We start from the raw sequence: 64166 nt of genomic DNA, 5'->3' as shown, positions 1-64166 counted from the left end.
CGTTTTACCATAAAATAAAAGGAACGGGTCTTAGCGAAAATTTCTGGAATGCTGGGGCTTGAAGCCACGTCTTCAGTGCCAAAACCCGTATTTCTACTCCTAGGTTACTGATGCCGAAGATCAGGACTCTTTTAGGAGTTGCTGAAAACAATACAAGAATTGTTCGAAGCCAGCCAGTAGGTAGATGGCACTGTGTGCGTACAGGAAGTGGTAGACTTGTACCCACAGGGAAACAAAAACTCACTTTACAGAGCTCTGCACACTCCACATAAGCAGCACAGGTGCAGCATCTCAATCCCCGGACACAACCCTCTTCAAGCCGAGGAAGCGGCGATAGCACTTGCGCTTAGCCAATGCGACGGCAAAGTTATAATCTCAGACTCCCAGCAGGCGTGCCGCAACTTCACCAACGGTCGCTTGCACGTCACAACACTTCGACTAATCAATCAGAGACCACCAACGAGACCAGTCAGGATTGTATGGGCACCAGCTCACAGCGGAATCCCCGGCAACAAGAACGCCAACCTCATGGCTCAAGATTTGACCCGTCGAGCCAGCGCTGGTGAATCCGAAGCCGCGGTAGCGGAATCGCTACCGAGGGATCAGGAAAGATTATTGGAAACCCTGCAGGTCAACTCCTTCTTACATCCCACCAGACTTCACCTCTTTGACCGGACACACTTTTCTCCACTTTGCTGCTTCTGTGGAGAGCCTGGGACTCTCAGACACAAAGTGGGTTGCTGCGCTAAGTCTACCCTAGACCTCCCTAACATCCACCTTTCCACGGAGCTTTGGGAAAGAGCCAAGGCCAGCTCCGGCCAAGATCGGCTGCCCCTTATCGAAAGGGCTGTCGACGTGGCCCGAGCTCAAGGCATCCTGGAATGAGGACGCCTCTCTCACGCATTTTCTGGATTTAATTAAAGTTTATTCTCTCTCTCTCTCTCTCTCGACATACCAATACACCCAGCAGACTTTCTTGCAGACAAATATATGTTTGCGTGTAATCTCAAGTTTTAGAATACTTGTTTAATGTCGGATTTTTACAAACCATTTCGTATAGCGCATATTCATTCCTTCGAATCGCTCCAGTGAGAGTGCTCCAGTTCAGAGTACTCTGAACTCCCTCCACTTCAGAACTCCCACTGAACTCCCTCCCTCTGAACTCCCTTTGAACGCTCTCCTGTTCAGAGTGCTTTCATCACTGCGTGGGTGATGAAAGTACTCTGAACTGCATTCACATTAATCCTCTCTAGTTTTTAGCATGTTCGTCTTTTACTCCAATCCTTTGCGTTTAGTAAAACAGCCCCCTAAATTATTTTTTGACAATTGAACATTGAAGAAGTATGAACTTGTACTCAATACCCAGAAGAGTATAAGACCCCGGCATGTAGTACTGTTTCGTCAAGTTGCCCTTGCGCCAATAAACAATACGCACAACAGGTTTGTTGCTTTGTTCATGCAATGCATGGTTGCTGCTTTGGAGTCAACTCTGAATGTGAAATACGAGAAGTTGGAGGTGGAAAAATTAAATGGGGGGTTATTTGAGGTTGGAATTATTGTTTTGTACAATAATAATGTGCAGCAGCGTAAAGTGCATGATTTGACGAGAGAGAGACAGAGTGGATTGTCATAAACAAGGCTACAGGTTTTATCATAGAAAAGAGAAGAAGTTCTCTCTGTTTTCGTGCTCGTCTTTTGCTCAGGCTTATTTCTTTGTGGGTCGTGAACCACCTAGTCAGCAACAAAGTCCTATTTTGAGTTTACCCTGGGCAGAAACTTGGATAACGAACTTTTTAAACTAGAATTTCACGTGGTAACCTAACGGTCACAAGTCACATTGGAGTGAATAGTGGAACGGCTCATACAGGTACTCGAAAGAATGAGAAACCCTTGAATTTGAAAAGCTTGTTTTTAAGATTGATGAAATTTCTTGGAATTTTTACAGACCCTTGAAAATCCTTGAATTTCTTGAATTTTTATCTTTAATAGGCATACAAGCAACATGAGTCTGTGTAAGCACCCATTGATTGTGTTGTTTTGTTGATCTTACCCTAATAGAAGTTTGCATTTTGTAGCATACTGAAAGGTCTTACCCATGTAACGCTAACGAACAATTAGACAAATTAGCAAAGAAGAAAGTACAGTGGTATCTCGATGATATGAATTTCTGAGAAGTCCTGGCGAAATTGCATTGTTTTCTCTGGGAAAAATTTGGGCTGTCGTATTAAGAGGCCACCAGAATTTAAACACTGCAGTAAAACCTTGGCACAAGAGGCACTCTGTCACTAATGGCAACTTTTTTTGAGTCTCCATTAGAAGAAAGGGATTTTGTATGGAAGATCCCTGTGGCAAACTGTCTTGAAGAACAAGCTTAAGCCTGCACATTCAAAAGCAGAGGTTGCAGAATCTGTTGAGTTTGTGCCTGCAGATGTGTACCTTGTGCTATTTGAAGAAGAGCTCACAGGTCATGTGATCCTCACGCAAGTAAATGCTGTCCTAGAGGATTAACCAGAGGAGGAGAATGATGGCATTGCAGGGCACAAAGTGTTGGCAGCTAAGGCTTACCAACATCTGGGAGCACTTTAAGATTATTGTAGCTTGCAATGCGAAGTTCGTTAGCTCTAAAAAGAAAGCTAGTACAATCTGCAGTCACTGAAGCTACTGCAAATAACCTGAGATATTTCCTGTCGACGTGTTAAAACACACCTTCATGTTGACGTATAAAAAGGGAGTTACTTCAACTGTATAGCTCTCTTGGTATTTTTTTTAATCACAAGAGACGTGTTTCTTGGGTCCCTCGAGTGTCATTGTAATGAGGGTTTTCAGTATTTGTACGACTGTCGGCAGCAAGTGTGCACCCCTGGAGAGGAATTTCATGAATATCACCACTTCAAATAAACTGCAACTGACTGCGTCGTTCAGGAGTCCAAACATACAGTCATTACGGACTCGCACGTAGCATGCCGCAACTGCCATGCTCGGCCGCATATCACCCTTCTCCCTCAAAATCCTTAATACCATCCTGCAGCTTCCCCACATCCATATCGTTTGGACTTGTGGACACGAGTCTAGCTCTCGACGGCGCCGCTGCCCAAGTACACACCCTCCGGGCCATTTCCGAAGAGAGCCAAGACACAGAGAAAGACCCCCACACACTGAATGGCTACGCGGACATTCTCGCTCACTTCAGACACGAGCGTCAACACTTCCCTCCACCCAAGTCCCACCTTTCTAGAGCCGAAGCGACCACACTCCGCCGGCTACAGACCAACTCCTACGCGCAGCTGTACCCTTATCCACCATATCTACCCCAACCAATATTATAGCACCTGCCAAGTATGCCCCCCGCCAGGCACCCTGTACCATCTAGTATGGGAATGACGCCGTCCCACGTATGAGCAGTGGGTGGGCCGGCTGTTAAGTACGGACCTCTCGACCTAGCGCATGCTGATAAAGAGGGCACGAGGCCTCTAGCAAGGACCCGGGCATCCCACAGACGCCCTGCGCCGGTGCTCTCACTATCGTGCACAGTTAAGTCCGAAATTAACGATGTTTATTCTCTCTCTCTCACTCTCTCTCTCTCTCTATCTCTCTCTCTCTCTCTATACCTGGTGTAGGCTTTCTTGCACAGCCTTCACGTCGTGCGAAAAAGCCAGCCAGAAGGGGCATGTCGCGTGGCAGAGCCAACTTTTATGGCTCTGTCATGCGTAAACTTTGAACGCTAAAACAGCGCCATGAATGGAATCAAATAGCAAACACTATGCGTGAAGTATTACCAGTTTCAAATAATCGAACCCCTCTGCTGCAAATCTAAGCTCCAATCATTTTCAAGTGGGAAAGGAAAGATAAAAAGCTAGGATATAGCTCTCTCCAGTCGGACACTCTTGTCCATGTTTCATGTATTCGCCAATTTTAGGGCGAAATTTTCCGCCCTCGTGAATGCTAACACAAACGAAAATCATGGGTATATAAAAACGGACACGAGCGAGACTACACAATTTGTCATCACAGTACGCTTTCAATTTTCTAACAACATTTTTTAAAAACTAAGTTTTCATCATTATGTGCGATTGGAACTCATGCGCCACATTTAAAGGGACGCCGTAGGGAATCGGTGGAACGCTCGTTTGCGGTGGCACTCCGCAGATTAACACACATTGCCGTTCATGTCACTATTGAGCAAAATCCTTGCGCCCCAATTGGTTAATACACGAACTAGCCTCTCAGCTTTTTCCACGAAGGACATTTGTAGCCTTATTCAAACGTACATAAAGACATGCCAAAATATTGCCTAAAGAGCAACTACCCCCTCCTATTGCTTTGATGTGTAAAATGAGATAAGACAAAAATTCACGCGAGCGCATAATAAATGTGCGCGGTCGGCAAAAACTTAAGCTCCCGCAGTGTTGCAGTGTCAATGCCTTCTTTACAGGAAAGATTATCCTAGGTGGCTATATATAGGAGTACGAAGTCAGAAAAGTTTATCGTTGTTCCTATATGTCTTACTCCGAAAAAATAACATTATAGGCTTTTAAAAAGAAATGTCACGTTTGCGCATCACTTGATGTAACAAGCGGGTAGCGATAGGGTGGCCACCTTTCCCCAAAAAGAAAAACGGCCCTACCGAGGGGGGGGGGGGGGGGGTGGAGGTGGATTTGTGTTGGAAAACAGACGTCACGTGTTTCTTTTCGTTTTTTTTTTACCACGCAATGCCGGTTATTGTAGCGCTTTCCTAGCGAGAAATCAGCATAAAATTTGTGCAGAAAGTGACCAAGGGTATAATGTGGACGTGATTGTCTGGAAACACGTGACGTATTTTCTTTGCTCACGTGTCCTTGCGCAGCTTGTCGGCACATATTTATCGCCGTAGTTGCTGAATTGACGTTTATGGAATGCCAAAACGATCATAATCGTGGCCCGATGGCCAAAAAAACAGCAGATGGCGGCCGGTTTTAGGTATGGACCGGCAACCGTTTCGCTGTCTAAAAAACCGGTCGGGCCGGTCAAAAACCGACCAGGTGGCAACCCTGCGTAGCGATGTTTTCTTATCTAGGGAATGTTGAACCAGGTTATTGAGCACTAAGATGTTATCAGGATGCGGAACAGGAAGCAGGAGGGCAGAGCTGGTTCTAGGCCAAGGAGATGTGAGACAGTCCTCTTGAGCACTGTTCCCCCCAGTTAGTTTACCCGCACGTCACCGGTGCTTTGCGGGAAAGCCCGTCGCCCGTAGCGGTGAAAGACGACGAATATCTGCGACGGTCGATCGCAAGTGCTGGAACTGCGCTCGCCGTTCTTCGAAAGGAAGTTTTAAGTGCGAATGCGCTTTATAAGCGACCCTGAATTCCGTCGACCGCCGTCCGTCCGCATAGCAACAGCCGCGGGTGCGCGCGCTCCTCGTCTTCCTTGGCAACGGGGGGAGATGGGCGCGCGCTGCCTGGCCGCTGACATGGCACATACCCACGTGGGGGATTGGCCAGGAATCTCCTCGTCTTCCTTGGAAACGGGGGGAGATGGGCGCGCGCTGCCTGGCCGCTGACATGGCACATACCCACGTGGGGGATTGGCCAGGAATCGGGCGTGAGAAGGGCTAATGCACCCGCTTAAAGGAGTACTGACACGAAATTTCAAAGCTGAGATCCGCTCTAGCAATCAAGTACAACGACAACACAAATAGGTGTCTGTGAATACATGCATCTTTCTTTCTTTGTAGTTGTGTGTGTGTGTGTGTGATCTCTCTTTCGCCAACATTACTGAACCGCGCTAATTCAACTCGTGCATTCGCACTTTCACATTCTTCCCCTCGGGGAAATGCGGGGAATCTTTTAATAGTGCTAGTGTATTCGGTTAAGAGCCGATTCAAATATCGCGTTATTCTCTTAGGTATTTTTGAGGTTTCGAATATTCAGTATGTGTTCCTTCCGCTTTCGAATGTGGCCCTTGAAAATTTCGTACCGAATTTGGCAAATTGTCAATACATCTCGTAAAACATCGCAAACTTACCCAAACGTAGGAAAAAGAAGTGTTCACTATAAGTCAGTCCGTGTGAGCTGGCGTTATTTTACCAGATGTCCGCAAGCAATACAGTAACACTCACTACTAACGTTCAGCTATTTGGCATTTTCTTCAAAAGCTGCGTGCAGGCTTTAGCTTCCCTCAAAGGAATGCTGAGCGTTTGCGAAACCAGAGAAGTTCCGATACCGCGAAGCGCAATTAGGTTCCGTGGAAGGATGACTATATTGCAGTGGATGCAGTGACCAAGTACGTAATGACAGCAGCGTGAAATGGTGGAAGAAAATTTATTCATGAAAAAGCAGAAGACAAGGTGTGGAAGAAAAAAACGCAGAACAAAGCTTTGAATTAAAGGGACGGAAGTAAAAAAAAGTAGGAAAAAAGGCGGGGAAGAAACAAAGGCAGAAAAAAACTTTGAAAGGGAGGGAAGTGAAAAAAGAAAAGTTCAAAGTATAAAAAAGGGTCAAAAATAGAAAGGACCCCCAAGCAGGTCTAAAAAGAAATGGAATTCGGGCAGCTTCAGGCGTTGACATCCTCCTCTTGCACGTCCTCAAACTCCCCCTCTTCATCGGCAGTTGCCTCCTGGTACTGCTGGTACTCTGAGACCAGGTCGTTCATGTTAGACTCTGCCTCGGTGAACTCCATCTCGTCCATGCCCTCTCCGGTGTACCAGTGGAGGAAGGCCTTGCGCCGGAACATGGCTGCGCAGAGAACACGGAAAAGAGGTGAGACGGGTCTCAAGATAAACGAGCACTGGAGGAGTGCACTCATTTCTGAATAGAGCCATGAATGCAATCGATGCCTCTCTTGGTAAAAAATTGAAACGAGTGGTGTCGCTGGAGGGCATACCAAATAAGTAGAATAGCACAAGCAAGTCGGTTGGTGACAGCCGTCGTCCTGATATTAAGAGAGGACTTTTAATCGTCATCGTAGTTTACTGCAATGGGGACTAACATTGGAATGGCCCGGTAAAAATGAATCCGGCCCCTTCCACTACGGCGTGCCTGCTAGCACAAGCGTAGTTGTGGAGCACGCCTCGAGAATCACGTCCCGATAAGAAGCATTTACCAAACTAACAGGAGACATATCTTTTGCACTAGGGTTTGCTGTGAGAACATCCGCAGGTTTTGTACAGACCAGTTATGCCACAGAATAGTGTACAAGCCTGGTGAGAAACTACCATTATTATGTACCACGGAGGTGGTTTCAGTAACGAACGAGCAAAAATATTCCAGGAAGTACCGGTGAACTGCTCCGAGATGCGCTTGAACAGCTCTTGAATGGCGGTGCTGTTGCCGATGAAGGTGGCAGACATCTTCAGACCACGAGGCGGAATGTCGCAGACAGCTGTCTTGACGTTGTTGGGGATCCACTCCACGAAGTACGAGGAGTTTCTGTTCTGGACATTGAGCATTTGTTCGTCCACCTCCCGCATGGACATGCGGCCACGGAAGATGGCTGCCACAGTGAGGTAACGGCCATGTCGAGGGTCGCACGCCGCCATCATGTTCTTGGCGTCGAACATCTGTTGGGTGAGCTCGGGAACAGAGAGCGCCCGGTACTGCTGCGTGCCCCTGGCAGTCAGCGGAGCAAAACCTGGCATGAAGAAGTGCAGCCGCGGGAAGGGAACCATGTTCACGGCCAGCTTGCGCAGGTCGGCGTTGAGTTGTCCAGGGAACCTGCGTGCGTAAAAAAGGGAAGCAGTCAGCGTGAGATAAAAAGATTGATTTCAAAAGGAAGGAACTAAGAAGTATCTACAAGGGGACCCACCGAAGGCACGTAGTGACACCCGACATGGTGGCAGAGACAAGATGGTTCAGGTCCCCGTAAGTGGGTGTGGTCAGCTTCAGCGTGCGGAAGCAGATGTCGTAGAGGGCCTCGTTGTCGATGCAGAAGGTCTCATCGGTGTTCTCGACCAGCTGGTGCACCGACAGGGTGGCGTTGTAAGGCTCCACGACTGTGTCCGAGACCTTGGGAGAGGGGACAACGCTGAAGCTATTCATGATGCGGTCCGGGTACTCTTCCCGGATCTTCGAGATGAGCAGGGTGCCCATGCCCGAACCGGTACCTCCACCGAGGGAGTGGGTGAGCTGGAAGCCCTGCAGGCAGTCGCATGCCTCTGCCTCTCTCCGCACGCGGTCGAGGACACAGTCAACCAGCTCTGCGCCCTCGGTGTAGTGGCCCTTGGCCCAGTTGTTGCCGGCACCGCTCTGGCCTGCAAGGCAGAAACATACTACAATAAGTAGGCTTTTCAAATTGGAGGCAAAAATACTAAGTCTCTGCGGCTAGCATAGATCTAAGGAAAGGAAAGCTTTTGGGAACCATGGAAAAGCCGAACAAATAGCGACTGCGTGCGTGGAAAAGAAGTGTTCGTGAAATAAGCAACTGAGAAGGAGATCTGAAACGGGACAACTAGGACGGTCGAGGGAAGAGATGAACCACAGGCGTGTAATCATTGGCTTTATTTAGAAAATACTAGACCGGGACCATCTGTCAGTGAAGGCAAGGATAACAAGGATTGGGGGTACCCACCGAAGACAAAGTTGTCAGGTCTGTAGAGCTGGCCATAAGGTCCAGACCGCACAGAGTCCATGGTGCCGGGCTCCAAATCCACCAAGATAGCCCGCGGGACGTATTTGCCTCCTGCAAAAAGGCAATAGGGGCACGCTCAGCTCATACAGGCACTCGCCACAAGTTATGCCAAGACAAAAAGTGTCTGAATAAAATGATCTGGGCCAAACGTATGCAAATGATGGATGTGCAGCAGAGATAATAACGAAATAGGCTACGCCCTTTAGAGTAAAAATAATACCGCTGACGTGATTGCGCAAATCTTATTTGTCGATGTTAATAAAATTCCCCTAATTGAAGGAGGTGTCCCACTGGTCACAAGGAGAGTGCAGAAAGCACGAGCCTTACCGGAGGCCTCATTGTAGTAGACGTTAATGCGCTCCAGCTGAAGGTCAGAGTCCCCGTGGTAGCTGCCAGTGGGGTCGATGCCGTGCTCATCGGAAATCACCTCCCAGAACTGCGCACAGGCAGAAGGACGGGTGAAGAGACCCAAGTTTGTACAGATACGTGAAGCCGGCTTCATTTATTCAACAAATTCTAAGGGGAGGGCTCATGGAAAGCTCATTGAAATCTAGCAGACCGGGTTATACATGGGAGGGTCAGTGGCTTTATCAAGTGGCCAGTACAAAAATTTGCAAGCACGGAAAACTGTTCAGAACTTTGGAGCGAGGGAGAACCGAGCTACACTGCGTGAGAAGACAAGCCCACAAACTTAATGTATGTCAGTGAATAGGCATATTTCAGGAGTAAAAACAAACCTGTAGGCAAAGTACTATCCGACACATATTTGTACCACTTGCATATAATGGAGGCACTAGTTGCGCAAGCCGTCAGATGGTGAAAGAAGCAGCTAGATCCACCCACTTGCGATGCAAATTCCGTCAAACCATATGCTAAAGTTCAGCTATCCGCCATCGGATTAACGAGGCGAATTAACATAGATGAACCTGGAACATAATTGACTCATTTCGCAGTTCCCTGTAGGTGGCCTTCCCATCAGATACGATGGACTGAAGCGAGGAAATTTTCGCCGAAGGGCATGCGCGTTACAACAATGACTTCGTCAGCAGCGTCAGTTACGTGACAACCACATTGAAACTAGATTTTGACAGTTGGTAGATGTCAGGCGGCTCAGACACTAAAAAAGACCATTCTGAAAAAGAAGAGAAAGCCAACAAGCGCGGCGTACACTCAGGAAACGTGTGAGAAGAGGGTGGGAAAGTAATTTCAAAGAGGTACACCCGGCAGCAAAATAAGCCGGGGCAAGCCAGCGCGTAGCAAAATGCATCGCCACGACATCTGGCGTTGCACTTCTGGTGTCGAGACATCCACGCGCTCATGCGCGTCCAATCTCTTTCACTTCAATTTTCTTTCTTTTAAAACAGCCAAGCTGATCACATTCAGCGTTTGCCCTTTGGGGTAACTTTCTGCGCCAACATGCCTCGCTTGGACACGCTTCGACGGCGAACGGCGAGGGTGAAGTGTGCGTTGCTCGCTCTGCCCCGATCTAACAGGTCGCGTATGTCTTGTCCGCCTCGGTGGCGATCTTGTGCCACATATACCCCATCGCGTCTTTGTGTTTTTTGCCTAAAAGATTGAGTTGGTTGTTAACCAAGGATGAGAACACCAAAACGGAAAGGAATTCAGGCGAGAAATTGAATATTTGAATAAAGTGAGATGAGAGGTCGCATTGCACAAGCACTAAACGGGTATTGACGGGAAAAAACGCGAGCAGAAGTCGGCGTGGTAGTGCATTTGGCAAAAAAGTACAGAAATAGTAATAAGTTGCGATACGCGTTAAATTAATTGACACAGACAGACAAAAGTTTCGCGTTAAGACAGCGAAACAAAACGCTATTGCCCTTAAAACTAAGATATCGAAATCTTGCTGCAATGCGTCCTTCATCAGAGCCAGGCAGATAAAGCAAAGCAGGTTCATTCTCGCCGTCCGCCGCCGAAACTTCTGCCAGGGGGACGTGTGTAGCGTAAAAAATACCCCTAGCGCAAAGGCTCATTGCTATCAGCTTTGCCGTTTGAAGCGAAAGAAAAGACAGGGCAGTACACAGTGGGTTGGACGCGCACGCACACAACGGTTGTCTCGACTGTCGACACCAGAAGTGCAAGGTCAGACGGCGCGGCAATATTTTGCCACGAGCTCCGTGCCCCGGTTTATTTTGCCGCCGGGTCGCCAGGAGCACCTCAACACCTATTGGTCAACGACAAGTCCACTAGAGAAAATGGCCGCTGTTCACCGGCAAGCCTACGCAGCGGTGGTTCCTTTTGGCAGCAGACGAGGAAATTGAACTTGTGCCGTCGTCACGGGGCGTCACCAGAATTTACTAAACACACTGAAACGACATGATCCCCGGGGAGGGAGCAGCCGCATTCAAATAGCAGGTGATTCGCCTGCCGTTCAGCTCAGCTCAGCACATTTATCTGCCTCCTTTTTTTTTTTTGTACGGTCACTAAAAAGGCAGAAAGCAGCTCGGACACCGACACTCGATTAGCGCGAAACGATAAAGGACGCAGGAGCCGGCGAGTAGGCAAATAAGCCAAACGTTCATAAAGAAACAACGCGAATGAGTGAACTGCATCGCGGCGCCGCAAAGAAAAAGAAAACTCGGCTGAGGGTACTGTCGACTCAAAACGATTCAAGCGTCACAACTTTGCTGTGTTCGTGCAATCCAATAGTCCTTAAGGGGGAAAAGATGACGCAGAAAAAATAACCGCGGGGCAACATTTAGAAAATAAGTTCTGCTACACAAAACACGGCCAACAAAACCCAGCCATACGGCCGTCCAGGGCGTAGGGCAACTGTGACTTCACGGTTAGAGTCAAGTCACGGCGCCGGAAATGTAAACAGGCGCGTGGCTCTCTGCGGCCATGGGAAAAGAAAACGGGTAAATATTCGCGTTGCCAGGCGACCGCGAAAAGAAAAAGAACACTCAGCAGCTCAGCTAAGTCGCCAGCAATGACAGCTAATGTCCGCAGAGGAGAAGAGGTCACGAGCGCGAATTAGGCATTCGGTTAGGCCTAGCAGCCTCGCCTCACGCCGGCTACAAAAACCTCGAAATGCGGCACGAAATAGCGCGGTCTTACCTTGGCCCCAATCTGGTTGCCGCATTGTCCGGCTTGTATGTGGACGATTTCTCGCATATTGGATCCGGAAGCGCTGAAAACTGAAGGAAGACCACGAAGACTTGCAGCGACGATCCCGCGCCCAGCAGCTGCTTACGGCGCGAGAGCAGCGTCCAGAATGAGTGGTTCGACCGGGTTCCGGCTGCTCTTAATCCTTCAACTCGTGCGTCGGCCACCAATCGGAGAGGGCCACTACCAACGCTCGGATTGGCTAGTTCGGTCACGGGAATTGGATGATGATGATGATGATGCCCTCCATGTTTTTGGCACGTACTTACAAGTGAGATCGGCAAGAGATAATTCGCTTGTTGAAATTCGTGAGGACCTCAAAATACTGATTTATTTCCGCAAAGACAAAGGAAGTAATATGAAACCTTGATGTGATTAAAACCCGAATTACCCATCAATTAGTTTCCTTCAGCAATTCAAGCGTCCTGAAGCTGAGAGAAAAGCTTGAATACAATTATATATATACCTTTTTTGCGTACGCCAACTTTGTTGCGCCAATGTATAATATAAGTGGAACCGAAAAAGTAATAATGATAATAATAATAATAATAATAATAATAATAATAATAATAATCAATCAATCAATCAATCAATCAATTTATTTTCAGTGCCCAGGAACGACGGTGATGTCTTAGTGCTGGTACACTAACAAACATAAAAACAAACAAAATGACATGGTACATACAACACGTATCACTAAAAGAAGCACAAAGAACTATTAATAGAACTACAAAGAACTACACTAATGGAAGCGCAAAGAACAATAATAATAATAATAATAATAATAATAATAATAACGATTAGCTAACCTTAAATGCTCAATTGGGTCCTTCAAAAGCAGTTGTCTAGCTGCCCAGAAATGGCGAGAGGCGAGAAAAAAAAGTACGATTGTTCCAGGGACCTGGCACCGCACACATAGTTTCGTACGTGAGAGCCCTGGTCTAAACAGATAGAAATTTAGCTTTGAAATCATGCAGTGCAGCTTGGTGAAGGTCGTGCCGGATTGCCGAGAACCGCAAAAATGAACCCGCAATTTAAATGTTGATACTCTGCGAATGATAGGAGTGCATCTGAACGAGTAGCGTCGAAATGTCAATATCATCTTAATCTTGAAGCTGCAAAAAGAGCCCGATCATGTATGCGAACTGAACGGGAATTTGTTTCGAAAGCACCTGTACATTTATGTTGTTGTGCCTTGGGGTATGGCACCTACCTAATAAGGGGACTGGCCAATCATCACTGGTGTGAGAAAAAAAGAAACAGTTTCTTTATATAATTACTTGTGTTGCATATAATTATAGTGCTCCGAAAGGATTTTAGATCTATAAGCAAGAAGAAAATAATTGACAAATTCAAAGTGGAGCAAAATGCAGAGTATTATTTTGCATACACGACGCCTACGTCCTCCTCCTTCTCCTCCTCCTCCTGCTCCTCCTCCTCCTTCTTCTTCTCCTCCTCTTCCTCCTCCTTCTTCTCCTCCTCCTCCTCCTCCTTCTTCTCCTCCTCCTCCTCCTCCTCCTCCTCCTCCTCCTCCTCCTCCTTCTTCTTCTTCTTCTTCTTCTTCTTCTTCTTCTTCTTCTTCTTCTTCTTCTTCTTCTTCTTCTTCTTCTTCTATTTCTTCGTCTTCTTCTTCATCTTCTTCTTCAGCAGCAGCAGTGCTGGCGGCACCTCTCGCTTCTTCGGAGCACGGGCTATCGCACCTCACATGGATTTCAAAAACTTTCCGCCGAAGGTCCTCCACGGCTGGCATGCCCAACTCGTTTTTTCCTATATTACTTTCACATTTCACCCAAAGGGGACCGCGTTAGCACGCACTAGAACCCCCGGCAACCGCCTGCGCGAACTCGGCGTCTGTGCTTCCCACATCAGGTGCGAACGCACGTGAACTGGCGAGTGGAACAGCACGCGAGAGATCACGCCACGAACGCCGGGCAGGGCGTTCTGAGAAAGAAAGGGGAGGGGGAGGAATAAACTTTTGTTGAGGCCCAATCCGACTCCGTGTGTGGAGGCAGACCAGTGGGGAGACTCCTTAGTCCAGGAGTCCCTTGCTCTGGCTGGCAGTCCGGGCCCGTCTCACCAGATTAAGCTGGGAGCCGGGTTCAGAGCTGGACAGCTGCGCCGCCCACTGTGAAGGGGAAGGGTGGGGATTGGGAGAGAGGTAAGGTGAGAGACAACTTTATTGTTTTTGTACGAAAGCTATAAGGGGAAGGGGTGGGAGTGCCCCGTCCTTTGCAGTCGTCGGCCAGGAGTCCTTGACCTCTGGCGGCTTCTCCAGCTTTTTGGATCAGTAGTTGCTGTAGTAGTTTTCCGGAACTGAGCAGCGCCATCTGCCATTGCTCCTTATTAAACATGCTTATTATTTGTTTGTCTTTTTGCTTTTCTGTGCATGCCCATAGTTTGTGTATAGTAGTACCTCGGGGCACTCAGCGATCTGTGCAAAATATGCTGCCAAAGGGCAGATCTCAAACGCATAATACCAGTGCTCTCGAAGGTAAAGCACGCAGACGCCGGGCGCTCCGCACGGGGCACAGGCTCACGTGTGCTCGGGTATTTTTTCTAGTTTTTCTGCGATGCTGCTCACGTGGCGCAGGTCCACGAACAAACCAGGACGACTCCAGGTGCTCCTCACGAGGCGCATATTCACGTGCGTTCAGCTAGGCTGAGTTTTCTGGTAACGCTCGATGGCGGAAATAGAAGCACCAACAAAGTCTGCTTACGGGCTTTGAAGAAGACGACGACGACGACGATGGCGGTGCCGTCGAAGTTTTTGGCTTCTAACCTTAAGGGTTAGAAGCCAAAGGCAACTTAGAAGCAAGGCAATAAGAAGCAAGGCAACTTATTTATGGTACTCCGATTGGACCCCAAGTGAATACTTTTCCTTCCAGAAAAAAAAGGGCGGGAAAGGAAAGTCCACTATGGAAAGGACGGGAACATCACAACAATTAGAGATTACTCAAGAATACAAGCGAATTGAAACCGAAAGGTAAATTTGGGTACAATTACAAATATCCATTTTTGCGTAACTCAAATTCATGCTCCCAAAAATCTGATAGGCGTAATGGAAGGCTAATCACGTTGACGATCCCTAGCCAACATTGGAACTTCGTTGTCAACGCTTGCGCGGCAGTATTAGTTGTTTTGTACACACAGTGGGACTAGTCGATAACCAGTCCCGCACTCACCGCGGCCTGCCCGAGGAGCAGTCCGGCATCCGCACTGCCCATACATCTCTGTGTCGTGGGGAATCCTCGGAATACCCGCGGACGATCCGCGGTCAGTCCGAGACTGTATGTCGACTAGCCCCAGTGTGCGTACGCTCCCGACCGCTGCAGCTAGCTAAACGACCTTTTGCCATATAATTAATATACGACGCGTTCTGCTACCAATTTTCCCGGTTGAATAAATTAGATTTCTATTGGACCATCCAAACAAGCGGGCATTCTCTGGGTTCCAATGATCGTTGTCCACACACTCCAATGTAAGGATCATCATCAGTGCAGCGCGTTGTTCTTAAGTGCCTGACTTACGCAGACAGGGCATGCATGGGTTTTGGAAAAGACTAACAAGGCAAATTTCGGGCACGGAGTTTGTGTATAATTTATTCTATCTCATTTCCCTGTCTCATGCCTTCACTTTCAATGCTCTCCCTGTAGGTTAGACTTTACGCCTTCTCAGTGGAGGGATATGACGCACCACAAGCGCTCTAAACCGTTCCGGTGGGAAAGAAGAAGAAAGGCATCTGCAGGCGCTCGCGTGCTTTCTGAGGCTGTTCCATTTCCCAGTCTACGTGCTCGAGGAAACCATTTGAACCTACTAAGCGAACGCATCGCGGCTATTCAGCTAACAACCTCCTCCCGAACATCTGGCCTACAGAACGCCGACCAAACGCGGCTTCGAAGTCGCGGCCAATCAAGCTCGCATCCCGAGCAAACCGCGCCGCGTCGTGACCACGGACCTCTGCCGTCTACCAGCTAGCGAGGTTCCCCATGGCCATGAGGAACAGCAACGAGAGTCAGACGAATCCCGCTGTTCCTCCCCAGGGGCTCTTCAGACTACGCCACCTTGCGTTCGTCGCCTGCCTGGGACTGGCCTCTGCCGCGGTTTTGATTGGCGCTCCGGTTGCCGTGTGGAAGACCATGGTCCACTGCGAGGGCGCCTCCTGTCTGTCGGTCGAGGACGACCTTCGGAGCAGTCAAGACCCAACGGTGAAACCATGCGACGACTTTTATAGGCACGTGTGCGGGCGTTGGCCCGAGGTTGAGCGAGTCTACATGACACCCACCATCAAGTACGACGCGGTGCACGACCTCGCTTTTCTCCGCGAGGCGATTTTCTTGGCAGGCCAAAACCGCAACCGCCCGCTCGGAGTACAGAACGTGATGGGGGATCTGATGGTCACTTGCCACCAACAGCAGCCAGACGAATCCCAGCTGCAGTGGTTTCTAAGCCAGCTGCGGCTGCCGTGGCCCGCCCGCTCTGCCACCAACGAGCTTGAGCTGCTGGACATGATCGCGGGGGCATCGCTCAAGTACAACCTGCCCATAATGTGGATCTTCGCTGTGGGCCGCCACCTCCGTCGGCCGAGAGAGAACGCTCTTTACCTCATGCTGGATGGAGCGGTAGAAATTTGGATGCGCCAGATGACAGACCTCGTCAAGCGGCAGAACCTGGCACTGTTTCTGCGTCGCTGTGCGGAACGTGTGGGCGGCACTGGTCAGTCCTACGACAGCATGATCCGAAACGTCCTCACCACGCACAGAGAGCTCGAGCTGTCCCTCCGCCACAGCTTCGACATCGTCCAGCGGCCAGAGTATATCAACTTCAGCGATGTCACGCTCCGCCAGGCCGTCAACAGGCACCTACCGGACGAGTCGCAGCAGTGGCCAGAAGACACCGTGATCTGCCTGCAGCGCCTCATGTTCCGCCGCTTCCGGGCACGGCACCTTTTCGACGCTCAAATGGCCTCGGCATTCAAGAACTATGCCGGTGCCTATGTCGTCTGGTACCTCGCCCCGTACGTGTCTCCCTACCTGACGGCCTCGCTCATGGAAGACCTGGGGCACCCGCAGAGGCTGCGAGACTTCGTGCGCGCTCGCTGCTCCGCCCTCATCTTGGGCGTTCTTCCGATGCCGTTCTTCAAGGCGAAGACAGAAGGAAAACTGGGTGACGCAGCAGCGATATTCGCTACGTTCGCCACGCTCCGCTCGGTAATCAAAACAACGATGGCACGACACGACAGGGCTGCAGGGCAGCGCCTGTCTGCCCACGCCGACACTCTGGCGATGAACTTCTACAACATGTCGGTCCCCTGGTTGGTGCTTGACCGCATGTACGCGGGTATTCCGCACGTGCACGATTCAAATTTCTTTAACATGTACCAGACTGTGGCGACGTACAGCCTGCGACAGCTGAAGCAGTCCATGCGCAAGCCCAACAACAGCTACGTGCACGTTCCGCATTTGACAACGGTGGGCATCTACCGAGCGGTGGCGGCTCGCGAAATTAGAATTCCTCTAGTAAACGTCTTGTGGCCGAAGTTTCACCCTCGCTACCCGCTGGCTGCGCGGATGGCTGGCCTTGGAGTTGAGGCCGCAAGGAATCTAGTCGGGCTGTTCAACTACGCCTTCTTTTTTCACGAGGACTTCCGGTCTGGTCATCGCAATAGCACTGACTTTCCACCGTCGATCTACCGGGCGCTGGCGGAGCTCCACTTACAGCTCGACGCTGCCGTTAGTCGCATCGGCAATGCATCGCTGCCGGAGGAAGAGTTGAAGGCTGCCGCCATGGAGGCCATAGCGGTGGTGCTTGCCTACGCCGCGTCTAAGGCACTGCCAGAAGCTCATGCGGTGCCGCTGGCTATGCGAGCTGTAGAGGCCAGTAAGCGGCCGAACTTCTTCGCATCTTTAGCTCCCGACGAATTGTTCTTTCGGCTGGCTTGCTTTTATCACTGTTCGATCAGTCCGGGCCTACAAGAGCGCGTGTTGTGCAACTACGCCGTGCCACGTTTGCGTGGTTTTGCCTCGGCCTTTGGTTGCAAGGCGGGCGACGCCATGTTTGTTCCCCCTGCGAAGAACACGTTTAGTTGATGAAACATCGCTACTAACGCATCGGGATGTACATGTCCATCGCGTGCGTCATTTTTATAGTTTAAGTGCAGCAATGCTGGGACCAGTAACTTGCCGTCGAAGGCAAAACGTCCACCATAAATAAAAGAGTTATTGATATTTCCCATGGGCGTCGTCAGCATTTGGTCTTCGGGAGGGCAGACTCGTTGCAGTGCCGTACGAGGGGGTAAAAATATTGTAAGCAAAATTCCAGACCATTCGAAGGATAAAACGAGAAAGCACGTTTTTGTTCTTCAATTTAATAGACAAATGAATTTTAGAAATGAAGTTTCAAAATGCTTTTTAATGCACATGCATCACAGAACTAGAGACAGCGTGATAGAGACAGAGAGACTACACCAGAAGTAAACCACTGCATGTCATAACGGAAACATTTACTAAATTGAACGATAAAAGGCCCAATTTTTTAAACAGTTGTCTCGCACTATGAAATAACCATGTAAAATCATAGATGTTGTAAGGCAAGGTTGCGACACATTGGTATAATTTGCATTGAGAAATGCCATTGTCAGCGTTATTAATCCGTAAATATAAGCGCCACGGCTACGGGCGCGCGCATCACAAAGTGGTTATCTCTGCGAAACGTCTTTGCCTCCCCAATTGTTTGCGAAAAATATGCAGCTGGAGCAAGGCGAGTCGAGACACACGGTTGTCGGACACGGTCGAAAGACGCCACGGTTTCACACGTTGAATCGCGTTAAATGAACACTCGATGTGGACAATATGTTATCGCGGGAAATATGACGGCCGTTTGCATAGCACGACCGATGTGGACATGTGTCCCCGTGTTCTTTCACGATCGAAGCCAAAGGTCAGTTTCACAGTCGAAGTTGTCGAAATGGTAGTACTGCTCCTTCCCTCATCGCGCTTAGGTGATGTAACAAAAGTCAGGCAAATGCGGGGGTATCTGCAGAGTTTTTAGATGCGACGCTGAGAGGAGCATCTCTTGCCGGCGGCCCTGTCCTGCGTGCGTCCGTCGTCCGCGTCCGCACAGCTGCGTCTCTTCTCCGCTCGCCTCCTCTCCTCTCTCCAATAGCGAACACTCTCTCCCAACATCTGCGGTCGCGCAGCGCGCGGCTGCGCACTGTGCGCTTGTGCAGTACTCTCTCTCTCTCCGCGGTCTCCTCTCCTTCGGGCGCGCTGCGCATAGAAGCGGAGTGCCGCGCTCCGGCCGGTCTCTCAGTCGACGGTCGTCCGCGCTTGCGCTTGCGCTTGCTCTCTTGCCGTACCCGACGATTGCTTGATGCGACGCCAATGGAACCCCCTTCAGCGTCGCATCACACCAGGGTTCCCGCGAGGGAAGGTGGGCGTAATTTTTCTCGTACTAATAACAGAGAGTCCAAGTAAGAGAAGAAGATGCGACGAGTATTCCTCAGGAGTTTCAAAGTGTTTGGCCGGCCTGTATGCGGTGTGCGATAATTCGCAGCGCACCGAGTTCTGTTTCCTCGGTCCGTCAGAAGACGCCATGTGCTACTTCACTTGTAAACATTTCATTTGATGTGGCTATATTTTAAAAATGTCTGCAGAACAAAATAGACTGAGATGGTGCATTCGGTATTTTTCCACTAATGCATTTCTCATAAGTTTAACATATAGCTGTAGCTCGACGAACATCGTCAAACTTATTTAAAATTGTCTCTCTCTCCCTCTTCCCCCTCTTTCTCTCTGTCTCTCCCGGTATGGACACAACGGGCGCACACCCATTACGCCCTTTTAAAACTAAAGATGCGGGTTCCAATGAAGCTAACTTGAATATGCTTCACAAACCCACTAAAAATTATCCGATAAGCACGTACAGCGCAGGCTAACGGGTCAACTTCATAGGCCATGTTAAAGCCGGGCTTGCGCAGAACAAGGACGTTATTCTTCAAAACTACTGAAAGAATAATGAGAAAGAAAACAAGAAGTCGGTAATGAGTCAGATTTGATTATTCCTTTGCCTAAAAATTGGGTGTACCCAAAACTTTTGTACTTGAAAGATTGAAGCCGGAGTTTTGGGTCCAATGTAGTATCTTGCGAGTCGTGATTAGAGGGCGAAGTGATGGAAAGATGGCCCTGCGATAGTGGAGGCTGCTCAGGTACGGAATGGTGGCAAAAATATCTCAGCATTCAGGATCGTCGACCAGCTCGGAAAGTTTTGTCTTTATCAAACGAGTCCTTCCATAAAAATCGACATTGGGTGTTCTTTAAGGTAGCTTCCAAAGTCAATTTCAGGTTTACAAAGAGATCAGATGTACGAGCTTCGAGAAAACAGCTCCGACAAGCTTCGCGCTTGTCTGCGCGATGTCCACGAACGCCGCGAGCCCCCCTCGCCCCCAGCTGCAGAGACTAAAGCCGCAGGAGCCATTATACTTCACCATCATCGGACCTACCACACTACAGTCCGCACGGACAGGCAGGGAGCCCTACGAAAGTTCACCACGAACAATATTCCATCGCCTCTCCCCATTAACATGACAACATACACGCAAGCGCATCCCTACCTACACGTCTTCTTCGAATGGATCCCTGTCCACCAAGTCATAGAGGGTAATGAACGAGCTGACTCTCTGGCCGCGACGCTCATTTCCCGGGCAGCCCTCAGCCGTGGCCTGAAGAATACAATCCAAAGGAGGATAGATGAATGCTTCACAAAAGGAGCCGCAGACATCTCGACAATTTGCGGCCAGCAAGAATACTGCTTCCCTCCCCATCTAAACTCGTGTCACGAACACACGCTACATACCTTAGACAGGCACAGACATTGTCCCTCCCCTGTGATCTCTTTCTCCCCTAGTCACCAAGCCGTCCTCACTATCAGGTATGGGATGGCTCGGACAATGAACTCACATTTTGGCACTGGGTTTGGGCCACTCCCCCCCCCCCCCCACACACACACACATGTATTTCAACCAACCCTTCCCCCTGATATTCTTTACTCGTGGACTAGCTACACAGCCCTCCCCGCCCCCTCCCCCCCCCCCCCCCCCCCGGAAATCTACGGGCCGCTTCGTGTTCCCAGTAGGCTGCCCACATTGAAACTCTGTGCACCTCCGGCAAGCCCGTCACCGTCGGAGGGCCGTGGAACAGCCCCTCCTCTGAGGACTCGTAACTCCGGGGTTCGGACTTGAGCGGCCGAATAAAGTTTGCTTTTGCTCTCTCTCTCTCTCTCTCTCTCTCTCTCTCTCTCTCTCTCTCTCTCTCTCTCTCTCTCGGTCACTCTTTAACGCAACCGCTAAAAGAATCTCACTGGAGTGGTTTAAATCGGGAGGCTCAATACAATAGAGTCGTTTTTGCCACAACGCACACCCTTCCTGCCACCGCTAATCGCAAAATTATTCATTTGCCTTCATTTCTTTTATGCCCATTGTCGATTACATCACGCGCGAAGCACTCGCAAAAGAGTTTTGGGATCAGCGCAGAAGGTACAATTTCGCCCTCAACGCCCCGTTTCTGGTGCGTACGCACCGCTCAAACGCTGCATGTGGGAATGCCCCCAAGATCCCCCCTCCGCCGCCCATCACAAGCACCGAGCAGTCGGGAGATCAGACCTGGCAATACAACAATGCTTGGTTTAATTTGGTGCTTAAGTCACCACCAGCCTGGTGGCCACCCAGTATCTTTAACCCATCTGTTCACAATAAAGTATTTGTTTTAAATGTTCCAGGGGGAGCTTCTGGATACGACGTAGCAGAAGGGGTGGAAGGGTGTTTTATAGGAGTACTGACGGAATTCCAAAGCTTACATAACCATGTAAAATATTTCCTTTTTATCAGGAGATATCTCCCAACAAGTTTCAACAGCAAACGTTCGGCGTAACATATTTTATATCCATTTTAATCTTCGCCCGCACGAGAAAGTTTAGAGCGGGCCGACATGCCATCATTTGCTACTTGCCCCAAACTGCCGACGTCCGGGCACCCGTGAGGAAGCCGACGCGCTGGCTGCGGTTGGCGCGCGCTGCTCTGGCGTGTGTTCACGTCATGGTTTTGGGACTGACGTCATGCTGCCCGGGCGCGTGGGGACGGTGAAGGCCTTGGCTGGTCAGGGCGCGCGCCAGAGCGGCAACGGCACGGCAAGAATGGTGACGTCACGTGATGCCTCCTGTCATGGGGGCCGCTCGGCGTTCGTTTTGTCGAAACCGAAGCTGACACGAATAAACGACGCCATAACTGAATGTTTACGCTGTGTTCGGCAGTCGAATGTGTCATTCTATGATTAGTGGGCTGGTAGGCACGCATAGCAGCGAAAAAAAACGTAACACTAAAATTTCGTGTCAGTACTCCTTTAACTCATGCGGTGTCAGTAAAACCGAAGAAGCTGCCTACACAGGCAAGTGTCGGAAAATACGTTCCCTGAATAGTGGATTATTACAGTTGACTGCTATGAATGTTAAACGGCCATTTAAATACTGGCAGTAGCGTGAAGTGCTGGAACAAAATTTATTTCCTCAAAGTTAAAGCGTAGGCGGAGAAAAAGGAAAAAAGAGGACACCAAAAGAGCACACAGAAAACACGAAATAAAAACGAGGCATGAAAGTAGAACAAGGAAGACAAAAAAAGTAGACAAAGGAAACACACTGGTTAAAAAAAGTGACACATGGAGGCGTTCGAAATGTCTGCTTCAGGCACATCCTCAAAATCTCCCTCCTCGTCGGCCGACGCCTCTTGGTACTGCTGGTACTCGGGGACCAGGTCGTTTATGTTGGACTCGGCCTCGGTGAACTCCGCCTCGTCCATGCCCTCTCCGGTGTATACCAGTGGAGGAAGGCCTTGCGCCGGAACATGGCTGCGCAGAGAACACGGAAAAAATGTGAGACGGGTCACAAGACAATGAAGGACTGAGTGCACACATAAGTGAAGTCCCTCACAGGAAAAAGAACCAGGGTGAAATCTAAAGGCGGCACTAATACTGTAGTGGAATCCCCACGTGGTAAACATTTTTCCGGGCCCCAATACGTCGGGCCTCGTAACACCCTGTAGCTTCCACTTGTAAAACACCAGAAATTGAGATTAGCATTGGTGGCATGCCTGGAGAACTACATACGCATGTATCAGTAGCATTTATGGAACTCCTAGCAGGAATGTTTGCTATTAGGTTACCTTTTAGAATGCTCGCCTCTACAGGCTTGGTACAAAGCAGTTATGCTAAACAGTGTACACAAATGCTCGATAAAATTTTCAGAATGAAAAACACGTGTACGAGTCATATACACCAAATAGCCACGTTGGGAGGCCATCCAAAGGAATCCAGGACGTACCAGTGAACTGCTCCGAGATGCAGCTTGAATAGCTCTTAGATGGCAGGGCTGTTGCCGATGAAGGCAGCAGACATCGTAAGACCACGAGGCGGAATATCACAGACAGCTGTTTTGACATTGTTGGGGGTCCACTCCACGAAGCACGAGGAGCTTCTGTTCTGGACGTTTAGCATTTGCTCGTCCACTTCTCGCATGGACATACGGCCACGGAAGATGACCGCCACGGTAAGGCACCAGCTGTGTCAAGGGTCGCACGCCGCCATGATGTTCTTGGCATGGAGCATCTGCTGGGTGAGCTCGGGAACAGACAGCGCTCGGTACTGCTGCGTATCACCGGCAGTCAGCGGGGCGAAGCCTGTCATGAAGAAGTGGAGCCACGGTAATGGAACCATGTTCACGGCTAGCTTGCGCAGGTCGGCGTTGAATTTTCAAGGGAATCAGCGTGTGTTATAAAGGAAAGAGAGCAAAGCGTGAGACATAAAGATTGATTAAAAATTGGCTCCAATGCACGCTGTGAAGGGAGTTTGAAAACGAAGCTGTAAACGACACCCACACCAACTTCACATGCGACGTCACTTGAGGTAACCCACAAGGCTCTACGAAACGTAAAACCAGAGATTCTGCCAGCCGTAACCAGGAATTCGCGGGGTCGGCGGACCGAACCGAGCAGCGGCCGTGCGTCAAGAGGAAGAAAACGGAGAGGAGCGTCTTTCCAAGGACGAGATAGTGGAACCTCGCCATCCTGATGTGCTAGCTTGGGGCTACACCACCATGCGTCGGAAGTGCAGACACCGAACAAATAGAGGTAGAATAGAGGTACATTAGAGGTGCCTTTGTCATGTTGGTTGTAATAAAACTTATTTTCAATTCAATTTTCAATTGAACGGTTTTTTTGTGACGTGCACAACAAGAAACAAGGGGGAGGGCGCTTTTCACTCTGGAGCAGAAGGTAGATGGCGCGGCGAATGGTTACCCCTCGTTCCCCGCGTGCAGGGGCCTGCACACACCTGCGGGTGCGTCGTCTGGACGGCTTTGTCATCTGCTTTAGCGACGGTTGTTTTGGGCCTGTTTGAGCGCTGCTTCGCGTCCGTTGCACGCGTCATTCGCACGGCTTGATTAACTTGTTCGACAGTATACCCCCTGGGTAACCCGCACCTGATGGAGTTAAGCGATCGCACGGCAAAGATAGGCTTAGGATTGGTTTGAAGGGCAGGAAAACAAAATGTAAAGACCACATACAGACATAAGGCCGCAAGAGAAACACTAGCTTTTTAGCACTGCTTTTCACGAATCGGGCCCCGTTTTCTAAACTGGCGAAGACCAATTTTATTGTGTTGTAACAGGTATTAGAAAAGGCGAAAGGAGCAACTGGTTGTGATAATTAGCGAATATAAAAGTTCCCTCAGCTTTCTCGGTATTTCAAAACTTACTGAACTAGTTTAATCAATGTAAATGGGAATCACTAAGCTCACATGACGAATTTGTTCGGTGTCTGCACTTCTGACGCATGGTGGTGTAACCCCAGGCTAGCACATCACGATGGCGAGGTTCCACTGTCTCGTCCTTGGAAAGACGCTCCTCTCCGTTTTCTTCCTCTTGACGCACGGCCGCTGCTCGGTTCAGTCCGCCGAACCCGCGAATTCCTGGTTACGGCTGGCAGAATCTCTGGTTTTACTTTTCGTAGAGCCTTGTGGGTTAACTCAAGTGACGTCGCATGTGAAGATGGTGTGGGTGTCGTTTACAGCTTCGTTTTCAGACTCCCTTCACAGCGTGCATTGGAGCCAATTTTTAATTAATCTTTATATCTCACGCTTTGCCTTCTTCCCTTTGCAACGCACGCAGAGTCCCTGGACAACTCAACGCCGACCTGCGCAAGCTGGTCGTGAACATGGTCCCCTTCCCGATGCTCCACTTCTTCATGCCAGGCTTCGCCCCGTTGACTGCCGGGGGTGCGCAGCAGTACCGAGCGCTGTCTGTTCCCGAGCTCACCCAGCACATGTTCGATGCCAAGAACATGATGGTGGAGTGCGACCCTCGACACGGCCGGTACCTTACCATGGCGGCCATCATCTGTGGCCGTATGTCCATGCGGGAAGTAGACGAACAAATGCTCAATGTCCAGAACAGGAACTCCTCGTACTTTGTGGAGTGGATCCCCAACAACGTCAAGACAGCTGTCTGCGACATTCCGCCTCGTGTTCTGAAGATGTCGGCTACTTTCATTGGCAACAGCCCTGCCATTCAAGAGCTGTTCAAGCGCATCTCGGAGCAGTTCACCGGTACGTCCTGGATTCCTTTGGATGGCCTCCTAACTTGACGTGGCTATGTCGTGTATGAAATGACTAGTGCACATGTTTGCCATTTTGAAAATTTTACCCAGCAATTGTGTACACTGTTTAGCATAACTGGCAATTGTAGCAAGCCTGTACAGGCGAGCAGTCTGAAAGGGAACGTAATAGCTAAAATTTCTGCTAGGAGTTCCATAAAGAATTCGTTTGTGCTTTTTTCCTCCTCGTCCACCATCACCACTACCCTAGGCGTGCTTATTCTTCCGCTGTAAGAACCAACATTCCGAGCAGTTGAATGAAGCCCGCACCAAGAAATTTTGTAGCTGGTTGCTTCCGGTGCTGCTTAAGAAAAGCATTCCTAGGCGTTAGGAATGCTTAGAATGCATAGGAATGGCTGTTGGGAACAAGACCGGCTCTTTAAAGCTGCTTTCGGTTAGGAATGACGATGCGGATACGTGTTCATGCTGCTCTTATCTCGTGGAAAATGTTCGTAAAATACGCGAAGCGTTCATTAAGCTAGGTCGTGATGATGAGTTGCTGCCAGTTATGTATGACCTCGCTGTAATGTAAGTGCACAAATAATTGCCAGGTGTAAACATGGCAGTGGTTTTTTTAGATAATCAACCACTCTGGTTGCTCTCCCCCTACCACCCACACTGCTTTACATTAGTATTTTGTGCCTTGGGCCAAAAAGAAAGAGAAACGTCGGTGGTATAGTGGTGTGCATAGCTGCCTTCCAAGCACTTGACCCGGCTTCGATTCCCGGGTGACACATGTTTTCCTTTTGCATGGCATGAAGGCACTAAAAGCCTGTGAAATGGTGGTTCCCCTTTTTTTGAAGCCTGGTTTTACCTAGCAAAAATAACCAAAATGACCCGTGTATCATCTGCTTTTAGATATGCCGAGTCATCGACCCTTGCAGGCAGGTCGTGTCACTACCAACCGCTCATTCACCTACGTGCACAGCTGGCCTGCACCACATGCGGCAGACTGATTTGCGTCTACCATACGCTCATATTCAATGCACAGTTGACCGAGCAGTTCCGAGAGCGCCAGCTGCCTCTGACGATCGTTGCGAGGTGTTGTTAGAAATAATGCCTTTGAATAAAAATGGTGTGATAAGTGGTTACAGGAATTCACCTCTTTCAGCATAACATTGAGCGTATACGCTTCTATTCGACACGTTTATAATTATAGTTAGAAGTGGGGAGGGACAAATGGAGTGAGTGAGAGATTGAAAACTTTATTGCATAACCGCCACTAATCCTTGACGTTGGCCAAGAACCCTTGGGCTCTAGCAGCGTCTTCGGCCAGCTGAATGGCCCAGACTTGATCCGCTGGGTCGGAGCTGAGGAGTACGGTCTCCCATTGCTCTACAGTAGCGATGTTGCGACCTAACGGTGTCGCATGTGGACAGGCCCACAGCATATGGGTTAAGTCTGCCCTATCCTTGCACTGGTGGCACTTTTCAGAATATTGCCCGGGGTAACAGTGACTGTATGCAACCGGGTTGGAATACGAGTTGATCTGAGAAGTCTGCAGAAGTCTGTAGAAAATACTATTTTGTTTAGTCATGTCCGTTTACTGCATGTGAATTATGCATTCTTTATTAGGTACGCAGCTGACCGACAAACTTCGAAAAAGTGATCGTTGGCCTGGTTGGTGCACTCGCAAACAAAATAGTTGGAATCACACACACAGCAAAGAAAAGACACCGAAAAATCGGGCAGTACTTCAACGTGCACGCATTGATTGCATGCATGAATCAATGCATAGACGTCGGACAGAGGAAGTGCTCACTTTTTTACCACAGCTCCCAAATAAAATTGTGGCCGTTCTATTTACGCCAGGGTAACAAAATAAATATTCCAAACTTCCAAGTTTTCATTCAAGCTGAGTGTATCGGAAGTGCGTAATGCGCGTTTACTACCACATTTCTTAATGCGATACAGTTTTACTGCGTTACGTGGTTCCTACCGCGACCTTCAGCATAATCCAGCCGTCTTTCCAGCGGCATGCCCACTAGTGCCCAGAATTTCTGATATTTCTTCTTTAAAGGAGGCCCTACACGAAATTTGAAAAGTGAGATAACTACGTAAAAAGCTTTCTTGTTATATGGAGATAACCGCCTTGTGGTTCCAACCATAACTGTTCAGCATAAGATATTTTAAATCTATTTTAGTCTTTCTACGCTACAGAAAGCTCAGAACGGATACCCCACCGGCATCGGCATCAGCATGACGCCATCTGCGCCTGGCACCAAACTGCTGCTGTCAGGGCTCCCGTGACGTAGCAAAAACGTTGGCTGCTATTGGCGGCATCGGGTAATTCTGTAATTCTATAAACACCCTTCACCTGTTCACATTTCACATCTTGCCATGTTCTATACTGTGCCGCGCATGCGCAGAGAGTCGGTGCTGCCCACCGATAGCATGGCGCCACCCAAACCAAACAAGTTTAAAAGGTCTACACCACTGCGCTGCCCAAATTCATCGCGACAGATTTCGCATGCTGCTTCATTTCGTGCAAGTTAATATAGAAAGCTTACCTCTCTCGCCTTAGTGTTGGGCAGATGATGTCGGAGATTGGATACCTACGCTCGGAGAAGTCGTACACTGCGGATGAAATAATTACTCGATCTACACAGCGAAGTTGTTTATGGCTAGGATTTAGTAGACCGTCACTAGCGGCAGTTCAAGTTTAAACCAACAAGTGCGAGAGTATGAAAAAACAAAAAATAAAGCCTCTAGGGCTCCCATATTTTGATATCAGAGGGCTTGAATCGCTCTCAAAATAACTCTCCCCAGCAATGCATTTTTTATCCGTGAAGCGAGTCTAAAGCTACTCTGCAACACCTCCGATAAACGGTATCCTTCTTTTCTTTGCGTCTCGAAGCACTGCGAAAGGTATAATCATTGCCTGCACGGAGAGGCACTGGGTAATTTGCTTGTCGCAGCAAATATGCCGCCTGTTTCTTTTTTGTTTTTGTGGTTTTATTTTTGAAGTTTCTATCGAACGCGTTCATTGCGACCACTGAAGAGAATCTCGCCAATAACCGCTACACCGCTTTAATGGCGTAATTCCATCGGCCCAAGAATGCCATGACAGGAAAAGACAGAAAAATCTTTTGTACAATTCTCGAAGTTACCTGATGGGTACGAAGCAGTAATTTCTCGCTGAGGTACTTTGCGACCATTAATTTAAATAGTTGATGTGGTGGTTGACTATGTTCTGCAAGCATTTTACGATTTCAGAATAAGTTGGAAAAAAGCGTTGTAGGGTCCCTTTAATGGGGACCGGTGTAAGTTTTGTCTGTGCAAGGTGGCTTTCCCACATAGTGCGCAGCTCAGTGATGCATAGCCATCTCCGGAGGGAGTATAGTTACAGCCGCACTTTATACTCCGCTCTAAAGCACCGCCCCTTTCCCGAGTCCCGTATTCTCTCCACGCGAGGCGTCTCTCTCCGCCCCGGCATTTCGCAATGCAGCACGCTCTTCGGCGGCCACCTGTGCGGCCTACCAGATCCTGCGCCGCGGCTGGCGTTGCTGTGCTTCAATAAGACGTCATTTTCTCTACTCACCACTACGCGTGTCCCAAGTCTGTGAAATGGAGATGGCGCTGCTGTCTTTATAAGTCAACATTGCAAATACAAAATATAGCTAAATCCCAACATAGCAGATCCCACCAGAGGGCCCTCTTCGCTGGACTTTTCACGTCAGAGGGTGGAGGCTCTCTGATTTTGTTTACCATTGCGTTCAGTGGGAGTCACCAATGAACTGAAAATACGAGACCGGTGTAGTAGTATTTGTAGTAGTAACTTTATTTGAGCTCGAGGCGTTTTCAGACGCCAGACGGAGCGGTTCCCAGGTCGCGGGAACCGTATTGGGCCAGCAGCTCCTGGCCCCTGGCCGTCAGCGCGAGCTGGGTCGGCAGGGCGGGGCTGGACCGCAAGGTCTCCCATCGCTCGTGGAGTGGGGTAGGGGGGGTGGATGGAGGGTGGGGGGGTATAGGGGCCTTGAGTTCAGTGCACTCCGCCCGTATGTGTGCGAGCGTGCCGCTGTTTGTTTTACAGAATGGGCAGCGGTCCCCCTCGTGTTCAGGGTAAAATGTATGCAACAGGACGGGGTGGGCTAGTGACCCCGCCTGGATGCGCCTGAGTATTGTCTGTTGCTCCTTGGTCAGGGTGCGGTGGGGCTCGGGGAGGGTACGCCGCTCGTCTTTTTATTCGTTCGCAATTTCTTTATATGTGAGTGCCGGAGTTGGGGTGTCCGTGTCCTGCCCTGCCCGGAGGGTCATTGCTCGGGCGCGGTAGTCAGCGATGACGTTGCCGGCTACCTTTGTATGGGCAGACCGGTGCTTAGAGATGCTGGTAGGCTTGGCCGCGCGCAATAAAATGATGGGATTTTTTACTTGTAACTGGAAATAAAATGAGGGATTCTTCAAAGGGGACAATTGTGTAAGACATGTTCTAGTTGCATGGGGTTTTATATGTTAGGGGGCTTTATGGGTAGAAGCATTAGACTGTGCTGATGCTGCATGGAATGATTCGCTTATGCGCAGTGAGTTGTTCTAGTTGCATGGGGTTTTATATGTAAGGGGGCTTTATGGGTAGAAGCATTAGACTGTGCTGATGCTACTTGGAATGATTCGCTTATGCACAGTGAGTACGCAACACTATGGACAAGTGCTTTTGCGCTACACAATGATTCTGTGCCGATAGACAAATTTTGTTTCACATTTGACACCAACCCGCATTTTGATTTTTGAATGTTTTATGGGCCGCCGAAAGCCCCTGTACTCAGCACCGGGCGTATAGGCAAATTCACACGTACGCACTCCTCTATAGCGCAAAAAAGTCAACCGTAATAATCTTTCCACAATCTCGTTTCGTACCGCCGCACATAGGAACACTTGTCGCAGTCGTTTTTTGTTGGCATCAAAACAAAATCCTAAAAGTGCGGAGTTCAAAAGCCCAGAAATGGATTCGCCCTGTTGCATTTTGCACTGCGTTTTTATTTACGTCTCCTTTGTCCCATCAACAGACACAGACACACCAGAACAGGCACAGCAGCTGCTAATGATTCTTTCCGTATTACGGGCTCAATAAACAGCTGCGTCTTTTTTCCTGGCAGTAAACCAAATGCCCCTTTTTGGGTGGGTGCACGCAAGGATACACTACGGCTAAGCTTTATTGGAAGCCAGCCATAATTTAGTCCCAGTTTTCAACGACGTAACACTTTACTACCATGCAGATGACACTCTTCTGCGCCATTTTGTTCATTTTCAAAATAGTGACCGGTTCATTTGCGTACCTGATACTTCCACCTGCCTTTGGGAGATATACAGACCACGAAAAGGTAAGCCTTGCATCGCATACAATAAGAAAAGAATAATGATGGGAACCAGAGTTTTATGCAGTTCTGTTCGTCAACGTGTTTGAAGTACACTATTCGCAAATACAGGCTGTATGTTCAAGAAGTTGCTCGGAGATTTGATACACAAGAGCCGGTGGTTTTTCCGCCCTGCATTCCTATCAACAGCACCAAAGCTCGTCGAATGCCAATTTATTCCTTGCCTTCTTCCTCTTCCGCAGTGCAACGACGTCAACGTAAGCACGTTCCTCGTGTACAGCAACGTCCACGTTCAAGAAGTGCCGCAAAACGCACGCTGCGTGAAGTTCACTCGCGTGACACCAGTTGACAACGGCTTCGCCGACTACCGAATCACCTTTTCACCTACAGGGGATAAGTGAGTATAACGATCGAGCTTTCATGAGTTGGTGACGCGTGGTGCGGAACTCGAAAATCCGTGCTAGTATTGTGAAAAAGGCACGAAATGAAGGTAGGTAAATACATGTACAGAACGAATGGTAGTGTTGGTGACGTCCCTAACATAAGCATGCATGGACTTTACGAGGGAAGGTTGGGTAGAGACAAATACTTTGTTTTTTGACTCAGCCGATCCAGCCATCAGTGGCCGGGTTGAGTCGAAAGCCCAGTGGGGAGGTCCATTTGAACCGCAGGCAGGGGTGGATTGACTCGTACGTCGGGTTGACATGGCGGGCTCTAAGGAGCTGAACAGGTCCTTTTCTACGAACCCCGCCGGTCCGTACCCTGACGTTGATTTTTTTGAAGTACATGTGAACGCGCGAACGTCGATGTAAAAAGAACCTGTGAGTAGATTCAGCCCGCCCTCCGCGAGTATATGTATATTAGGGCTATAGCTGCTTAACATCGAATGCTAATCCGCTGGGCCAAAATGCCTTTCTGGTGCGTACTGACAACTGTAATGCAGCACTATACAAAGAGAGAGATATATATAGATAGAGGGGAGATAAAAGAAAAACAGTGCTCAAATGAGAAAACCTGGACCATCTTTTTTCAATTTTTGGTTGCACGACATACTCAGGTAGTGTTGAATTTGCATGACACATTGCGTAGCTAAATTAGGAGGGCACATCCTTGGTTGTTTCTACTAGTGTTACAACGATGCTCATGTGTTATAACGATTGCGCTAGTGTCGTGAGAAAATGTGACTGCGACGTGTTATTTTTATCTTCTAGGACCCTCCGGACCAAGTTAACGTCCTCTGTAGGCCAGGTGGTAAAAAACGTGCTGGAATCCGTTCCTCCAGAAGGTATGGTATACGTTTGTGAATACATGGCCGAAATGAAACTAGAGATTTATGCCTATCATGGTTGCATAAAGCCGGATATTTTCTAAGATTGTTTTTTATAGTTTTGCTGTTTCGTTTGGGGAAAGATTGCGTAACCTGATGAGGCCAAACCAATAAGGCCAAAAACCTTACCACGTTTCTACCTAACAGCCACCCTCCCATTAAATTACACTGTTCAAGTCCCCTATCACTGCAGTGAATCAGATTTTTGGTCTATTCTATGCATTCTAGTCGAACATTTTTTAGGAGTCTGGTGGTCATGACTAGCTACGTAAGCACATAAATTTGGGACATAGAACTTAAGTTCCTTATTTGGACTTCGCCACGATTACTGACATACGCTCATGCGCGAAGGAACATTCTTCAATATATTTCTCGCGACTACTTCGTAGGTAAGAAATATGACTCTAAGCCATATCCTCCTGGATGATCTAGTTAGGGCAAGACATGGCCAGAGCAAACCGCGACATTTGTAGGTCAAATGTAAATAATCAGCCCTGATCATAGCTCGACATTGGCCCGAACTCTCCTGACTACAACATGGTGTTACATTGCTACTATGCTTTAGCGACCCCCAAACGAAGGGATTTTCACAGTAAATATTGTAAAGAATTGATAAAGCAATTGTGGTGTTATTGCATAAGCACTCAGTAAAATTTCTTTGAGAACTCACGGAAAATGGATAGAGATTCTATTGAACCTCTGTGAACTATTTTTATAGAAATTCAAAAGAGATACTCTAGATAGATTCAATAAGCGAGTACTCGATAGAAAAAGTCATTTGAAACTCCTAATTTCAGAAGGAATGCGGTGGCGAAATCACTTTTCAAACCAGAAAGACGAACTTTATTGAGACGTAACCGTCATCATAATCAGACTGTCCACTCCCACTGCAGGGCAGATACCTCTTCGGATACTTTGAGAATTAATACTGAGCACTTATTAGATTATTTTGATGAAAATCAATAGACATTCACAATCATCAAGGAAACAATATTTGTAAGTGGTATATACTACGCGCATATTAAGTATACAAAGCTCTTTTTGGAACATGCTTCCTATGATGAGATCCGAAACCAAAATGTGTTGTTCTGTATTGAACGCCTCCTCAATAACCAAATATTTAGCTGAGTCCTGTCGCCATCCGTGTTGTTATTTTGCACTAAATACCTTGCAGGTAAGAATCCGAAGCCGTTTAGTGTTTTGTACACTGACTGCAGCATCTGTAAGATAACAAGTTTTCCTCATCCATCCAGAGGTAAGTACCTAGCACCCTACCACTCTTTTTAAAGAGAGAGCTTTCTTTGGCGGACCGATGGCCTCATGTCAGAAAACGAATGCATGTATCCATAGACCGCTTGGCCGACGGAAAAGCTCTGATAAGATTTCTGGACCCACGGAGCGTGCGTAAAAGCAGGCTTGCATTGAGTTAAAAGGGTTACTCAAAAATCACGAGAAGGATTTGTCCTTGACAAGACAATACACGCATCGATAACTAAGGAGTGCAGCAGTGTACATTTATCTCATAAACCACGTAACGGTATGCATTTTATTGTTCATAGATGTGTTTAATTAGTGCGCGAAAAATCGTCGCATGAGTTTGTTCTTCATTTGTGATTTCGGGTTTTGAAGGTTTGACGATTGTTTGGACGCACTTTTTAGCGAAGCTCCTGACGCAGTTCTGACGCAGATTTGATGGCGGAAAGCTTTCGCTCTTCTCTCTCAACTTTCTTCAGGAAGGGATTGTAAAGTTTTTTATAGTAGTTGCACACGCAGTTAACCTTATTACTTTTCATCTATACTTCCCAGCTGGGATTTATAATCCGGTAACTACCCTCCATCGAAGTTTACCTCTACCGAAAATGAGGCATAGGAAGAACAGTTACTTCTTGGCCGCTAAAAAAAGAAATACGGAGATTACACAACGGACAAGTTAAAGATTTTTTGCCTCCCACGAGAATTGTGATGTAAGGCACAGTGTTGCAAAAATTTGTAGTTTAAGTAGTGCAAAACCGTTCATGCTATATTCAAACATTGGTTATTCTGCTAGAAATCCGACGTATTATGAAGTGAACTGTTTTGCGAGATAAAATGAGATAAAACAAAAAAAAAATCCGCAGAGATTCAGATAATTGGCCAATATTGCATAGCATTTTTACACCGCTGGTCTTTATCAGAAGTTTCTTTTATACAGATGTGACTATAATTAGCCAATTACGTTGGGTTTATTTCGTTGTTTCAAAGTCTCCCTTTGTTTCTTTCAGCCGATCATGTACAGGTGCCGTCAGAAGTAATTGTAGCACGGGAACTGTGGCCGAACTGCATATGATCGCCGTGTAGCTACACCAGCTGTAAACAAGAGCAGCAGAGCACGCATGCGTGCCTACTGACGCCGATTGCCCTGCTATACTTCTTAAACCACTTTTATAATGGGGTTTCGAGCGCTCTTCGCAGCATACCGGTCTCAGCGTCGGCGCTGCTAGCAGACCCACCTAAAAATATTAGAAAAGAAAATTTTTCACTTCAGATTCTTGCGATTTCAAGACTTGTTCAGAAGCTCTTGTGCGCTGAAAATGTGTAAGCGACTCTGCTAGATACCACATCTGCTATCGGCGCCGTCGCTCGAAGAAGCGTTAAAATAAGTCGGTTGAGAAGTATAGGTGGGCTATAACCGACGGCAGGTGCGCATGCGCGTTCTGTTGCTTTTGTTTGCAGCCGTTGCAGCTACACGGCACCCCTACGCGGCTCGGTTACAGTTCCCGTGCTCCGATTACTTTTGACGGCATCTGTACACTTACCTCATTATACCGACTAAATGGCTCAAATCTCCCCTTATGTAATGTGTGAAAATGTAGGCGATATATGGAGGGTGCGTTTTACCGATTTCTTATTCGGGTCTCCGTCAAATATTTCTGGCTTTGTAAATTTGGTCAACGTTTTTTGAGGAAGGACAAATCTGTGATCTACATTTTTGATTTCGTAGCTTAACTTTCATTCTTTTTCGCTTTTTTTACTTTATATTGTTTACTTTCTAATGTGGTTCGACACCTCATTTCAACTTACGTGATTACAGCGGGTAATGTAGTTAACTCCGCCAAAAGTACATTTTTTGTGCGAAGCAGTGTATACAGTAGGGGCTCTGGAGGTATTCAAGAAAGAATGCTACACATAAAAACTGCAGAAAAATCCATTGCATGGCGTGAAAGCGCCCAGATTTAAGGACTAAACCTAGAATAAAATACATGCTTCTGCACATAAAAGTCGGAAATGGCGGTTAAAAGAGAACGTTCTTCGGAAGGCCCTACGGCGATTTATCCGATCTCACAAGCACACACGAAGTTCAATCGTTTGGATCCGTGCTGCGGGAAGGTTCTGCAAAAGTCGTAAATAATTGTCACATAGTTGCTTTTAAGAGTTGTAATACTCATGATATTCTATGCCGTAAAGGTTGCCGAAAACGCAAGCAACATGAGGTACAAGTAGAAAAAATAACCGACCTGTTTTTAGGCAAGAAGAAGGTACATAAAAATTTACTCACCGCAACAACATATTACTAGAATATAATAACTTGTATATATGGGCCCAATCACTGAAAACACTGCACATAACACCTCTAAGCTGTTATATAAAAGATCCAAACATGTTGTGCTGGAGATTAAATAGGTGGTGACTCGCGAAGAACGTAAAACAGCATATATTAATAAATTGAACATGTCGTTAGCAAAGAAGGGTCGTCACTAACACTGTTGTGCACGTTGTTATTAGTACTTTGTTCTGTATAACTTTCATTCATTCAAATTTCTTCATTTTACTTCTGCGCTCTTTTTTGACAAAAAGCATCAGTGCTGACATTTTGTGCAGATTTTAACGAACCGTAAAGAAAATGTGTAGAATTGCCCGGAATTTCTAAAACAAAACGTTTTTACTTCTTCACAGAAAACGCCTGTATGCTGTTCATCGCAGAGATGCACTTGCGAGAAGAAAGCCTCCACTGCCATTTCATCTTCGATCTTCTCTGTGGAGTTACCAAAAAGTACCACTACGCAAACGAAAGCTGCCTTACCAAAGTTGTGTAAAAGGGGGCATTTCGAAGATGAACCACTTTTAGAAGCCGGGGTGCTTTGAAGTATTTGAATGAAGATTGAAATTCAATGCGAAAAGCTGTTTGCCCAAAAAAAAAACACATAAGTACAATAACTCTACAATTTCTGATAGTTGGCGAAAAGAAATATTTATGCATGCTTGTTACGAGACCTTGTAAATGAATGCACTTTTTAAAAAATGTTTCCACGAGCGCCACATCTCTAAAATGTATCTGAAATAAAAGGAAATGGTTCTAAAGTAAATGCTTCGATTCCTGTGTTGTTGGTGGATGATATTATACAAGAACCACCAACCCCATGGTTAGAGTAAAGCAGTGGTACTTGGTACCAGTGCCTTTCGTGTTGGTTTCTTAAACAGAAATATAGCGATTGAAAGGTGAACTGTACATTACCTTTTTTTCAAAACTGAAAACAACAAGTTACAAACTTGCGTTTGCAGGTACGAGAGGAAAAATAGTCGGCCTGTCACGGAAACAAAAATAGAACTTCAGGGCAGATTTCATATCTAACTGGGCTACATATTCCGCAATATGAAACATCACCAGCTAGCCCCATTCAACGTCCTTAAGGGGTGATGCTCCCCGAAAACACTTTTTCGTTAATGCTATACCCATGGTCATGAAACTTTGGTCATAGATAAAGATCATTATTGCTGATTTCATATATATTCTTAGATTTCTTTAGCTTTATTATATTTTGTGTGAGACATACCACGGCAATAAAAATAGAACTTAGTGCCTGAACAACTATTCACTAGTCATGCAACATTGCGATCAGCAATAGAAAAAATTACGCCCACCTCCTCTCGCGGGAACCCTGGTGTGATGCGACGCTGAGCGGGGTTCAAGCGGAGAGCAACCGTCGACCGAAAGGCCGCCGGAGAGCGGCACACCGGTTAGACGGTATTCGTTGAAGAGTTTAGCGGTCAATTTCTTCGCTTGGCAACACTAGAAACGGCCACAGACATGGCCGATGCGCCACGGGCAGGGCGCACCCTGCGCAGCCTGGGCAACTGCGGCCGCACGCCGAAGAAAAAAAAAAGACACCGCCGTGCGTCATCTGCCCCGTTCCATTCAGATTCTAAACTGTGGCGCCAACAGAGATGTTATTAATCGCACTCACAGTGAACTCGACGCAATACTTTGTGTTCGGCGAAGAGTTCGTAACGTGAAACACAGTCATGCGTTTCACAGTCGTGCTTAACTGGACAAGTGCCGCCATCCCGCGGAGACCGGCGTAACGAGTGACGGCGCACTCACATGGTTGCACGGAGAAGAGGCGTGCCTGATCTGCGGGCCGTGCGCACAACGTCGCCTAGCAACAGACGCTTGGCCACAGATATGGCGGCGCACACTTGGTTGCCTGCATGCATTTCACGCAATTGAATACCGAGGATATGCGCAGCGCGCCCGAAGGAGAGGAGACCGCGGAGAGAGAGAGTAGTGCACATGCGCAGCACCGCGCGCAGCGCCGCCCACCGGTGGAGTGAGAGCACGCTGGGCCGCACACCCGCAGATGTTGAGAGAGAGTGTTCGCTCTCACCTGGGCACTCACCGGCGCCAGTGCGTCTGCCGCGGCTATGACGCAACAAAATCCAACACAATCCACTTTAATCCAATCCAATCCAAATCCGAGGCAAGTCAAGCCAATCCAATCCAATCGAATCCAATCCAATGCCCCTCGCGAGAGAGTGTTGGCTATCGGAGAGGGGAGGGGGTGAGCGGCGGAGAGCGCAGCTCGCGCGGCGAGGAGAATGGGGGAGGGGTGTGGACGGACAACAACAACGCCGTATGGAGGGACAAGGCGAGTGAATGAGATGCAGCCGCTTCTGAAAGAGAAAGTCCTCATGCACTTCCAACACACGGTTGATCAGCGGAGCTGTAACATTCGGCTGTTTCTTACCGGCGTGGTATTCCTCGTGGTCCATTAAATTATTTCCCATAATGCGTTGGGTTATTGTGGTATTTTTTCATTCCCGTTTCGGCTCGGGGCATGGCTGACCGTAAGCTGCCTGTCTTTCACCGCCTGCCGCCCTTGCCAGCCGCTAAACCTTGATGTGTACTCCACGCAGTAGCTCGCATGTGCACGTCTCTGCAGCGATAGAGAGAAGCTCGGCCACACCCTCTACCCTTGCGACTCCTCTCGAACATGGTTTCTTCGTGTTTGCTTATCGAATGTTCCGGAGGAGGTTTATGCACACACAGGACCACCAAATGTTTCTTCCCCCTCGCCATATAAAGCTTCACTTTAAAGTAAAAGCTTGTAAAAAGTACTCACATTCTTCGAAGCGAGCATTTAAATTTATGTTTTACGCAACGAAGCTACGCCAAGGTGACAATGGGCTTGGTAGTGGAGAGCCACGAAATACTATTGACTGCAAGAGTTTCAATAATGAGGGCCCCAATTTTTCAACCCGGGCGTTACCGCTTTTTTTTTGCCTGCTTTACAAAAACGATCGGTACTGCCAGCGTCAAGACCGTGCCCTTGTGCTCAGCTGCAAGCGCAATAGCCACTGCGCTTCCGCTGGATTTATTGATTGTGTGGTTTAACGCGCCGAAACACCACATGGCCTGTGAGACGCGCTGTAGTGGAGGGCTCCGGATTAATTTTGACCACCTGGGGATCTGTAGCGTGCGCCGAAATCTCGACACAGGAGCGTTTTCGGTTCTCGCCTCCGTCTGAACGGCAGCCACCGCTTTTGCCATTCAACCCGCGCTCTTGGGCGCAGCCGCACAACGCCTTAACCACTGAGCCTCCGCGTCAGATCGAATAATAAAGGACATCAAGATTTGAGTATAGATAAGTTATGCCCGTTATTTTTTTAGAGCAACCAGCAGTTGTAACACTTAAGGAACTCGAAGTAACTGTTTTGCCGTGTTCCTGTTTTTAGTTATAAATGATACACTGAAAACGAACCTTTGTGATTTTTAGGGATAGCACAGTAGCTCATAGCCGCAATCTCAAAGTAGCCTAGCCTAACTCACCTTAGGGTGGGGAGCCAGTGGGCTGGCTGCTTCATTATCAGAACATGGGGTAACAGCGCTCGTAACAGAACGTATACGAAGGTGACACAACTCAACTGCTGAGAACCATTCTCCGGTTTAGCGCGCCAACTTTCAATAAACGGCTGGAGTGCATTACACCACTCCCGTTCATTACATATTTTGCTATCTACTCTTATGCCTCAGCCGCCGCAGATATCCTTCCCCTCACCCTCGCCTTAGTCGTCTCGAAGCCACTACCCTCCGAAGGCTACAAACTAACTCTTACCCCCACCGTACACTCCTCCACAAAATATACCCTACCCAATACTACACGACCTGTGCCTACTGCCCATCCCCTGGCACCCTATACCACCTGGTATGGGAATGCGAGACATCCCCGTCTTTATCTCCAATCCCCAACCCTACTTACGAGCAGTGGGTGGACCGGCTGACCAGCTCAGACCTTGAGGCGTAACAAGAAGTCGTCGCTAGAGTCCGGGAAGCCAGTCAGGACCAGGGCATCCAGGACTAAGGATGCCCACCACAGGGCTGGTGCCCCTGCCATCTAGCACCAAATTTGCTCGTTTTTATTAAACGTTTATTTCTCTCTCTCTCTTATGCAATCTGTGCGTTTACAAAGCACTTGATATGTATGATGAAGTTATTTTGGATTTTTTGGGGTACGTTTCTTGTTCTCAGGAAGGAGGGGGGGGGGGGGAGCGTCAACCAGTTGGGGAAACTACGAGAAACACAAGGACGGCAAACAGCAGAATCTAAACCAACCACTTCGACTTTTAAAGGATGCAGTCTAATTATTTTTTCCACTTTTGAAAGTATGATAAACAAAGATGTTCATCAGCTTCCACTAAGGCAGTGTCATGACAACATATTTTGCTGAATTTCGTGCTGGTGCTGGCAACAAATTCAATTCGCGTCTACGAGCAAAAGTGTAGAAAGAAACGAATATAAAATAAAGAACCTAAGCTAGCAAAATAATTGGTTTTTTATAGCGCCATTTTCCAACTGGTCATTTAAACCACGGGAAAATTGTACACAAACTAATGGAAATAGATGTTTTAAAACATAGATACGGAGGAGGAAAAAAAATGACATAATGCGGACGCTTTCGTGCACCGCTTAATTGTTATGAGGCCAATTGAAGACGTGTTGTCAAGGTATAATTATTAGCCTCTCGTTGAACCATTGGGAAATACCTCTATTTACTGCTGTGCACTTATGTAAAAGTAATAAGTAGTGGTAGACAAAAAGAAGCAAAGAAGAATGATGCTGACTTTTCATGAACATTTTTTTTCTTACCTGTTGCCGCTTCTCGGCAGCTAGGCACCTGCTTTTGAAGGAGCCACTAAGTTGAGTGTATAGGGTTGAACCTATCGGTTCCACTTATATTATCTATTAGGGCAGCAAATCTGAGGTACACAAAAAGGAATGTTTAAAATTGCACTCAAGCTTACCTATCCGCTGTTAATCGTTTGAATAGCTAACGGTTGCGTATTTATGGATAATTGGGATTTCAGTCATAGCCAACATTAATTTCACGGCCTTATTCTTTCAGGAAATAAATTTGTATTTGAAAGTCCCATCGAATTACAATAATTAATTTAGCCCAGGCCAAACCCTTGTGGGTAGTGCCAAAACTTTGACGGCGTCATAATCGTCATCATGTGAGACTCTCCCCGTTAAGAGAGAGAGAAAACATTTTTATTGAGCTTTATGTGGCTCAGGGGGCGGTTGTGGCCGCTGGCTTGTGCCGGGCGGCGACATCGGCAGCTCTGGTGACCAAGGAGGTTTCTACCTCTATATCTGAGCTCCCTAGCGCCTCGAGCTCCCACTGCTCATCACAGGAAATTAGGAGAAAGGGATCTTTCGGGCACCCCCAGATGTGGGGAAGGGTAGCGAGAGCGCCACATGCAAGGCATTCTGGGGAAGGGTACAATGAAGGTTGTATTCGGTGAAGTATAGCGGGATTAGGGAACGTGTTCGTCTGAAGGAGACGCCACGTGTGTTCTTCCGAAATAGTAAGGTTGGCGTGAGCCGGGGGGTACCTACGGCGGTCGAGGCGGTAATGAGCGGCTATTTCTTTGTACGTAAGGAGTCTATCTCTGGCGGATCTGGCCCCGTGATAGGGTTCGAGGCTGGCTCCGGCTCGGATTGTGAGCCCTCGAGCCGTATTGTGGGCAGCCTCATTACCAGCGAGGCCAGCGTGCGCCGGAGTCCAGACAATTTCTACCGAGGAACGTCCTGCTTACATTCACCTCGATCATTTACGGAAGCCAAAATTCTCTGATTCGTGTAAATGCGAGGTAACGCTCAAATTATTATCATCATCATTTTATCTACGCATATCTGTTGAGACTTCGTCTGCTCAATGTGCTTTCTGCAAAGCTCAGGAAACCATGGAACACTTGCTGCTCCTAAATTGCCGCAGCTCTTCCTCGATATGACCCACACACCTTGCAAATACTTTTATTCGGCTTAATCTCCTGTTATTTAGTACAGTTCACCTTTTCCTGGGTGCTTCATTTATGGGAGTTTGCCACGGAGATGTTTTCCTCCCCTTTCATTCCTTTGTTGCGGCGACAGGTTGGCTGCCCCGCAAGATAGCTCTTTCTGTATCGATCATTTTTTGCTCAATTGTTCCAACATTTCCAAGACTTCCAAGGCGATTCCAAGACTTTTATTCTGACTTGATTTTCTTTTTAAAATAAAGCTGCCCCCCCCCCCCTCCCCCGCCCAAACTTTACAGACAGCTTCTTTGTCAATCCCCCACGTGGGTGTGTGCTATAATTCGAGGTTACCAACGAACCAAGTTTTCACTCTTTAATTGCGGATACCATTCCTTGTGTATTCCTTCCTTTCGTGTAATTTCTTGTGGGCCGTCGTACCCGTCACTACAATATTCAGGGAAAACCCCCTCACCTCCAGCGGTGGCCCTGTGGACCCCCGCCGCCCCCCTCCCCCCCTCGATGTCCTTTAGGCCTTCCTCCGCGAACCGGGAGCGAACGTGTATTTCTAAAACGCACTAATTTGTGGAGGAAGTACATATCGCCTTAAACAAAACCCCCACTCGTTTATTCCACTGGGCGCCGTTGACGTAGCCACGCCGTAGCCCCCGGGTGGCAGGTAACCCAAAACAGTCGCATCCAGAAAATCCCAAAACAACACCTCGTTAAGTGCCCTCTTCCTGGCCAATCCCTCTGAGTGGGTGTGGGCCACAGCTCTGGCACCAAATCAGACCATGTTCTCCCCCTTAGTGCGACGGTTTACAAAGAAAACCTTTTTGTTCCTCATCTGTCTCCTATCTGTCTACAAAGTCATCGTGTTAGAAGTGCGCTTTCTTAGACCCGTGCTAAGGAACATGACGCTGCATTCCAAGGGACACCTCCTGGAGACATTGGGCTGTTCCATGCCGCTGTACGACCCCCACCACTGGACCATCAAGAGGGCGTTCATCAAGGACGCACCGTACCAAAACGCCTGCGCCTCCCGCACACCCACGGTCCTCATCCAAAAACTGGACCGAGTAATTCTGGACACAGGGGCTCTGAGACGCGGCTACAATGTTTCCGAGCAAGAATTCAGCTGCCAATACCGCGAAGTGTTTCGAGACATCCACGCAACCGTTCCTGACGCCACCATTTCGTTCGGACAGGCAACGCCCCTCCACTTTAATAGGACATTGAACGGGGAGTTTGTGGAGGTATCGTGCCAGGCTAGCGGGAAGCCTCTTTTCACTGAACATTTCCTTATCCCTCGGCGACGCCACCCAGTCGACTTGAGACAACGCCAAATTCCTCGACGAAACAGCTCCTCATTGAGCGTCCTCATTCTGGGCATAGACTCGACGTCGCGTATGAACTTCCACCGTCACATGGAGGAGACACGTAGGTACCTAGCCGAGGAACTGAACGCCTTCGAGTTTGTTGGCTTGAACAAGGTCGGCGACAGTTCCTTCCCCAACCTGATGCCTTTGCTAACTGGCCTGTCCGCCGCTGAGGCCGAGAGTCTGTACACGCGGCTGGGCTCGTTCGACGATTTCCCGTTACTCTGGACTCCGTACAGGCGAAAAGGTTACAGGACGCTCTACCTAGAAGAGATGCCGCACTACAGCCTGTTCACGTACCCGAACTTTACCGGATTCCTGAGTGCCCCACCGGCTGACTACTATCCCGTCCCTGTTCTACGGCTGCTGGACGGAAACGGCGATGATAGATACTGCGCCGGCTCTCGCTTGAAGACGGCAGTGTTCATCGATTACCTAAAGGACGTGCTAAAGTATAACCGCGGCAGATCAATGTTCTCCTTCGTATGGCTGTCCGACCTGACGCACAATCACATGAAGGGACTAAAGATACTGGATGCAATGCTCGCGTCCTTCCTTCGGGAACTTTACACTTCCGGCGTCCTAAACGATACGGCGCTTCTGTTCCTGAGCGACCACGGTCCCCGCATCGGTCCTTACAGGATGGCCGAGATCGGTCGCTACGAAGACAAGAATCCTTTCTGTTTTTTGGCGCTGCCAGAACGATTTCTAGCGGCCCACCCGAAAGCTGCCACTCAACTGCAGGTCAACCAGCGTCGCCTGATCACCCATTACGATCTCCACGCGACGCTGCTCTCCCTGTCCGGCCTGCCCGATCTCCATTCTTTGCCTACCGACAAGGGCCTAAACTTGTTCGGTAGAATCCCGTCGGAGAGGACCTGCGCGGACGCGTTTATTGGACACGAGTTCTGCGCATGCCTGGACGCGAGGGAAAAGCTCGACAGTTCCAAGGTGTCCCTGTCGTTCAGCCGGTATGCCGTCGCCTACATAAATGCGCTCGCGCAGTTAAACTTCCCGGGAAAGTGCGTCAAATGGGAGCTTGACGCCGTCAATGAGGCATCTGTCCTTGGTGGTCGGGTGGCGGGAAAAGTCGTGCTCCGAGTCGTGATCACCACGGTGCCGATGGCACACTTCGAGGTTTACGGTGTCCTGCTCAACGAGTCCTCGTGGGAGAAACGTGTGGACTTGGTGCAGCGGCTGGACAGATACAGCAACCAGACGAAGTGCTTGCCGAACAGTAGGTTGCAGAAGATTTGCATGTGCAGAGAGGAGCTGCAGAAAGCGTGATCGGCGCTCTGCTTTTCTTTTTTGCGTATACCCCTTTTCAAGAGAATATTCGTTTCTATTTAGCGGACTTCGCGTTCGTTTTGTATAACTTTCGGAGTTAATAAAGAGATGCAGATTCTGGCTTGCAGCTTATCCTCTACGGAACAACGAACTTCGTAGTGCAAACATGGGTCGAAAAACAAACGCGCACATTGCTTTTTACAGATTAATGTTCGGCCTCCTGCCCTTCAGAGCTGCTTCGTTTAGCCGATATTGAGCTAATCAGTCCACTGTCGCTTGTACATTCATATCACCAAGATACGCTGGACTGTAAATGCTTGTGAGACACAACGCAGAAAAAATATCTGAGAAAACGGAAAATTGGGCCTAGTGGTTCGAGCTTAACCGTACAAGGTGGGAAGTTGGCAGAGTTGATATCGAGCATAAGACTTGATTAAAGCATAACTGGATAGTGTAAAAATTTGGGCAAGTTGGTATCGAGCATAGTGAGTCAATATTACTGTAGCTTAACCGGACGGAGGCAGAAACTTGTGCTAATTGGTGCAAACAGTGCCGTTCTGCGGCGTTCTTTGCACTGCCCGGCACCCTATAGCTGACATGTTTTCACGTCGCTCTGCTGGCATTTCCTACTGGGCGTTACATCATCCGAAGGGCAGCGGAATGCTATACAGTGGTGCTCATTATATTGCCTCTCGCAGCTATCACTCTCGACTTAACCCGCCGCTGTTTGACTAGTAGAAACTATGCGCGCGATCAGAAACGCGTGTTGTTGCGCTCCTTACGGCATCCTTTAGCGATAAAACGCATTGATGGCTTGCTCGTGACATCCCTACCGCTTTTTTGGGGGGGCACTGCTCAGAGCTTTATCAACCCTGTTCAAGATATGAGCAGCAGATAATGGTACCGATTTCCATCGCGCTCGCATGTACTAACTAGGCAGCTATAGTGTCCTCATTAAAAGTATCATGAAGCGACGAGAAAACATGCGTAAAGCATATAGGAACTCACCTCGCTTCTGAGGCTGTTTTTTTTCTTTATTGATTTAGGGTTTAACGCACCGATGCACCGAAGGCGATGAGGCGCGCCGTAGTGGAGGGCTTTGGATTTATTTCGACCAACTGGGGATCTCTAACGTGCACCGAAATCTCGTACACATCGGCGTTTTTGCTTTTCGCCTCCATCAGAAAAGCGGCCTCCGCGGCCGGAAATCGAACCCGTGTTGTTGTGCTCAGCAACACAATTCCTTAGCCACTGAGTCACCACGGCGGGTGAAAGTGAAAAAGAGATGCAACCACAGTGTATAAAAAAAAATTGCTTTGAATTTTTTCGTGCCAAAAGAAAAAGAAAACGTAGGCGAAGAAAAAGCCTTAAATGCGTTCTAGCAATAAAGCAGTTGTTAATGATAATGGCCAAATTCTGCCTTGAAAGCACGTAGAAAGACTCCCGTAAAACGAGAATTTTTTTGTCCTTTAGGCTCGAGCATAATCAACGCTGGGTCCCTGGTCAATCCCCAGGGTAGGTACGTACCAACCAGTTCAAGGCAACCACCACCACCATCATCAATTGGAACAAAAAAAAATTGGCCGCGTATCTGCTTCTTTCGTTGCAAATGTCGTCAAAAGACGATAGTCTTTATTGACTTTTGCCAAGTAAATGCCTCCCTTCGCTTTCCCGCTCACCTCTCATGTTGTTCCTCTTGCGTCGCGCTAGTCCCAAGGTAAAGGCGCCAAAGGTTTGCTTAAATCATTTTAAATTTCCCGCGTTCCACTGCTCCAAACCGGGTGTCTCGATGCCATGGTCGTACGGAGAAGACGCGCGTGAATCAAGGCGCCCTACTTCAACGTTTATAGAACCGCGTTTCCCTACCCCACGTGCGTTGCAAGCAGAACGTGGAACCTACCTAGTGGAACCTTTCGTAACTGTTGCCGGTTGATTTCTTAAAATGGCGCCAGAAGCTGTAGTGGCGCGGGCGACAGCAGGCGACGGCGGAGTGAATTCTTTTTCTGCAGTTGATGAAGTATTTAATTTCGCAAAAGTCAAGCATGTTTGATTTTTTCATAAAGGAACACTGCAAATATCACTTCTGTATTGATTTGTTGTCTCATATTTGCGTAATGTCTTGTTCTTATTCGACAATGTTGACAAGTATGAACATTACACCGGACATAGACGGGTAGATTTAGCTGTGACTATATAAGACTATTGCGCAGGCGTTGTTTTGCTTTGGCCGGGTGGCTGAATCGAGTCACAGACAGAAAAACGGACAGACATACAGACAGACCAACATATCTGGGTTTAAGTAGCCCAAGAAAGACTATCGTCTTTAAAACTCCCACAGCTGGTTAAACTGCAATATATGACTATCTACCTTTGGCCATGGGGCCATCTAGCCACATTTAGCTGGTTTAGAAGTGCTTGGCCCCGAATGTATACAGACCATCAGCTATAAAGGTTTCCCTAGCTAGGCGCAAGTGGTACAGGCTCCGATACTCCAGTTTGTTAAAGAAAGGTTTTCGTGCCTAAAGCAGTAATTTTCGCAACAGCAAAAGCTCAATAAATTGGTAGTAACACGATCCATTGCGCGATACTTATATACTTACGACCTACATACATCAATGAAAAGAGGTTGTCTGATTATAATGTTGATGACCTGGTTATTGAAACGTATTTCTTGAATAAGCGCAGTTACTGATTCTACGGAACATATAATTGTAAGTTCGTTGAAAGCTGCCAACAAAGCGTTGTTAAAATCACTATAAAGTCCCAAGGAGAACAACCAACGACTAACCCGGTTCGTTAGCCATGTAAAATTTTAATGTAGCTGCGGTAAGTACAAAAAGAAAACGATGCGTCGCCCGGGAATCGAACCCGGGTCAACTGCTTGGAAGGCAGCTATGCTAACCACTATACCACCGACGCCGACGGTCAAGGACTGTTTCGCAGCGCATCTCGTCGCATACGCCAAAGGCCTGTGGTCTGCGCTTGAGAGGGCGCCGTATATGCGAGGAGAAGTGAAAAATAGGTCGGCGCGCACGCATGGAGCAAAATAAGAGCAGCACGCGTGGTGTGCGCAGGCGACCAGCTGTGCTTTGGGTCAGTTCTGTTGCTGCCGTCCGTAGTGTTCGGACGCGATTCTCCGGCTCTCGTCGAGAACTTCGCACACTCTGGCCCATCTACCCTGACTTTGGATCCTGTGCTGTGAGCGCCCAGTTGTGTGATGTCGCCGAGAAGGATTTCGCTCACTCCGCGCAATATACCCGCCTGCTTGTTCCCTGCTCATCAAGCTCGGCTCGTCGACGGTGTCTTCGCATTTGTTCCCTGCTGCAACTCGGCCGCTGCATTTTTTCCCGCACGTTGCAGGATACCACCTACAGTGTTTGAAGTGTGTTTGAAGTGCTTGAAGTGTGAAGCCTACCGCACCTTACTCAGGCTGCCGATGGAAGTCGGCAAATCGGGCATCCTCTGCCCACCGTTTCCCCCTAATGAATGCCTACGTTTATTTAGTATTTCTATTTGAAAATTTCGAATTACGTTATATTGTATATTTGTTTCCGGTTATAGTTTGTTTTATTTATAGTGTTGTCATATAATTTATAAAATTATTTATTTCTGTTTAATTCTTGGCTTCCCTAGGGCTTCGATGAGACTGCTGTCCTCAAAAGAGACACAGGTTCTTTCACGCTACGTTACTTTACTGCTTTTCGTAATAAAATCCTTATTATAACAACCACCAGCTGCGCTAAAGACATACTTTAGTTACCTTATTGGCAGCTACCACATTAGACCGGGGAACGTTGGCGACGAGGGAAGTAGGGCAGGGCACACTCCACCGACCACTTTTATTTTATTGCCACATAGTCTAAATGAGCCAGGTTGGTCCTGAAATGTTTATCCTTAAGTTTCGCTTTATATGCGTGGCAGCATAACGTGCAGATGATAAAAAATACTAAGCAAACACCACACGTTCAACTAGCGTTAAAAGTTTCGGGGCGCCATTTCCAAAATTGAAGTCAATTTCTCTGTGGCCAGATGAAATTGCCTCCACAAGCAAATCATCCCACTTCGAGCATCTTTACCACGCGAATAGCGGGAGCTTGGCCAGGCGCCAGAGAAGTCCACTGGGATTTTCTAAATCGCGTCCCGGAAACGTTTGACGCCGGGTGTATATATGTTAAACATGCCACGAAGACGAAACACGAGTTTCTTCGGTTAAACAGACTTTCATCTCCCGATAGCAACGATACTAATCCTATCGTATACATCAGTATACTCACAAATCTAGATGGGCATAAATGTCTGGTCAGAAACATCCGAAGGGAATTCAAAGCTGTGCGAAACACTGGGAAATATCTACCCTCTTCCACGCAATGTAGCCATGTGCAAGGCGATGCTCAATGGATAACAACTGAAACATTACGTATTCAACTTCTACCGAGACATGGGAGGCGACATTGGCCAGCTGGTCACTGCAAGATCACCGTGAGCTGATGAATGCGCAAAAAACGGTTAGGCTGCGTCTGGGGCCCTGTACATCGTTTTGCGTCCCCCCCGTGAGCTCCGTACCATCTGTTTATCCCTTTTTCTAAGCTCAAACTATACCTTACTCAACTACAGTCTTGTGTCTGTATGTTTATATCCAAGCAAGAACATAAAAACAAAAGAGTTCAGTCCGGCCCTGACGATAACTAAACGCTGACACTGTCGCCTTCTCGCTCGAACTTACCACCACCATGCAGCTGTAACCTTTCACGCCCAAATCTTAAGCCACATGACAAGCGTAGGCAGACTCTCTGCCTTTCTTTTCGCGAGGCGATTAAAAATGGTTGCGGCTAGTCTTGGAAGTAAATTTCGACCGCTTTAAACGAAGCATCCCTTCTAACAAGCTCAGTTTTCTGCCCCGTGATCTTGGTTATAGTGAGGGTTTACTGTCTGTTTCCTAGCCCGCAGTCATATTATCTTCGCTACGTACTTTCCGAACTGTTATTTTACGTATACCACAAAGTTGGTGTTTTTTTTGTATTATTACAAACTTACTCATAATTGATCAGATCCTCATAGTTGTGCGGCGAGGACGTTTGTGGCGAGAGCTTCTGCAACCTTCCGTAGATTGAGGCCGTTTTCTGTGTCCCAGTATCTAAGCATGTCGGAAAGCTTCTGAGCGTTTTAAAGGGGATATACGGCAGCTGCCACTTCACACGTTACACTTTACAATATACACGTTCTGTTCGCGCTACATTCTCTTCCCACGCTTGCGCAAGCACGGCATTTACTTCGCGACACCAGTGCTGTCTACTGATTGGCTTAGAACTCCCGTTCTATTCTGCTGAACACTTGCTACAAACGCGTTGTTCAACGTTAATAGACTAAGAGATTTAGCAGGTTTTAGCGCGACTGTTCTGGGTTCAAGCGCAGCATTGAGGTTTTCCCCAAAGATATGTGATTTTGTTACTGCAGGATGCTCCTTCAGCTCAATTCTGAATATTGTTTTCATAAATAGGGGTGGTTTGGTATCTTTTAGGTCAGTTTGGGGGGATGGGCGCAGCATACCAAAGTGTTCTGTTGTCGTTCTGCATCGTATACCGGAAGTGGTGGGAATGTTCCTGTCTCAGAACGAAATATCGCTTGGTTCGCCGCATCTCTGCATCGTGACGTGCTGATACACTTAACTGTACACCTGGGTGTCGGCACAGCTGGATCAACGCAGAAAAATTTCCAGCGAGTTGCCGTTTCTCCGCGCACAAGTAAACAACGCTTCCGAGATCTTCCGGTCTATTTTCGTTGGACGTCTGAGGCCAGCTGCGTCCGTTGTTTAGGTACACTGTTCTGCGACGCACTAAGCTTCGCTTGCAATGAGTAGGCATTGTTCCGGGAAACGCTACGTTTTCAGACAAAAAAAAATTTAGGGATTAGAGAAGGCATCGTTTCAGTGAAGCTGCGGTATTGCCGCCATTTGGGCTTTAACATGCAACATTCCGTATTATGCTAAGTTAGCCTGTTCAGGTATTTACTTTTCTTTATTTTACTTTTAACGCACTTCCCATTCTTGAATACCGTACAGTTCAAGATACATTAACCAAGCGCATTATTTTGTGTGTGATGCCACACAATCTGAGGCACGTATAACCTGCTTGGGTGCCTGCCATTCGGATGAGTTCATGGTTCCGGGTTCTCCTGCGCACTGAGCTTTCGCGAGCGAAATTGATTTTCATATCAGGGAATACCGAAATTAACGCCGCAGTTTCTACCGGAGCAGAGCACTTGATCGACACGGCTGCACTGATTGTTTTTGTTTTAAGGACAAAGCCTCGAGCGGCCCACTATACACCGTTATGGCTAAGACGTCGTGCTTTGAAGCCCAAGGACGCGGGTACGGTGACGGCCGCGGTGGCGGCTGTTCTGATGGAGGCCAATAGCGAAAAATTGCGTGTATTTTAATTTCAGCGCACGTTAAAGAGCCCCACATGGTCGAAATTGATCCGGAGACCCCTACACTACGGCTCGCCTTACAGCTGAGCGTTAGCTTCGCACGCAAAACCCGCATATTTGTTTAATTACTAAACAAGAACGAAAAAATAACAAAAGCGTGCGCCGGCCGGGAATCGAACCCGGGTCAACTGCTTGGAAGGCAGCTATGCTAACCACTATACCACCGACGCCGCGGTCCCGTCATTTCCCGGAGCGCATCTTGTATGGAGTATCTTTGGCGTGTCCATCTGTTGAGAGGAGGGCGCTAGAAGGAAGCTACGGAAATAGGTCAGTGGTCGGCACGCGCGGAACCAGCTCTGCAGGAATTTAAACACTGCTAGAAGGAGCCAGTGATGCTTGGAAAACGTGGAGGCAGAACAAGGCAGGAATCCTAGAAGTCGCAAAGGCACCTGGAACTGGTAGGATAGGCACGCATGCTGTCGCGCGCAAAACATTTGTGATGAGTCTGGTGCCGCTATAGGCAGTTCGGGACAAATACAGGATTGTACATCTGTATTTTCATCTGCGCGGTCTTTGTTCTGCCTTACATATCGCGTGCTTTCGCATAAACGTTCTGATCTCTATCTGCCCTGTATGCATTTCAGCTGTTAGTGAGTTTCGGCTCAAATTAAAGCAGCAGGGCTTGTTTATACACTTGAGTACAAATAAAGTTTGTAATGTGAAACTTCCAATATGGCGATTACTGTCAAGGTTTGGAACTATCAACGTTGGCAGTTTGGAACGTCGCATTCAAGCAAAATGTTGCAAGAATGAAAATATGGATGCCTTGCAGGTGAACTAGCAAAAGGCAGATTTAATATTGACTGAAGAACATGTTTAGTGTGTATATAGCACAAAAAGCATGCTCCCCTCTTTTTAACAAGAACGATAGTTGAACGCAAAGTTTTTTCGCGAGGGATTCCTTTGTTGGCACATGAGTGTGTACTTTCATTCCCAGACGATTGACTTGGACTAGTTCAGGTTTGACTAACTCGCACGCAGTTTAGACTTTGGTCGCAGTGAACTGACCCTTCGCAATTTGATTTCGCTCGAAGAAGTCTTCGCATTCATCCAGTGTCGTTGTTACATGCAGGAGTGCATGACTGCTCTCTGTTATTTTGCACGTACACGCACCACTCTCACATTCAAAAGTGCTTCGAGTGTGTGGTAATGCCGCAATCGGATAGACGTCAGCTTCATATCGCGAGGGAAGCAGGTGCGATTACGGCCATGGGATGCGCGTTTTTCACTCACTTTATCCTCGATCATAATCGTAAGAGAACGTTGGCTGTCCTGCAGTGTGTGTTCGACGCGACATACGCCATGAGAGATGCACACAAAGCTTCTTTTTAAAACAGGGCAAAGTCATCTTACTGTGCACAATGATGCTGTAGTTCTTAGAAAACGATATGGTCTTTTTTTTCTCCCAAAACCATATGGCATGTAGGTTGAAAGACGCGCAAATACTCAGCCCCGTTATGCAAGGACACAAGGAAAAAAACAGCGCGAGTTTTTTCGGACACATCACAGTGAATTGCAGCTGTGAACCCGAGCCAGCTTATATCCGTGTGGCAGCCAGCATCACGTTTACCATCTGAGAAAGCGTGCGCCTGACTTCATTCACATCATACGTCGGCAAGCTTCTAAACTCGATACCAGTGCGTTATGAATTGTCTACATTGTGTGGCACGAAGAATACCTGTCAGTGGTGAAGTTTGTACTGATTCATTGTTCTCTATTCGCGCGAAAACGACACCGTGCATCTTATGTCCTTTTTTTTTCTTCTTTTGTCGTTTTGGCTCTCTTATGATCTCAAGCAAGTCGCGCGAACTCCACATAAACAAGGGGAAATGGAAGCGAAATCCTGGCGCGCATTTTCTACATCCAGTCACAGAATGAAATCCTAACCACCGAGAAGAAAAAGAAGCATGCGTCGGCCGGGAATCGAACCCGGGTCAACTGCTTGGAAGGCAGCTATGCTAACCACTATACCACCGACGCCGACGAATGCGGTGCTTACCAGGACTCGTCTTGTAAGGAGTATTTTTGGCGTGCCCATCTGTGAAGGGGAGGGCGCCGAGATAAAAGCTGGAGAAATGGGTCAGCGGTCACCACGCTCCAAACGAATGCTGCCGAAAGACCAGCGATGCCGCGGGAGTCAATGATGTTTGGAAGGTGGGATGGCTGAACAAGGGTGGAACCGCAGAAGTCAGAATCTAAGTGGGAAGGAATGAGTAGAGTGAAATTGGTGCCGCAACCAAGATGAGGCTAAAATTAAAATGGAAGATGGCCCCCAGCGGAGGTGTGGCTTTCCAAGAGAATTTAGGACCAACTGCGCCTGGTTCATACCCCGCGTAGCTGCGAGGATATTTAGTGCCAGGTTTATTCTGCCATACCGGTTTTAAGACACCAACTTAAGTGCACTTGGTGTGCTGTAGGGCTGGGTTTTGGAATAATTTAGACCACCACGATTACATTTTGTGATAGCACGTGCAATGTAAAATGATTTACACCTTTTCGGTCTATCAATAACACCCTTACACATCTCATTTAAAGGTGTAACCAACGATGAGACACCCTCTAAAAGGGTGTGTTATAGTGTTTCCCCTAGTGTATATGGCTATTATATTCGACAAAACAAACGTTGGTTGGTGTTTTATTTTGTTTTTTGCATCCTGTAATGGGTAAGTTATAAAAAGTACAAATTCTCCTTGAGGGTGTAAATTATTTTACAGCGTATCCGACTAGCACGTTACTACATAAGCAGCATCCTTTTAACACATCCATAGATTTTACGGCGCGTTCTCAAGCAACGAACCTAACCAAATAGCAGCCCTGTGTGATTTTACCGCTTCAGGCTTGCATGCACAGGTTTAAGTCTATACGTTGCAAGTTTATCCTTTGCTCTTTCAATAAGGACAAGATCTTTCATCAGAAGTTCGCATAGTCTATAACATGTGTCTGCCTTTCGAGCGATAGTTTTGGGTGTTTTCGCCACTGACGATTTATTCAACGGAGGGAACAATTGATCGCCAAGTTTAATTGCACCAGGGAGTCCAGATGTTCCGCGTCGCTCAAAAAAAAAAAAAAAAACAGGGAGAATAAACATTTAAAGAGCAAACGGCGGTGGTTGAGCCGTCACTCGGTGGGATAAATTCGCCTCAGTCCAGGTACAGGAATGTGTTTTTTGGCGATGTGGGGATTTCTCCACTGTTTAAAATTACAGCCTCTGAGTACAGAATCGAGACCGCGAACCTCTGTGTGGCTGCACAACACGGCAGGAAGTATACATTTTTGCGATTAGCACTTTTATAAAGCTGTTCTCCGCGTATAGGAAGAACAATAAGTTATATTTCTCGAACGCTGAGGAATCGCAGCTGCGAATAGCCCAGCACATGCGATGATGCACTACACGCGCGCGTTCTTGCCCCCCTTTTCCCATACATGCCAGGCCAAAGAGTAGTAGTAGTAGTAGTAAAGTTCTTAATTGGTAAAGGGAAGGTCAGTTGACCAGAAGGAGGATTGGGCATAGCAGGAAGGTAGGAATTAACATCGCTTGAATCCCTTCAAGGGACATGTAGGCAGCTTCGAATGGAGGAACTAAGGGTCCAGCTTGAGGTATCGAGCTGGCTGTGCACGCCGTCTCACACTACTCGTTCCGACCGCGATGAGGAATAGTGTGTGTGGATCATGGTGTGGAGTGTTATTTGGCGAAGAACCATGGGGTTGTGCCCTTTCGAGAATATAGCTATGGTCTGCGAATGCAGCACACTTCCGGATTAAAGGCTTCAGGTCCGCGATAGATTCCACTGAAGAGTGCGGGCAACGTGGGGATGGTGGCTTCCCCTGGTGAATCCGTTTCGAAAAGATGTGAGGGCTGAGAGCGGCATCGGCAAGCGTCTTGTTAATCAATTTTGGCTGGGAATGGTTGAGAAGGGACGCCACTGATATGGCTTAGCGGGTTGCTTGATACTATAGGAAACATCCGCACACGTGGCGAGCTTGGTCTAGCGGATATGTGGGATTGGAAAAAAAAAGTGAATCTAGCCCATCCCAACTGACTTTGTTTTGTACTGAAGACACCAAGCAATGACATGGATAATATATTGATTGGGGGTGGGGGACATAAAAGGTAGCAAAAGTTATGGGTACAAGTTGACAGCCCCTTTAGGGCGTGACGGGCGAGCTATGCAATATTTTTTCCTGAATTGCAATCCACAATAAACGCGTCTTATATGCCGCATATCTCATATGGTCACATTGAAATAACTTACTTTTTCTTAATATTCCTCGGTCGGCGAAGTGGCACTGTAAGGTTATTTCAGCGGATGAAATAGAGCTTGGGGCTCTCTTTTGCGCTGCAGATGCGATCATGCTCGGTAAGCTAGGCCAAATCTCCAACCTCGCACAGTACGCCACCTTCTTCCTTTAGTAGACCTAGTAGAAGTCAACTTTATTAAGAAGTACGGGGCGGAGTTTAATTGGGGAAGGGAGAGTTAGAAATCGCTACATTTGGACCCCGAGAAAAGCGTCGCAATCAAAGCTTTCTGGCGAGCTGAGTATCTCTGCGGTCCGTTTGCGGCCGTATCTCGGCTCCGTGACTCTCCGGCTCTTGTTGAGGATCGCCTTTCAGTTCTGGAATTTTCACAGAACGAGATACGTGTGCTTCCCCCAATTACTAGGAGACGTCGAAGCTGCAGAAGAGGCAGCAAAAGGGCCTTCAGTGAATCGTCTCACACTGTACACGTGAGTTGCTAGACGTGCATAGGATGGAAATGTGGAATGGCAGTAGTGGCAAATATAGTAGTAGTGGTAATGAGCCTTTATTTACAAAGGTTGGAGGGTTGGGCATGAATTCAACTTCTTCAGCTGAAGAGACCGTGATACCGCGCTCCTTACAGGGCTCAAGTTACCCCGGCTTGCTGTTGCTCCGTTAATGATTCGGTCAGGTTGCCGAAACACAGCATACTCTTACTAACATGCACTCTGACAGCAAGGAAGTCTGCGCCCTTTTGACAGAAGGAGTTATTCTCAAACCGGCTTTGAAAGAACTTAAGCTCCTTAAAATCACGATAAGGGCACACTGGGTACAGGGAAACATAGGTTTGGCAGATAACACATAACAAAAGAGCAAACCTGCTCGCCGCGGAGCGTTTTTCTGGGCACCTGCCAGCGGTGGACAAACACAGAAGTCCGTGATGGCGCCAAAACTGCGACTGAAAGAATACGCAGGCAGCAGACGTAAATTTACTCCTCCACACAAGAAATTACCCAAGGAGCAGCAAAGCACCGTTCGGCTGACGCAAAGGCAAGCACTACGCGTCCCCGACGAAGCATACATGTTCAAAGGCTGCATAAACACTTTCAAACAATGTGAGAGGTATGCAACGAGCCGATCAATCAAGAGCACATGTTATGGTTGTGCCCTAATCAGATAGAAGCAATATCCGCAAGGAGTGGCTGACTGAACCGGCCACGCTAGAGCCGCAGCTATCCATGGCAGGGTGTGTCCGGAAGACCATAGGTACCCCGCCAGCCTGGTATGACCTTTAAAGAACCCAACAATGAGGGAATCCAGAGACACCCTGGAATGAGAAGACATTTTGAAACAGCACAGCCCGGGTTCAGTCTGGATTCGGTGCGTGGAGTGCAAAGACTGGGTTCATGACGACTGCGTGGGGACCCACGAAGTGAATTTCAAGTGCTTCTACTGCAAGAATTGAAGGGCTGAATTTTTTTCAAACTGTCTCGTTCTTCCCCCCGTCGCGTCTCGTTCTGCCCCGCAGGTTGGGTAAAATGAGTGATTTGGTGCATGTTTATTTCTTTTTTAAATAAACTTTTTCAGAGTCGTAATACGTCCATATTTATGTGGCACGTACCTTGTACCCGGAATAACGTTCCTGCATTGACGTTTTATAGTATCGAGTGAAATAAAAAAAATATTCATCATTTCCAAATTTTTCCAACACCTTGCCCCGCTTAACCCTAAGCCCCAAGTAGCCCCTTAGCCGTGTTCTGAGATCTTCCAGTCTTTCCTTTTGGTGGGGCAGTCACGGTTATGTCCAACCAACTGGCCCGCATCCTCAACCCTACTGTAAAGTGTGAATGATTTATTGAAAAACGCAGACGGGAACAAGTAAAGGTACGGAAGCATTGACCATTGCTGTTCCACCCGGAGCCGAAATTTTCTCTGGCATCGGTTTGCTGCGTACTCAGTGGTCGTCAAAAGCCATCGTTACTGGCAGACACTTATCGGTGATCATCTTCAGTTCCTCGCATTGCCAGATGACATCGCTTCGAATGTTGCGTACAAGCTGCAGAAGAACTTTTCATCGGCTGGTTTTCGCTGGACGGCTCTAAAATACAAAAAGAAACGATAATTTAACCGCCAGTGTATTGAACAAAAACACTCCCTGGAGCCTTATCATCACAAAATGACCAACAAAATGTAGAATCAATGAAACAAAAAAACACATGCGTCGGCCGGGAATCGAACCCGGGTCAACTGCTTGGAAGGCAGCTATGCTAACCACTATACCACCGACGCCGACAGGAGCTGCGGTTCGACTGGCTCTCGCTGCAGGCGGCTGTCTCCGTTTGGGAAAGGATGGTCCCGTTATGTTTCACACCTTTAATGTACGAAGGCCTCCAACTTCCCTTCCGCTTTTCTTTTGGTCATTCCCTTGGGCTGCCTTGCACTTGCCAGCGTTTTCTATTATTTTAACCCCGGAGGGTAGAGTTCGGCGATCACCACGGCAATCAGCCTACGAATTGTAGACTGATAGGCATTTCTGTGCGCGCAGACAGGGAATTCCATTGTATATACGGCGTCCCTTTGTGTCTGCGTCATGACGCTCGCTGCGCATACTGTTCCGCCCAAATTTGATGTCCTCGCTTTGCGTGCCTGTAGCAGCCTTGTAGTACAGTTGTATTTTACAAAATCGGGCTCCAATTTTCATTGGGTTAATCTTATTAGAGCCTAATCAAAACATTGTACCCGGAAATGAGACGGCGTGTGTTCGTAAGCAACTTATGCGGCATTACGCATGGAAAACTGCCATTGCGAGGTCTGTAGTGAGGAGAAAGGAAAGTTAGAGGGACTAGGCTTAACAGCAGCGGCACTTACATTGCCATAGAAGAAAATGAGAAAACACGTATTCATTTATTTATTTATTTATTTATTTATTATTATTACTTTTGCAATTGTTGGCAAAGGGTGCACGTATCTCCTTTGGTGGAGTTTTCCTAAATGTTCTTCACGGCCGTCCATTGCCTGCCCACTATTTTTTCCTCAATGTTTTTCCTGAATGATATTTTGCTTAATGGAAACAAAGTCGCGCATCGATGATTTTCTTTCCTCTAAGGACAAAATAGGGTGTCTATTGATTTACACGCTGACTGTCAATTCGTGCGAGCTGTGGTTTGATTTTGGCGTCACGGAGCCCGGCTTTACTTCAATGACGCGTTTTCTCATCTCGTTTCACCCTCCGCGTAAAGCGATGCCCCGCTATAAACATCCGTTTGAAGACGCATCACGGTGGCGGCGCCATTCCGCCGGCGTCGGTGGTATAGTGGTTAGCATAGCTGCCTTCCAAGCAGTTGACCCGGGTTCGATTCCCGGCCGACGCAAGTTTATTTTTATACCTTCACTTTCTATAATAAATCAACCATACTTCACCCCGTACCGTGAACATTCGATCTATACTGCAGTGCCCGCCTACCTGTCAGCAACCAACTCCAAATGCAAGATATCCGGAAATACCTGTGCAAAATGATTGTGGTTTATTACCGTTAATGGGCGGTATAGATCTGGCAGCTATGCGACACAACTGTCAGTGTTGCCGCAGGCAGCTTAAAAATACGTCCTTCGTTACCCAAGAAACAACGGCCCCAAATGGCTATTTTTTCACGAACACGCGAGGGATAGAAACCGAAAATACGGCAGCTGCGTCCGCAACAACCCAGCGGCCACGTAACGATTTGACAAAACAATCGCCTGCTTGCTATGCTGAAAAATTTGAAATATTTTTCTGAACTCAAGGGGATGGGCATGAAAACAAAGTAGATAATGTCCGCAAACAAGAACGACGGGAGTCCACACGCACAGCTGCAATGCAGGTGACAATAAGGCCTGATAAGCGGGTAAGAAGTCAGCTGATAAGGTCTACAGTAAAAGTGGTGCTCTCGTCAGCAGAAATCGGCGCAATGACTTCTACATTATGTAATACGTGTACGTGACGCACGGAAGAAAGAGAGGGTAATTGCGATGAATGAAAGGTAAGCACAGAGAGGTCAGGCTGATCGTATACAGGCCGCGGCCTACGCTCTAACAAATTATCGGACCTCTAAATACAGTCTTCTTTATATATATATATATATATATATATATATATATATATCTGTGTATACGGGACTGGTAACGCGACGCAAAGTTCGCTCAAGTGTAATGATTCTGGTTATACCTTCATTTTATTTTTTTTATTTAGAATTAGGACATCACGTTATTTCCCACCATAAGCAGAAGTAGCAATACCAACGTTCAGCAGTGCTAATTTCGTTAGTCTCGTTGCGTATTTCCCCCATCATTCTTTCTCTGAAATCTATCCACGGCTGCAAATGAAACCAAATAATCTAATGCGAGAAATGACGGAAATAAACCCGCAACGACATCATTGGAGCCATGCAGGATTTCTCAGCATTCGAAGCATGCGCAGAAAAGAGGGAACACGTAAGAAGGTGTATAAAATTAACTTGAAAAGTTCTAAATACCCCTCACAGACAGCGTTAGAACGCACGAAAACACGCATATTTGCAGAGGCATGAAAGTAAGAAAAGCAGCCCACAAAAATTTGACGTTGGTCCAAAGATGCCGTGTAAATCAGATTCAGCTTGTTTCAAAATGTGTGATAAAGGTGAAACTTAATTCGTGTTTGAAACTGGTGCAATTAGAGGAACACAGCAGCCATATCATCCACCGCATTTCTAGGGGAAATTTATAGCATTAGGCTTACTCATCTATCCTGAATGTGAAATACGGTCACAGCCTTCGCCAATACGACCCACCAACTTGCAAGCAGATCACTAGCGCAGCTCGCCACAAAATAAACTCCCGCTCCCAGAAATCCCCCACGTAGGCAAAGGTATAGTTAGGCTCGGAGAGATCAGAAGAGGGGCAACATGTTGCATAGTGCGAAGTGTATTTTTGGGAGAGACAGTGCGAAATGACTAAGTGTGCATTCCTGTGGAAGCCTCTCTAGCGAAACTCCACAGCGAGGTTCGTGTCTGTTTGGCCTTGGTTCGCGGCAATATCTAGCCTTCTCAGATCACAGCTGTCTCAGGCCAGCTCTTTTAGCAGATCGTCTTTCGTTTCAGGCTTTATCCGACAACGGCATTTCTTGGGATGTGACGTAAAGGCGGGAGCGCATTCTATCTCTATAAAGAGGAGCGCCTGATGACTGAATTACTGACAGACTGAAAATGACATACTTCCCAACGCTTAGCCGAAACCGATAGACACAGATTTGAAATCTTTGGAGTGCATTTATCGCATACCGTAGGGGCTCACAAAGGCTGCGTCGTTTCTTTCAATTACGCCCATAAGGGAGCAAAACGGAAACATTGTGCCTCACAAATTTTTAATTACCTTGCGTGCACCCTATGTAATATAGAACTGGTTTTCCCGATGTATATAATCCGCAGAGATATCTTAATAACAGTTTCACGGTTTCGCCGAATGAAACCTTATGTGGCAAATCCGGATTTGGGAGTAAATTGGGTGATTTTCGGATTTTTCCAAACATGCTTGCTCTTTCGATACCCGAATTAATTTTTTGGTGACAATGTTCCCTATAAATTTGGACGAGTGCAGATTTAAGCATCTCGCCCTTACAGATGCCGCTAAAAGAACAAGTGGGATTTCTTAAAATTACACCCTGAACCTTTTAAAAATTCTATTTTAGATGATAAATATGAGATCATGAATAGTTTTCCTCTTCTTATGTATAAAATGAGGCGTGTATTACTTCGCAGGCCAGTTGTGAGTTTGAGTAAGGTGGCGTTTTGATTTTGGCGCCGCCGAAACCGGGCTTGGGGTAGTGGCCTATTTTCCTCCGTTCTCGGCCTCCACCGAAAAACAAGATTCTGCGCTCAATATATCCCCTACAAGGACCGACGCGGAGGGGCTCCATTCCGTCGGCGTCGGTGGTATAGTGGTTAGCATAGCTGCCTTCCAAGCAGTTGACCCGGGTTCGATTCCCGGCCGACGCAAGCATTTTTTTATTATAAAGCCTCGCAGCTTCTGTTTCTATGTGTTGACTTCCCACCTATACTGCGGCGACCGAAATACTTTCAGCACTCAACTTAAGGTGCGAAATGCGGCCAATCCCTCGAAAGGATATAGTAGAATTGCGTTACGATTCAGGATAATATAAGTTATAGAGCGGACGTCTCTGCGGTGGCAGTTGTGAACTTACGACTGATAGTTTCATCACCCTATGAACCTACATTTTGCATAGTTACTTATCAGGAACAGTGGTGGTGGTCAGAACATTTTTGCTGTCATTTAGACAAAAATCAGTGCGAGAGAAGTGGAAATAGCCTATACATCGTATGCCGTTGCCGCCTTCTCCGCCCGTTCCAAGACTTTGTACTGGATAGTAGGCGTTGAGCTGCGCACGGCAGCCTCCCACTGCTCAAATATAGTTATTTGAAGGGATTTAGGAGGGGGCCGTGTGGGACATTTCTACATTATGAGGTTCAGATCACCTCTTCCAGGGCAGAAGAGGCAGGAGGGAGAGTAGAGGGAATGGTGGATGAGGTGCTTAAAGGCTTAAAGGCTGGGTTGGGGAATGTGCGTGCCTGAAGATGGTGCCACAAGACCTCACGGTGCCACGAAGTAGAGTGATGGGCAGGGGAGTAGGATAGTTGTTCGAGACGGTAGTGGGATGTAATGCCATGAAAGGGAAGGAGGAAGCAGGTGGCCCCGACGATTGTGGCTGCCGAGTGGCCAGAGCTCGGCAGGCAATTTCAGGGACGCCAGTATAGTCTGCCTCATTTGCGGGAAGGCCAGCAAGTGCGGGTGACCAGAGAATAGTTGTGGCATGCGTTGGGGGTTGGGCATGTTGGATGGCAAAGGCAGTAAGGGAGATTCTATCAGCACTGAAGTTGCGCATGGCGATTTTCGAGTCATTCACGTTAGCGCGTGTAAGGGAGTGGGTCATTGCCGGCGTGATGACGGTCTTCTCTCCTCGAAGAGGTGGCAGAAATTGCGGCTGCCGTAGCAACTTGGCCGTCCAAAGCAACGGCTGCGAGGGAATAAAGGAGGTCAGACGGGTAGGCAGCGGAATCGACATTCGAGTACATTTTTCCTAGAGCTCAGTGACCTGTGTAGAGCTTTAGCGCGTTGTGAACGGCCAGCAGTGTGGTGTGTAGGGCGCATGTTTCGGGGAAGCGGGAGAATGCGTAAGTTCTTTCGCATATGTGTAGGGTTTGTGCGCTTGTGCTGAAAATATAGTCAAAGTATGCTGAGTTTGAACTATCCCAAACTCAAGTACAGCAGATTAATAGTGAAATCACTGCAGTTAACAACAATCATCCTCAATTCGCAGCACCCTCAGTTCCTGAAGATGACAGGGCCTTCTCCTAACTAGCACGAACTTGTCGTCTGGCAGTGGAATAGCCGGGGTTATTGCCATAAACAGGCTCAGCTCCGGCAATACATTCCCGCATGCCAGGCCAGACCTGACATTACTGCGGTCCAGGGAACGCACGAAAGAATCCATTTGGCTTGATATAACGCTTATAATATTCCTTCACTTGAAAAACCTAATACAGGCATTTTAGTTATTCGCCATTTTCCAGCAGAGTTCACCACATTTGCTGGAATCGACATCCAGTACAATCTCTTTGAGATCCTTCCAAAAAAACTCATCGCCTCCTAAGCTATGTCTTCTCGAAATATAGAACCGCCCACAACAGAACCATCCCCCATTTGGCTCCTTGTTCCGCATGGCTGTCCCGAAGGCTGGTAAACACCACCTATTCATCGTGGGGGACTTCAACGCCCCCCACCCAGTCTCGGGGTACATCAGCACGACTCTAAAGGTTGCGACTTATCGTATCAGATTCAAAATTGTACCTCCTCACCTCTTATCGATCCCGACATTCCTACTTGACAAGGCGATAACGTCACTGCAGACACCCCTCCAGACCTCACCTTGACAAACCGTCTCCCCCTAGCCTCGTTGGTAAACACGCAGAGTAATTTAGGAAGTATTCACTACATTGTTAGTATTGCACTCCCATTTCACCATCGACCCTTACGACCTCTCCCCCTTACTATTACTAAATGGGATGCTTTCCGTCAAATGAGGGATGATCAGGACCCCACCAGCATTAGAAATCTCCCCGAGTGAATTTTCCACTCTTCAACCGGATGTTCAGATGTGCACTAGAAGGCTTCGTGACGATGCACCATTGGAAACGATAGATTGTCGGCTCCTCCATATATGAAAGGCCAAAGAAAGTCTTGTGTGGAAATGGAAACGTAACCGCAACAACCGAAAGCTCTGCCCTTCGTATCGCCAAAATGGGTCGGGCTATAGAATTCCGTCACCCCTTTGCTCTATAATAAACATTTATTAAGGACGATAGCCTTTCTTGGGCTACTTTAACCCAGAAATTTGGCCTGTCTGTCTGTCTGTCTGTCTGTCCGTCTGTCTGTCTGTAACTCGATTCAGCCACCCGGCCAAAGTAAAATACTTACTGCGCAATAGTCTTATATACTCTCAGCCAAATGTAAAAGTCTAAGCCCGGTTTATATGTTCATACTTGTCAACTTTGTTGAACAAGAACAAGATATTACGCATATATAAGACAGGAAATTAGTACACAAGGGATATTTACAGTGTTCCTTTATTAAAAAAATTCCTGGATGCTCAGTTTTTCGATAGTAAATGATATTCTACATCTGCTGCAGAACAACGCGTACAGCCTGCTGTTGCCCGCGCCACCTCCTGGCGGCATATGAGAAATCACGCGGCAACAGCAAATAAAGGTTCCGCTAGCTGGGTTTCACGTTCTGCTTGGAACGCACGTGGAGCACGGCAACGCGGTTCTATGAACCTTTAAGTCGGCCGCCTCAATACTCGCGCGTCTCCGCCGTACTGCAGCGCTGGCATCCAGGAACCCCGCCTGTAGCAGTGGAACGCGGTAAATTCAAATCGCCTTGAGCAAACCTTTAGTGTGTTTACCTTGGGATGAGCGCGACGGGACAGGAACAGCATGAGAGGTAAGCGGGAAAGCGAAGGGGGCATTTCCTTGGCAAATGTCTACAAAAACAATCGTCTTTTGACGACATTTGTAACGAAAGGAGCAGATACGCGGCCATTTTTTTATCTTTATCATTGATTGTGCACAAACGGAATGACAGCAAC

At 47.8% G+C, this 64166-nt stretch overlaps 2 protein-coding genes, 6 non-coding genes and 2 pseudogenes across 8 annotated transcripts; 4 read left to right on the top strand and 6 right to left on the bottom strand.

Moving 5' to 3' along the window:
• Positions 1 to 6277: 6277 nt before the first annotated feature.
• LOC144142263 (tubulin beta-4B chain-like) lies at positions 6278 to 11751 on the bottom strand. Its single transcript, XM_077673631.1, has 6 exons — positions 11680 to 11751; positions 8929 to 9037; positions 8542 to 8652; positions 7780 to 8224; positions 7252 to 7688; positions 6278 to 6710 (listed from the first exon to the last, which is right to left on the bottom strand). Exons 1-6 carry the CDS (start codon positions 11734 to 11736, stop codon positions 6529 to 6531), a joined length of 1341 nt encoding a protein of 446 aa, XP_077529757.1. The 5' UTR covers positions 11737 to 11751; the 3' UTR covers positions 6278 to 6528.
• Positions 11752 to 22414: 10663 nt separating this feature from the next.
• LOC144141880 (tubulin beta chain pseudogene) lies at positions 22415 to 23522 on the bottom strand (annotated as a pseudogene).
• Positions 23523 to 24630: 1108 nt separating this feature from the next.
• LOC144141876 (tubulin beta chain pseudogene) lies at positions 24631 to 25408 on the top strand (annotated as a pseudogene).
• A 17108-nt stretch (positions 25409 to 42516) lies between these two features.
• Positions 42517 to 44268, top strand: LOC144141873 (uncharacterized). The gene has a single exon (XM_077673350.1). It carries the CDS (start codon positions 42517 to 42519, stop codon positions 44266 to 44268), a length of 1752 nt encoding a protein of 583 aa, XP_077529476.1.
• A 2847-nt stretch (positions 44269 to 47115) lies between these two features.
• Positions 47116 to 47187, bottom strand: Trnag-ucc (transfer RNA glycine (anticodon UCC)). The gene has a single exon. It is a non-coding gene; the product is annotated as a tRNA-Gly (tRNA).
• Positions 47188 to 50852: 3665 nt separating this feature from the next.
• On the bottom strand, positions 50853 to 50924 carry Trnag-ucc (transfer RNA glycine (anticodon UCC)). Its single transcript has one exon. It is a non-coding gene; the product is annotated as a tRNA-Gly (tRNA).
• Positions 50925 to 52662: 1738 nt separating this feature from the next.
• Positions 52663 to 52734, bottom strand: Trnag-ucc (transfer RNA glycine (anticodon UCC)). The gene has a single exon. It is a non-coding gene; the product is annotated as a tRNA-Gly (tRNA).
• A 4474-nt stretch (positions 52735 to 57208) lies between these two features.
• Trnag-ucc (transfer RNA glycine (anticodon UCC)) lies at positions 57209 to 57280 on the bottom strand. Its single transcript has one exon. It is a non-coding gene; the product is annotated as a tRNA-Gly (tRNA).
• Positions 57281 to 58290: 1010 nt separating this feature from the next.
• On the top strand, positions 58291 to 58362 carry Trnag-ucc (transfer RNA glycine (anticodon UCC)). The gene has a single exon. It is a non-coding gene; the product is annotated as a tRNA-Gly (tRNA).
• A 2565-nt stretch (positions 58363 to 60927) lies between these two features.
• On the top strand, positions 60928 to 60999 carry Trnag-ucc (transfer RNA glycine (anticodon UCC)). The gene has a single exon. It is a non-coding gene; the product is annotated as a tRNA-Gly (tRNA).
• The last annotated feature ends 3167 nt before the right edge of the window (positions 61000 to 64166 follow it).

This window comes from Haemaphysalis longicornis, unplaced genomic scaffold (assembly GCF_048455015.1).
Source record: "Haemaphysalis longicornis isolate Haplotype H1 unplaced genomic scaffold, Haemaphysalis longicornis Haplotype H1 scaffold_6, whole genome shotgun sequence".
Lineage (NCBI taxonomy): Eukaryota > Metazoa > Arthropoda > Arachnida > Ixodida > Ixodidae > Haemaphysalis > Haemaphysalis longicornis.
Note: the sequence above shows the minus strand (reverse complement) of the source record. Positions and strands in the feature narration are given on the sequence as shown.

What these genes read in the sequence shown, in the direction of transcription:
- LOC144141873 (XM_077673350.1), top strand. Translation starts at nt 42,517, where the DNA reads ATGACGCTGCATTCCAAGGGACACCTCCTGGAGACATTGGGCTGTTCC.
- LOC144142263 (XM_077673631.1), bottom strand. Translation starts at nt 11,736, where the DNA reads ATGCGAGAAATCGTCCACATACAAGCCGGACAATGCGGCAACCAGATT. An exon ending in GGTGTCACTACGTGCCTTCG is followed by an intron (nt 7,689 to 7,779) that starts GTGGGTCCCCTT and finishes TTACGCACGCAG; the next exon opens with GTTCCCTGGACAACTCAACG. An exon ending in CATCTCGGAGCAGTTCACCG is followed by an intron (nt 6,711 to 7,251) that starts GTACTTCCTGGA and finishes TTCTCTGCGCAG; the next exon opens with CCATGTTCCGGCGCAAGGCC.